The sequence below is a fragment of the Scatophagus argus genome, chromosome 8, assembly GCF_020382885.2.
Source record: "Scatophagus argus isolate fScaArg1 chromosome 8, fScaArg1.pri, whole genome shotgun sequence".
Classification (NCBI taxonomy): domain Eukaryota; kingdom Metazoa; phylum Chordata; class Actinopteri; family Scatophagidae; genus Scatophagus; species Scatophagus argus.
Window position 1 is genome coordinate 22577153 of NC_058500.1, and position 60948 is coordinate 22638100.

Consider the following 60948-nt stretch of genomic DNA (forward strand, 5'->3'; position numbering starts at 1 on the left):
TTGTCTTACAGCCATGCCGATTCTAGGGATATCTATTCATCCATCACTTTGGTATAAATTGAAATATCTCAACAACTACTTGATGGATTTCCATAAAACATAAAACTAAGATACTTAGTCAAGAATAGCACTGGTGACAGTTTTTCTACAGTATATCGAAATTATTTAATCTGCCACAAAAGAGAGACAAAGTTAAGGCAGTACAAAAAACTACAGCTAGGGTAGGTGCATATATGATTACAAACTTGGTTTCATCCATTTTGTTGAGTTGTGATGGGAACTGAAGTTTGTTAAAGCTGATAGGTTTTGGAATGTTAAATAAACAACAACATTAGATCTTTTTCAAAAGATCATTACCTAACATATGACTCATACTGTTGAGCAAGGTTATGTCCAAAGATGAGGTTTTTCATAATTTGTGTCATTACAAATCTCTTTGGAACAGAACTCTATTAAGCCTTGACATTGAATGATGTAGTCATTACAGGTTGCCTGTTTGTGGCTGTATGAAATGGTTTTGTTAGTTAACTTGACAATGGAGCGACAAACCAACAGCAAACAAAGAAACAAAATGGTCAGAGATGCGGTATACTTGTGTAAGATCATTCATATGCCTCTTGAGTTACAGATGTCATAAGTGCAAGGGCAAGTTAACAGTGAGGACAGGGAGGAAGCCAGATGGATGGGTTAACGGACACTGTGACGGGGTAGAGAATCTGTGCATCAAGGGAGGTGTTAATATGTGCATGTGTGTGTGTATGCATGTACTCTGGTTCCTGCACAGTGAAATCAAGTGTCCATCTGTACTGAGATGCTCAGTTGATCCTCTGCCAAAATAACCTCCAGCTGCCTACACTGTTTTCTTTCTTTCTTTTTTTTTTAATAAATGTCACTAAGCTTGCCTGTAATCTAAATATGGGGGATTGGAGAGTGTGCCACCCAAGGGGATGTCTATCAGAAGATTGTGAACCAAAGATGAATTTGATTGGCTGTGTCTTGTCGGAGGAGGGGGGCCTCTTGCCCAATCCTGATCATTTTCATTAAAAGTGTCATGGGATGAAGGGGTACTTATGGAGAGGAGTAAAGCCACAGTGCTAAGTAAACTGTGTAGCAGGGGGACTTTCTTTCCCAGACGTCTGTCATTTTTACTGGTGTCTATTGTTCAGCACAGCCAGCCGCCATGGTAAGAAACTGAAAACTGAGAAGGAGGTAAAAGGGGAACAACAAGGGGCTAAGGAAATTTAGTTTGAATGATCTTTGAGGATTTACTTTTGTTTTCTCATGAGGAAGAAAAGACAGATGGCTGAAGATGGATATTATTATCTGAAGTGAAAACACAATTCTTCTCCTCACCCACAGTCACCCAGCAAGACCTCATCTGCAGCACAGCTGGTTTATCAGCTGGATATCTTTACCAGTGGTCTTTTATGTCTTGGAAATCCTGACTTTTTGGGAAATTATTTTGGTGCAAATACTTGCTGCACACAGAAAACTGTATTTTCCTGACTTGTGACCTGCTTTTGGAAACTTACACGTTCAACTTCTCTTTGCTGTTTGTCTACAAACTGATGTGATTTAACTCTTTTTCTCTTTTGTGTTCCATCATTTTGTAACTGCACTCACTATGATTGATATGTAGACTGGACGGAGCAATACTAAAGATAGAAAGTACACAGCTGAGTAAAGTGAGAAGACTTGCTGCCTTTCCTGAGTGTCCTAACATAGGACTTTCACCTTGAGAAAATCCCTCTCAAATCCTCTCCCAAATCCCACCTTAAAAATAGCTTTTAAGTGAACTGATGAGTGGTGACTGATGACCAACGTGTGGCCTTCTATATACTGCAATATGGATGAGGGTTTTTTGAGCAAACAGCAAAAGAGAGAAAATAATTTTCTGTACTGTAGTTTACTGCTGGGGACAAGCGCTGATGGTGGTTCTCCTGCTCTTTCAAAATGAAAATTGAACGTGAAAAATTCCTATTGGAGGCTTGAGCTACAGTGCAGTGTGATCTTGTGACGTCATCAGGCTTTAAGTCTGGATATAAGTGCACATAGCTGGGAAGATGGTCAGACTGGGAGGCTGGTGGAAGGATAAACGCTGGATCAGAGTGGAACAGATTAAAAGCACTTTTAGTATAAACTCTCAGCATCGTCCATGTTTCGCTGAGGCGTAAATGTGGAAATAACATCTTTTACATTGTGACGTCCATTCTTAAGAGCCATCGTTAACAAGTGAAGACAGTTGGCTGAGGATTGAACAAGACTTCTTACCTGACAGAAGTCTATTTTCAGACCTTGGCTGTCACTTTGTCAATGATAGTTCTGTGCCTTGAGATTCTGTTTTGTGTTTTTCTGGCTCAACTGAGAATCAGATCTTAAGTGTTAGCATAGAGTGACCACAGCATAGCAGTAAGGGATCATGTGGACATTTTTGGCATGTTTTATTCCAATAAACGTGTAAAAATACATGTTTTAGCATATATTTACTACAACTCAAGCATACATTATGTTGCAAGTAACAACTGTCCAAAGTATGCTGCAGGAGATTTAGGTTTTTTATTTTTTAATTTCCAGGCGTATATTGATTTCCATTCATTTTAATGGAAATGAAAATTTGAAAAACTACAATTTGAAATAGGTAATCTATTACAACAATATTGTGATACAGCAATGACACTAACTCTGTAACACAGCTTAAAAGCTGATAAGATGTTTAGCTGTGATGAATTACCAAACAAGTCAAACGAGATCCAGCTTGCAACCGTGGAACTTTAGCATACAACCAACTGAAACCAATGACTGCCTGCAAAATGAGCGAGACACTTGAAAACTGGTCATTAATAGCAAACAATCAGAGCAACAAAATGAGTGACGTATCACTGAACGTCTGACAGCAGAACATCAACAGCTTAAAGCACAGATGAAATATAAGCGTGTCCTAATGTCATGTCAACGCCACAACTACCAGCAACCACACGGATGCATTCAGTTAAAACGGTCAACATGCAGTGCATTGTTAGCCTTGCCACTACAGAAAGTTGTAACAACCTTTCAAAGTAGGTCTTGAGTGAAGATTGAAAAATCGGATTGGTTTATTTCTTCACTTTCTTCACTTGTTGTTGGACTGCTATGAGGAAATAAGTAGCAAGAAGTTTACTTCCTTTGGTCTACTTTATACAACAGACCCCTACAACTCATACTAAAGCTCCAACGACCCCAGAATATCACATCGAACAATAAACTATATATAGCCAACATGTAGTCAACAACAGTGTGTGTGTGTGTGTGTGTGTGTATGAGTGGTTCAGAGCTAATCAAGATATTAAGATATTCTCTTTTACTCTGTCATAGTCACTCTCCTTACATCCTGTTACGCTAATCACTTACATGTTCACTGACGTCATTATGCAGCTGCAGTGGAATACAGCTGGCAGGAATGGTAACTTATCTTTCCACCTTTTCTCTGCCACCTCTCTTAAGCCCACTGATGCCCAAAGCGATGCCCGCTCCTTCCTGACTGAGGAGATGATTGCAGGTTAGTCCTTCAGTATGTCTCCACTACAGAAGCATGAATCATCTGCTGGATACATTTGGTGAGGTTCCCCCACTGATTTTCTGAATGGCAAGTTGTTTGGATGGGACAAGCAGCTGAAATGATTTTCTGAAAATTATTCTTGGAAATTGCAGCAGTTGACTGATTTTTTTCACTTTTGCCAATTTTGATTTGTCCAAATTTGAACTATTTTCGTTTGTTGTCCAGAGTTCAAGGCTGCCTTCGACATGTTTGACACTGATGGTGGCGGTGACATCAGCACCAAGGAGTTGGGTACCGTGATGAGGATGCTGGGCCAGAACCCATCAAGGGAGGAGCTGGATGCCATCATTGAGGAAGTTGATGAGGATGGTGAGATCACTGTGAGATCAACAAATTAAAAAATACTTCTTGCATTTGAATTCATTGACACTTAAGGACAATTGTTTGATAAAAACAAGAAAGAACCCCATTTAAATTATTTATAGCATATTGTCTAAAGTCCATGATGCAAGTGTATTCAGGGCACGTCCAACTCCCTTTTGCTAGTTAAATGAAACATAATCTCAAAGTAAGGCGCAAGGAGTATTAGTCCCTTAACTATTCATTGGTGTGTTTCGGGTGTAATAAGAATTGAATTAATTGCTGTGTCATCTCCCATTCCTTTTAAAAGCCAAGTGTGCCTACATCTGGCGCACTGCAATTTAAACATTACCTGTCTTAAATGAAGGACAGATATCTGTTCCCTAGTTACTGGATCATCTTCCTCCACTGTCTTTCAACAACTCCATCTGACTGCATATGACCAAATGAACCAACTGAGGAGGAGGAGGATGAACACTGCTGCTTGTCCCTGTGTGTAATAGATACATGCAGTTTGGCTGGGCCAGGCAATAAAAATTGCCATTCTGATTTATAGTGGATGTGGACAGGATCAGTTAGGACTTAATTTAATTATACTGATAATTTAATTATTAAATATTGATTAGTCTTAATTATTATTTTTAAATGTATTTATATATAAATATATATTTTCATATGTTTAATTTGGGCCCTTCTATGTGGAGTTTGCATGTTCTACCTGTGCCTGCGTGGGTTTTCTCCTGGTACTCCGACTTCTTCCCACAATCCCAAAAACATGCACATTAGGTTAACTGGCTAATTTACATCGCCTCTCAGTGAGAGCGTGAGTGTGTGTGGTTGTCTGTCTTTGTACTGGTGACCAGTCCAGGGTGAACCCTGTTGTCAGCTTGTTACTGGATAGGCTCCAGTTACCCTGCACGTATAAAGCGGGTATAGAAAATGGATGGATGGATCCAAGTTCATTCAGCGGAATCATTTGGTGTAGTGTAGCCGTACTCCTGATAAATCCTGAGCTCCATCAGGGCTGTCTAAAATGAATTCTTTTTCCTCTGGAGAGTTTCTCTTTCTACTCCTGTTTGCAAGTAGAGCCTTTAGTTTTGTTGCTTAAAGCTGGGGTTAGTAAAGATGGAGAAACACAAAAGAGCAGCTAGATTCTGAAAGCATGCCCCCCTTTCCTATAATTGCATCTTATTATCTGAAATATTTGCTCTTTGAATAGCAGGAAATGCTGCATCCATCTGTGTGCCTATGAGCATGTTGGTCTTGGCTGTTGACTTTATACAAGCTTTTTGTTAGTCAGTAGCACAATTACTTTCTGCTGCCTTAAGACAGCAATGTGTCAACAATGCATCTGACTACACCTCATTTTAAGACCAGCATGCCAATGGGCACAAAGATGGATGCAGGTACATTTGCTGCTTACACAACATGGGTCAGAACAATGTTGGTCAGAAACTAGGGATGTCACTTGCACTTTGCTGTATACTGTTTTGCACTAAGCAGAAGGTATAGACTCAAAACGCCTTTTAAAAAGCGGAGACAGGACTCCTTCCAGTCACTTCACCTTTCAGCCCTCTCCATCTGCGTTTATTCACCTCCTCTCTCCTCAGGCAGCGGTACCATCGACTTCGAGGAGTTCTTGGTCATGATGGTGCAACAGTTAAAGGAGGACCAGGCTGGAAAGAGTGAAGAAGAACTTTCAGAATGCTTCCGGATTTTTGACAAGTATGATACCTAATATCAACAGAAGAACAAAATACAAATACATTGTTACTGTACAAGGTTTTCATGTTGTGCAATAACTGAATTGAAAAGCCTATAAATTAGAATATTTTAGAATTAGGTAACAGCCTGCAGACTCACTGAATACATTCTGTTGAACACAGTATTTATATGTGGACATTCCCTCAACAAAGCAACTTTATTTATAAATCTCATGTAAAACTGCACCCAGGGTCCATATTGGCAATGCATCAGATAACTGACTGTACATCCAAATGAGCAACATTTCATCATGATTATAATTAACAAACAAAAGAAACAAATCTGGGAATAATATTCTTCACACTGTGAACCTTTTTGCACTGATTTATTGTTAACATTTCTGAATATTTATTACAGATTTAACTATAGAACAAAGCAGCCTCTCTTGATTTTTAGTTTAGGAAACAAAATTGATGCACGTTGCGTGTAAAAGTTGCATGTAAAAGTGAAAACAAAGTAATACTGCTCCTTAAACCTGCAACAGACCAAACCCAGCATACGGCTGTAGGAGACTTCAACAATCCTCAAATTAATACATGAAGCATGAAGCTCATTTCATTACGCAGCATTTTGTTGCACACTCTTCATCTTCAGTGGTTTACTGGAACCAGCCTGGAGAATTGGCTGTATCTGCTGTATCCCAGTTAGTGCATAATGGTAGAGGATGGTCATGGGGAACGCATTTGAATTTTCAGCGAATTTTCCCATCTTCTCAAAATTCAGTTTAAATTTGCAATACATTTAAATGGAAAACTGGCTAACTTACAGCTGCTACAATAGAGAAGTAAAGAGTATTTGTGTGATGATGTAAAAGAGAAGGGAGTCGAGAGATCTGTTTTCACGCTGTGAATAATTTTGCTTTCAATCCCCAGGAATGCAGATGGTTTCATTGACCGGGAGGAGTTTGGAGATATCCTCCATCTCACTGGAGAACCTGTCACAGAGGAAGATATTGATGAGATGTTCGGGGAATCAGACACTAATAAAGACGGAAAGATTGATTTTGATGGTAAGATTAAATGGGCTGTTTAATTAGCTTAGTTAGCTAGCCTCTCAGCTTTAGCTTGATATCAGTCAGAAGTGAACATTGACCTTCTGGGTAATATATTTGTTTACTTTCTTTTCACAGTGAGCTCTCAAATCTGCTCATCTAATATGAAAGAGAAAGTTTAAAAGAAAAATGACTTGTACCAGCACAGCACCACCACAACCTAGATGAGAGAGAAGATGTAAAATGTGTGAATACATAAGTGCAGTGGTGTCAGTCTCTTAGTGTGAAAGCAAAGAAGCATATTTCTGTAATAATCCGGGATAGAGTGGAGGGTAAACGCATCAAATCTCAGTTTTCCCACCTATTTGGACGAATCTAAGTGTTGATGTGGTTGCACAGCTGTGCTGGTGACAGAAAGGTTAAGTTAAACGGCAGAATGTTAATTTTCCATTTCATTCAAAACATGGACTTGAAAGTCTGTAGTCACCTTATGAATATGTATGAGGCATTTTAACACGTGAATGAGAATAAAGAAAAACGATAGCTGCTGCAGCAGTGAGTCGATCAGGCGAAGGAGAGAAAAGAAGAAGGTAAAAGAGGAGGAAGCTGAAAAAAGAGGAGAAAGACAAATGAGAGATACAGCAGGGTCCATCAGTAGGACTGACAGGACAGATTTATCTCAGATTCATTTTGGGATTTTTTTTTTTGGTCTTTTTACAGTTTTGTTTGCAGCCAGACATTTTGATATGGGCTCAATTTTCAAACATTCAAAATTCTGACCAGATAATTTGCGGAGGACAATCCGAAGACACAGTGCAGCAAGTTTGGTGTCAAATGAACAAAAATGTGAGAGCAAACAATTTTTCTAGTTTCTGAGAAAAACAGAGTGATGGCCTTTACGATTGCTCAAAGCGTCTAAACATTTCTACTCAACTGGGCCTACATTTTGGACCCGTGCGTTTGTAGCATGAAAGGCTGATGTGCGATGAAGTTTTAAACTTTTGATGACTGGGGTAGCACAACCATCACGTCTGTGGGCTCTCAGTGTCAGCTGAAGTGAGAAGAATTAAGAATTGGTCCTCATACAAGACATTTATGCATTACAATTGCATTGTATTCCCCTTAATTTGTCCGTTTTAGTCTTTGTCTGCACACTATAGGCTCGGTTTGTGATCTGACTTTCAGTTTTTTCATTCAGTTATTCATTGATCAATCTGATGAATCGGTTCTAAGTGAGTTGATTAACTGATACCCCATTTTCTCTCTCCAGAGTTTCTGAAGATGATGGAGAACGTCCAATGATGAGACTCCACATTCCTTGGTGACCGTTCTTCAGAGAGAATATAAAGCACTCTGTCTGATGGAAATCTGCCCCGAGCGAACTCTATATGCTACAAAAATCCTGCACAGTTATGAATATGATGTTGTTTCTGAGTCATCAAAAGTGGCAAGAAAGAAACCCTCTTACAAACCCCGCCTCACCACCCCCACCCCCTTTCATGTGGCTTGGTGACAATGTCTATAAATATCTGTTCAAACCATTTAAGACGAAGACACCTTCCCTGGGGCCGCCTCCTTCAGCTGTCTCCTCGGCAGCTGCTGTTTCTCCAGAAATGCTACACCACCTAACCTAAGCCCCCTCCCTCCTCCTCCTCCTCCTCCAAGCTAAATCTTCTCCACCCTGTTCTGTGCTTTCTAAATAAATCCACCTTCACCTTGTTCATCTTTGCAAATTATTCTGCCATGCATGCCTGACATGCCTTATCTCTGATTGTTTCATTCCTGTCTCACTGTCTCTCTGGCCTTCTGTTTTTCAGATACACACACGTGCGTGACCACGCACAAAGTGATCATGCACCCTGACACACAAACACATGCACTTTCTACACCACCGTCAAATCCTCCTTTTATATACACAAACACATTTCTTTAATGACAACTGGTCTTGTCTCCTCCCTTTTCCTGGCCCAACTTTAAACTAGTCCCCTAGCTGCCTTTGCAAATAGCTCTATTTGCATAGGTAGTGTCAGATACCAACCTCTGTCTCATTCAACACTACACAACTGTCATAGCTGAGGAAGTGTTCTGTTATCTGGTCTAAAGTGATGTTGTCCAATCTGCTCTCTGCCTGCATCTGTCACTGATCCTCACGCAGCGGACTCCCAGCACATCAACCAACGCCCCCAGTGGCTCATCCCCAGTGTGAGCCGGCCCTAGAGGCTTGAGGTAGTCACGGAGCACATGAGTAAATTCCCCCATTGGAAAACGCAGGTCTCCCTCCGGGTATATAGCCTGCAAGCCCCCCCACCACTTCTCAAAAGCAACATCCCTCCCCTTTTCTCAATGTTTGCTCCCCCTCCTCAGCATCCTATCCTCCTCTGCTGCCTCTCACATCGGGCCCTCCCTTCAGGAACTGCCCACCATATAAGGAGCATCAGGTTGTGTTTATCAGGCAATGTGGCATGGGGAAGTGTGCATACTCGCCTTGCGTCCCGGTGGGTCTTCTTTCAGCCTAAAATCTGCCTGCTATTCAGGGCACGGCTAAAGAGGGTGGAGGCAGAGAGGAGGAGGCCCGGCCCCACAGCATTTTTCTCCTGGTTTTGAGTTTCACGCTCAGATTGAAATACCATCAAAACCCATAACCTACTTTAAAATGTTTGACTCCTCCTCGTCCACTGCCTTAACTTCTAAATAGAAACCAACAGTGTGCACTGACGAGCTGAGAGATGTAGTTATTTCTTTTAAAATTCTGCTTAAATGTTATTTTAAGAGATTGTCACCGAAATCTGCTTTGTGTGTATTTTGCTTTACAATATCAATTCTTTTATAGTGTATCACAGTTTTTCCTAACGTTTGATAATCCCAGTTTTAACAAACCAGGTGACAAAACATTCTCTGCATCATTTTTTTTCTTTTTGCATCTCTCTTTGATGCAGGACAGAAAAACTCCAGGTTTACCCCTTTTACATTCTTAGCCCTGCAACTTCAAGAAACAAGAGCTTTTCCCCTCCAAAGTGTGATTGGCTCACAGTGGCCCCAGAACCCTAAAAGTTCAGGGTACTAAATCTGGAGGCCTGTGAGAGTCTGGGGGCGGGACCTGGCTGTCCCGTTTAAAGTGTGTGAGAACCTTCACTTGACGTCTAGTCTCTCTGTTGGGGTGCACACGGATTGACCACTCCTTTGGGCTTTTCTTTTTTCCTTGGATATTTGGGGGGGAAAAGCTAATCCACAAACATGGTAAGATGAATCAATTGTGCAAATGACCCGTTGAGCTTTTCCAAGTTGGCTGGACAACCAGCCATTAGTTGTTAAGTCATAATAATGAGAGAATTTAGTGATCAAGTCATAAACGCGCGTGAAAGTCTGAAAACCATCATGCTGAGCTGCTGAAACATGCTTTCTGTTGATAAGATAAAGATGTTTATCTGTTACTTTCCCTTAAAGCTGCTACATTTTTATATAGATATTACATTTTTAGACTAAATATTTGATTTTTTTTTAGTTTATCTCGTAATTCGTAGTAAATACGAGTTTTAATCAGTTATCTGTCGCAAACATTACTGATCCTAGCAGAAGGTCAAGATGGGTGGGATGTCAGCTGTGAAGGTGCGGATTCTGCTTGGACGACAGATTCCCGGGGATTGGATATCTGCCGGCCATATACAGACACCCTAATGTGTTGAGCCTGAAATAGCTGGACTAATTTTCACCAGGCTTAAGAATCCTTTTGAGGCGCGGCCTCTAGATCCTGTAAGGCTTATCAAAACATGTTGTTGTCACATAAAACGGGAAAAGACTAAAATCTGGAAAATTCCTGAAATATCCCTAAAATGTATCGGCCCACAGTGCGGGATATTAGCTTCACTCTCCCGAGGTGTCATTAATAGTTGGAACATGTTTTTCGTGATGGTCTTTTTTGAATGAATCATAGGAGCAGATAATAAGTTACGGAAATTGCCACCATCGTGCGACAGTTTGGCCTCAATGTATATGATTTTAACTTGAATGATCAATAAAGCTGAAATAAAGCCTGTGGTGAATGATGAAGTGAAGTGTCCCCTGTTTTCTTCCAGACTGACGCGCAACAAGAGGCCCGCTCCTACCTGAGCGAGGAAATGCTGGCTGGTGAGTACAAGCCACAGTAACGCGTTACTTAAGGAATGACGTTACCAAAGGCTCGGTGACGTAACAGATTACAAAAGAAATGGTAAGCGGCCAAGCGGTGGTCGCACTTTCAGTTATCAGGATCAAATGAGTCATCCAGTTGCACCTCTTATGCACAAATCAGCTCTTTTATGGAACACGGAGGAAGATTTGCTTGTTTTTCAATAGAGAAATCAAATTGCGTATTTTCTTACTGTAAAATGCGTTTAGGAACCGTGAAATACAAACAAAATGCTACTTTCAGAGTAACGAACTACTTTCTGTAAACTCTGACACTTCCAGAGTTCAAGGCTGCCTTCGACATGTTTGACACTGATGGTGGCGGTGACATCAGCACCAAGGAGTTGGGTACCGTGATGAGGATGCTGGGCCAGAACCCGACAAGAGAGGAGTTGGATGAGATCATTGAGGAGGTCGATGAGGATGGTGAGCGATGGATAACACAGTACACCTCTGGTGCCAATACAGTGAGCCTATTGTGCGCAATGATCGTTTTTACGCGCAAGCAATATACGACTCCAGCACCTTATGTTCCAGATCAGCTCAGTCAGGGGAGATTTGCTTTCCAAGCCGTGATTTGTATTCAAATTACACAGAGCATTATATTACTCCTAACTCTCATTTCACTGTGGTTAAAATTGTGCGTAAAAACGAGGCACCGTCCTGTCCGCCATGGAGCACAGGGCATTATTCCTTTAGTCGGGATGGTCATTGTTAATCAGTTATGTGGATGATCAATTACCCTCAGGTAGCGGTACCATCGACTTCGAGGAGTTCTTGGTCATGATGGTGAGGCTGCTAAAGGAGGACCAGGCCGGCAAGAGCGAGGAAGAGTTGGCAGAGTGCTTCCGTGTCTTTGACAAGTACGTTGTTACCGTACAGACCGTGATTTACTTAGGAACGCTGAAGGCAGTGTTTTAGAATCTGTTATTGCTTGTCTATGTTTACAACCCCGTCTTTTGCGCAGGAACGGCGACGGCTACATTGACAGAGAGGAGTTCGCCCTCATCATCCGCAGCAGCGGCGAGCCCATCTCAGAGGAGGAGATCGATGAGCTGATGAAGGATGGAGACAAGAACGCCGACGGCATGCTGGACTTTGACGGTACATGCATGATGAAGATGATGATGAGCGTGTTAGGTCAATGTTAAAATGACACCTTTCCAGTTATGAAATATCCCAATAAAGCACTTTAGGAATATCTCTGGTTCCCTATAGTACAATAACTAAAGATTCCATTTAAAATGCAGGATATCTGGTAGCATGGTGAGGTTTAAGTGAACTTGATGTTAACACCTTGCTTGCATTTTTGTACATTTGTGAGTGAACTAATAGTGCAGACCTTGAAGGCTTACAATAAAATAACACAGCCTGAAAAAGACAAGATGTTGAATTACCCATGTAAAACCCTCCCTGTTGGATACAGTTCATTTGCAGTCTGTTAAAATAATTAAGACTGATGCTGTTGCTGCTGCTGACGGCCGCAGTAAATGAAACCTTTGCAGCTCAGTAATGTTCTCCCACTTCTCTTTTCTTTTCCAGAATTCCTCAAGATGATGGAGAATGTGCAGTAAACCCAGAAAGACTCATGGACATTCCTCCTCCCCCTCCCCCTCCCTGTGAACCCCCTTTCTCAACATATCTGACCCTCTATTGACCCACTCAAACCATCCACACTCCCTGTCCTCCCTCCTGTCCACCTGGTTCACTGCCTCTCTTCTCCATCCTTATAGACATCCTCAACAGACAGCTAGGGCACCAGGCGGGGTTCGCTGGCTGGGATACGTTCTTCTCCAGCTCGCTTGTGAATGCAGACAGCCCATGGATGCAATGAGGAAATTAACTGAGCACTGCACTGTGGTATGCATTTCATTAACAGGCGCCAGTCATCAGCAGCCCCCCTCCCCCTCATGCTGGTAAAGCTCTGATCTAGAATCTAGTCTAGATAGAACTGCAGCCTGTTACCTGCTGCTTAGACCAATTAAGTCACCCACTTCACTGTACAAAGAAGTAACTTGCTTGGACAGAATAAATGAACTAACACATGCTCACTTGTAGTTGGTCTGTCATATTTATGGTCTGTGTAAAAAATTTTGTTTTGAGGCATATCAATAAAATCTATTTGTTTCTTCTTTTTGTCCATTTTGTTTCAACCACAGACAGTTTTGTCTTTCTCACCAGCGTCTGTGCTAAACATACGGCACACTTCTCAGGTATGGTCACAGGTGGTGCCAGCAGCAAAACAATGTGCATACTATTTCCCACACTTTTGGTGGCAGTGTTATGTTTTTTCATACACCACATCCTGTAAAATTTCATTTGAAATCATTTATGAGTGATGAATCATTCTTTTTGAAACATAAACTTCTCTGGTTTGATGATCTTTTTTTTTTGACTTGCAAAGCATTTTGTGAAGTCTGTTTTCAGTGTGACTGACATGCAGCTGTGATGATGGTTTACAGGTAGTCTACATGGGACACTGGTGGGCTATGGGTGATGTAAATAATCACAGCCGAGCGCATCCACAGCTGCTCTTGTGCTGGAGAAACTCACTGATGAGATACACTCAGTTGTTGCTCTGGTTCATCGCCTTTTTCTTGCTGATTTATATGAACCAAAAAATCGATTAATGGAGAAAATAATCGGCAGATTATTCCATAACGAAAATAATCATTAATTGCAGCCCAACACAAAATAGCTTGAATGAGCTCCACCTCAACCAACTACAACTGAAAAATCCTGCTTTTACATTCAAACATGACTGCTAAAAATGGAATTACATTATATTTAATAGTCTCAGATTACATTTTTCTACATAGGGGATTATTCAGGCATCTACAGAGAGTGCCATATTAAAGTTTATATTAATTTGTGCTTATGATATTGAGCCATACATGGCTGTCCAGATGTAACAAAAAGTCTTGTCTGGTACCAATATTAACATCGATGACAGTAAGTTACGGTACTTTATTTAAGACAGTCCCAGACAGCATTATGACATCAGGTACAACACTTTGACCTTGCTAATCACTGACATAACACCATATAAAACCATGCACATCACATATAACAAAAAACACTGATTTTGATCAGCAAGTCAGGTCTGAACAAACTCATCATAAAACACAGGTCAGTTGATGAACGTTTCAATTGAACAGCAATTAAAAAGAAAGGAACCGCCAAGTTAGATGAAGGTCCAACAAGTGTCCTGTGGTCAAGTCAGGAACCATAATTTGCTTCGTCGAAAGCTTTCCGGGCTCTCTTCAGCTCTTCATTCATGGTCAGCAAATCTTTGACTCTGGCGAACTTCCGGGGATCCTTCCGAATGAGGAAAACGATGTCCTCCACCTGAACACGGCCCTGGCGTCCGATAGCCATAGCTTTGTGGGTCATTTCCGTGATAAACTCGATCACCAGGTCCTCTAAAATATCCACAGACTCCGTATACGGGTTCTGGTCGTCTCCAAACCCGTACATCATGCACCTAAGCTCCTTGGAGAATAACCGCTTTCTCCTCCCGTGGCCAACATCTACTCCGCTGGATCCGTCCTCCACCTCCTCATCGAAGCCAGTTTCGTCCTCCTCATCCGCCATGCTGCTGAAAACCACACAAACGGATTGCTTTAGCTTACGACCATTACAAGTACCTTACAGCCAAACTGTAACAGGTGTTAATATGACGTTTGCTATTAAGCTAAATCAAACATAACCTCGTAGTTAGAGTAAAAACTGTTACCTTGCAGTTCAGCGCAGAAAACAACAGTCCGCGGCTTCTGTTGACTTCCGTCTTTCTTCGACTGATGAATTTGGGGGGCATAAAAAGCTTGCTTTTCCAACTAGCGCCCCTTGTGGTTTTTGTCTTTCAAGCATGCTGTTCAACGAGGGGCGAATGGTATAACGCTAGCTTAAAGCACACAATTTATGCAGTCTTATAGTCAACATGACTGACGGTAGGTTTTCTTAAATAATTTTCTTAAAAAATGTCTCAATTTGATTTGTTGGTTGCTGCCAAAGGCCAAACTAAACAAGATGAATTTGAATAGTCCTGTCTGTGTGGACAACTATTCAGTTAGCCTCACATTGTAGATTTAGCTAGCCGAGCCCCTGCGTGGATAAACTTTGTTAACCCACATTTTCAGTTCATATGCTTTGTCGGTAATTGACATGTAAGAGAACACATTTATGGCACGTTTTTATAAATACCTCCATGGCGGCGGTACCGAGCAATGCAAATCAAAACGGAAAAGTCAGAATATACTAACTCATGCTACTTCTTAAGCTGTGTTGATTGAAGAATCGTTCACACAGATTCCAGCAAGGTCTTCGGTTATAATGCATCTGACTTGTCGATGAGAAATGAACACTCCACTGCTAGTGGAGGGATTTATCAGTGGAGTTCGGTATAATGCTGTCCACACAGGACAGTTACACGGAGCCGTTAAACGCACCGTGTGACTAGTTGCAGAAAGCGAGCGGTTATGTTGAAAGCTTCATGGACCCTAGCGTTACCTTCTCCGTCTACAAACATCAGCTAATTGTTAATTTTTTTGTGTAGAGCACGCCTATATAGTTATATCAATAGTACAAATAGTCATTTAGCTACATAGCGAGCTAATGTGAACTAATGGGGCAGTTAGACTGGAAAACAACTGGACCTGTCACACGTAGCCTAACAACCATCTGGTGAGTCCCTAGTTACACGAACTACTAGTGAGTTCATCAGCTGGCTTAATGTCGGTCTGTTTAATTAATAACCGTAAACTAACTCAGTTCTTGTTTAATAATCTGCCGGGTAACATAAAGTATCTTAATAGCGCCTCGACCGCTTACGTGGTTCAACAGCTAGCTGGTGGTGGCTGTCCAACTTGAGCTAACACGAAGTTAGTGTCGCAGCAATTTGCAGTTTTAATTACCAAATATGTGCTTGTTCCGCTATGAAATTTCTGCACACAATTGCAGCCAAAGCTTAACTTTGGCTCCTCTCTCTTTCCGCCTTCCCCTCTATCCGCTCTGGGTCTTAGGAAGGGGTGCAGAGTCAGTTTGGAGATGACCTTCCCACAGTAGCTGTCTGTTGTGGACCGCTGATCCTGGCAGCCCTCTATGGCGTGCCCTGTCCAGTTCATTTGTCGGGGGCTTCGCACTGTTGGATTAGTTCTTCTCTACTATGTATTTTCTATAGGCATCACCTTCTATAACAAATGGCTGATGAAGGTAAGTGAAACAGTTCGTAATGTGTCTTTTGTTGTCTTGGGAGCTATGACTTGTTTGTCTGTTGGAGCAGATAGACTGATGTACCCTCGCACTAGGCCATCCTAGATTATTCTGTCTGCTTCTCTCTCAGGGCTTCCACTATCCTCTCTTCATGACGTTAGTTCACCTTACCATCAACTTCTGCTTATCGGCTCTGACCAGGCGGGCCATGCAGTGCTGGACAGGGAAGCCTCGCGTCATTATGAGCTGGACAGATTACCTTCACAAAGTGGCTCCCACAGGTGAGAGTTTAGTGGTCTTGAGAGTTTTTGCACAGCTGTTCAGAAGGCAGCACAAAGTACTCAGACATGAGCCAATAAGAAAAACAGACAGTTGTTATCATGGTTAATTGCTGAGCAAGCTTTCAGTGATGAATACATAGATACTCCCTGACTAAAGTCCACGTTGATATAAACATTGCGTCACACCTAAAGGGACAGTTTAAGTTCTATGGTTGTAATAATCAGAGAAGATTTGCTTGTTACATTTTCTTACCCATTTTCTGTGACATCAGTGTAAAACATGCAGTTCTCCTGCTCAAAGCCTGAAATTATTAGCTTTTACTAAAAATTCATCATCTTCGATATACTTCATCCTTATTCACAACTTAGAGTTTCTCAACATAGTGATACAAGAATATCGTTTATTGTATGGTTTGTCTGCTAAAACTCCTAAATTCTGTCCCTCGTCCCCAGCCTTTGCAACAGCCCTGGATATTGGACTTTCCAACTGGAGCTTCCTCTACATCACCATTAGCTTGTAAGTTTGTGACTTAAGCTTTTTTTTAGTAGAAGATACTATTTGAACTATTTGCACCGTGACCTGACAAATTATCCAGTTATTGGATTATTCTTTCATATGTGTGACTCTTGGTTTTTTTTTGTTGTTGTTTTTCTAGGTACACCATGACCAAATCTTCAGCAGTGCTCTTTATCCTCTTTTTCTCCCTGATCTTTAAACTAGAGGAGCCGGTGAGTGAGCGCTCTGTTTATGTTTTGTTTTTGGTTTTTTTTTTTATGTTGACCAGACAACGTCCCAACGAAACCTGTTTTTACAGTGACATGGAAGAATTCTGAGTAACAGAATTGTTTCTAACTGATTTATATTCTATGAAGTGCAGTTAGTGTGCAGGGTCTGTGTTATGTTTTCTGAACAGTTATGGAAATATTTTACTGAAACCCAAAATCACAGTGACTCAAGAAGACAAGTTGGTGGCTCACTGGAGTCACGTGGCTTCATTCTCTGGAGGTCAGGAGTATCTGTACAAATTTTCATGACAGTCCTTGTTGTTGTTGTTGTTGAAATATTTCAGTCTAGATCAAAGTGGTAGACCTACTGACATTCCTGTCCCTAGAAAAATATCTTTTCCACACAAGACTAGTATGTTTGACTTGTGTGGAATTACATGCAGCATGCCACTCCAATTGCACACTGTGGGAGGAAAGAACATTATAATTATAGCTTTGTGCTGGTTCTGAATGGGATTAATTAATAGGTTCTACATTCTTACTTATTATATAAAAATCTGTGAAAATTACTGAACTGTCCTGCCATTAGCTGTGGTTTGATCGTGACTCAGGATAGGACTGATCCTCTCTCTACACCACTGGTTATACCTAAGAAGGGGTCAACTAACATGAGTTTTGAATAACTAAGCAGTCAGTGTCCAGTGTGAAATAGTTTGGATGTGCGGTTCTTGAGAAAGCTGCAAGCAGGAATACCAAAAGGTAAAACAATTGAATAGGAGGGTTGTGGTGACGGGGCGGCACTGTGGTGCAGTGGTTGGCTGTCGTCTCACAGCAAGAGGGTTCCAGGTTTGAATCCTGGTCTTAGCCCTTCTGCACGGAGTTTGCATGTTCTCCCTGTGCCTGTGTGGGTTTTTTTCCAGGTACTCCAACTTCCAACCACAGTCCCAAAAACATGCACATTAGGTTAATTGGCTAGTGTGGTTGTCTGTCTTTGTGTGTCAGCCCTGTGGCTGACTGGTGACCAGTCCAGGGTGAACCCCGCCTCTCACCCGTAGTCAGCTGGGATAGGCTCCAGCTGTGACCCTGATGGATGGATGGATGGTTGTGATGGGCAGTGGTCACTACACCATATTAAATGCAGGAAAACATTTTCCCCGCACAGAATTATTGCTGCAATAAGTAGCACATCAAAATGTCCACATTCACAGCTGTCAGTCTTATTTCTTTTTTTTACTGTTACTCTCAATTCCTGGTGTTTTTCAGAGTTTTCTTTAATTCTTTTCTCTTGCTGCTTCTCACCGTCTCTTCTGCCCCCTTCACTCAGAACTCACTACTGATCCTGGTGGTCTTGCTGATCTCCTGTGGTCTGTTTATGTTTACATTTGAGTCGACCCAGTTCAACCTGGAGGGCTTCATCATGGTGCTGCTGGCGTCCTTCCTAGGGGGGATCCGCTGGACCCTCACTCAGGTCCTCATGCAGAAAGCAGAGCTGGGTTAGTGTTGAGTCAAAGTGGAAATGATGAATATATGTGTATATGCCAGCCTATTATCTCATTTTCCTCCGCTTCGAACTTCATTTTCATATTGTACTCTCCTTCAGGTCTTCAGAACCCAATAGACGCCATGTACCACCTCCAACCCCTCATGTTTCTGGGTCTCTTTCCCCTTTTCCTTTATAATGAAGGTGAGTATCATCTTAACCTGTGGTTTGTCATTCTCACTTGGCTTTCACTGCAATAAATTTTGCAGCCCTAATTATGGTATATCAGATTTTTCCAATGAAAGATGACATAGGCACCTCTGTACAAACAAGGGATAGGAACTGAAAACTGGTTCCAAATTGTCTGATCCAGCACAATCATATGCCTCTAAGCTTATCACTTCCATTTATTCATGTATGTTTTTCTAACAGTCATGCACTGCACAATGAGTACTCAAAGTCAAGCATTTGGAAACTCAAGTCCCTTCCATGCAGAAAGATGTAAAGGGCGCCAGTTGTAATGTCTGTAAAATTGGCATTTCGAATAAGGGTGGAAGCATCAAAAATATGGTGAAATATCTTTCTACACATCACAGATTTAGACTATAAAAAAACCATGAATTTGACATGGCTTCCCAACCTAGCAGCACCCATCCTTGAGAGATATTTACTCTCATCCTTGAGAGTAAATATCTTATAATACATTAGATGTAGGGATGGGTATTGTTAAGATTTTAATGGTACTAGTACGTTTGCCAATACTGTCTATCGAACCAGTACCTTTATTGGTTCTTATTGGATATTTTTGAGGGAAAAACGAAAAGAAATTAAGAACCGAATTAACATTTCTGTAGCACATGTACTGTATGTAAAGGAACTCCCAGTAGCTGCCATTGTTAACGGCTCTGGGGCTCGTCTTTGGCTTGGGCCAGCAGTAGTAGAGCGAGGAGTGGGTTGGTTCATTGTAGCTGTAACTTTAACAAAGAAGTTACAGAATCTCGAATTGGGTGAGTTGATAAATTCAATCTGACAATCTGACCATTTGTTCTGTGGACATGAGTGCCACAGATTATACGTTCAACAGAACGTAAGCCGTTGATCCACTTCATCAATTAGTGATTTGCCACCCCCAAATCACTAAATCCGCCCCTGTACTGAGTGATGTGAAATAGAATTTCTGAATTACAATTTAAACAGTGCTCTGTCTATTTCACATTGAATTTATGAATGACTCATAACAATCAGACTGGCTATTAAGTACTTTCAATCATTAACTCATGTCTGAATAATTTTGTCAGCTCCATATCTGGGCTTTAGGATGCTAGCATACACAACTGTGAGCTTTGCTGTTGCAAACTGTGCACTTCTTCGTCTGTCCGGGATGCACTTTTGCCATGCGTTTAGACAGACTGCTCATGTTTCCATCCCAACAGGCAAAAGACTTGTTGCCCTTGCGGCCATTAGCGTTGTCTACATCGACTCTAGCGAAGTGTCAAGTTCTATTCACCGTTTGTGAAGCTGCTGCCGCTCCTCACACTCAGGCTCCAACAGAGAGGTCCTGCTTCTAGATTGGGGGTAGCATCGCAGACAGTTGTTTTAATCAGAAATGAAGTTGATGAGATAAAATGTGCAAAGTGAGTTTTATGTCACAACAATAAATGTGAAATCTATGTTGCTCTTTTTTTTTTGAGTACTGAGAACAGAACCGTAGACATTCGAGCTTATTGATATTATGGTGTGTATGAATTTATAAGCGGGTCCTGTTTAATAACAGGTTTCAGTACCCGTCCCTAATTAGCAGCACACAGGAAGGCTTTGCACATTTTTGTCTTTGCCTATGAAAACCAAAATTAAAAAAAAAAAAACAAAAACTGCTGCACAAATATTCGAGAAGGGAATGGAGAACCGGCTCCAAATTAAACAGCAGTTCAGCAGTGGAGCATTTGCACACTTTAGTCACATGCATACCTTTTTTCTTTCTTTTCTACGTTGTGTTCCCACTCAGAGATAATAAAAAAATGGGTGGATGCTATGTAGGCCTCCTTTTTTTCACAACACAATAAAATTTGAACCAATAAGCAGAATTGGTAATTGCATTGGTATCAATAAAATTTCATCAGTTCCCACACCTGGTCCAAACCAATGGTAATTTTCCTCATAAAACTGATCAGCATGCGGTTTTGTCTCAGTATGAATATACATAAATATGTTCTACTGTATAACAAATTAAGTTATTCCTTTCAGGTTGCCAGTTTTGTTAGCGGTGACTTCCTGCATATTTGTTTTTTTAATGATGATAATGGAGTTTTTGTTCCTTTTTATTTACACTGAAGTTGGAAGTCCTCCATGTAGACTTACACAGCTTACATAAAAGAAACAACATGTTGTAGTATACACTCTGTACACCTGTGGTTTGGACCAGTATTGTTTTGCCAAGGGTCATTTGATTGGATCAGTTGTAAATGTTAATTATGCAAAATGCTTTGTATTTGCATTGAAAATGTTTTGAAATGTATACCATTCTCCCCCTTAAAGTGCTTGTACGGGAAACACTGCCGTCAGTACTTCACAGCACAGTAGCATGCTACAGTATGTCCTATGTACACACATGAGTGAGTGCATAGATCGACACAAATGAAAGAGCAAGTGGAGTTAGTGGCTCATTAGGATAATTAGAATTTAAAAATGTTCTCTTTCAAGTTTGTTCTCATACAGTATGTACAAACTGTTGCAACTGCATTATACCACATTTAGACTCAAATGACCAGCCGTATAGTAGATTTTGACATAGTCTTGTTCAGAGGAAACCTTATTTTCCATTGGCATGGAAATGTGTAGATAATGATTGAATTTTCATTTTAAGGTGAACTGTTATTTTAAATATCAGATATTGACATGACATTGTCACGGTTCCTTGCTCTTGCTTTTCCGTGTTGCACAACCAATGTAACAAGAAGCTGCAGATACAAGTCTCATTAGCTGCATTTTTTTCAAATTCAATAATCCAATGGTAATGTGATATTTGGCAGTTACAAGAGTGAGATGGAGCCAGTCTAAACACTGTACCTTGACTTTGTTAATATGATCATGTTCAGAGTCACAGTGAGGACAGTTGTTTTAAGATATATACAATAGATCTATTATAGTCTACAGCATCCGTGCCTTTCTTTGAGAAACCCTATTTATATGAGCTTTACAATTAATTTGACCTGAATAATCTGGGATATCAGTGGACCCTCAACCTGTGGTAATTTGTAAAATTCTCCTCTCTTGTTTCCAGGGCTGAGCCTCAGCACCTCAGAAAAGTTATTTCGGGTGACGGAGGTCTCACCTCTCCTGTATTCACTCTTCACACTGAGTATTGGCGGCTCACTGGCCTTCGGTTTAGGCTTCTCAGAGTTCCTGCTAGTCGCACGGACCTCTAGCCTCACTTTATCCATATCAGGGATCTTTAAGGTATTTTTTAAATTCTGTGTGTAATGTGACTTTCTTTTTATATCAGTCAGTCAAACTAAGCCCAGCTCAGCTGAGCTTAATATGTTAGTGTGTTTGCTTCTACGTGCTATTTTTTTTTTTTTTTTTAAACATGTAGTTTTTAAATTCAATTTTTTCATTTGTTTAACAGCTTTACATCTTTGCCTCATAGGGGTCTTGTTCACTGGTCTTGTTCAGACTGTCCTTAGTTTACATTTGTTTTATTGTGCTGTTTTTCTGTAGGAGGTATGTACCCTGCTTTTGGCAGCAACTCTGATGGGAGACAAAATGAGCATGCTTAATTGGCTGGGATTCGCTGTGTGTCTGTGTGGCATTTCACTGCATGTGGGACTCAAGACATATTTTTCTAAAAGTAAGAATTTATTTTATTGTTACTATTAATGCTGTTAATATTTGTATTGGCAATAACATTACGAGTCAATCATATATGTTTAATGGTGTATATAATCTCAGCAGTTAAGTAATGTCTTGTGTCTGATATGGTTATACCAGAAAAAAACTGATGACATTTATTCTTAAAAATCTAGAATCTGTGACTGTGCGCACATTTCTCATTTCATAGTTAAGGCAAAATATGTCTACTTAACAATTAAAAATGCACTAGTTTGGCCTAAACCAAAGAGAGTCAAGACAGACAAGCTCCTGTACATGTGGCCACATGAGTGAGAGATCAGCTCTGGACAACATCCTGACCTGATTGTCCAGAGTCGCATTGTCCAAAGTTCACATGAGAAAATGGCTTCTGTCTGTAGCTAAGACTCTGTAGTATCGCTTAATGTCCTGCCCACAGCACTATGTGATTGGTTACACATCACGAGTAGCCTTATTGCGTACCGTCATTGTAGGCTACTGTGACTGAAAGGGAAAGAGCAATTGTAGCTCCTCTGCTGAAAGCAGAACGGATGAATTAAGAAGCACTTTTTTCCTTACTAAACTAACCAGCGGTTTCTCTGACCAGTGAAATTTGATTGGACAGCAGCCTAACGACAAAACCAGATGACCAGAAGTGTCACACAATCCTGCCTGTACCTCCAAATTTTGAATTAGATTTTAAAGCGAACAAAGTCCCAAAAACAAAATGATTGAGTGGTGGAGGACTGTAAGAAGTGGTTGTTAATGTTCAATTTCTGTGATATTTTCCATCAGAAAAGGGCCCGTCTTTAAGGCAGCTCAACAGTAAGAGCCCGGAGCTTGAGTTGCCATTACTATGGCAGAACGGAGACGAAAGAGAGGACTCGGAAGCTGATGAATACAATGTCGAAGAGGGGGAACAAGAAACCACTCTGCACTGACATCACAGGATACGTGCCAATGAAGTCTAGACTGTCTTCATTCTACTTATACCTTTCCAACTCTTCCATCAGATGGTTTGAACAGTGAAGTAAAGGTTTTAGAGCTTCCAAAAGCCATTATGTTTGGGACACACTGCCACAGAAGGAGAGAACGGCCTCTTCAGCTCTTTTCCTCCACTGATTGTGTCTTCAGGTCAGGCCAAGGCCTTACTATCAGCTGTACATTAACTGTGAGTGTGACGCAAGTGATGATCTTTTGCCTTAGCGGAGCTTCAAAATTGTAGCTAATACATGACAAGTGTCAACAAAGTACGATAGAGAGAGAGAGAGAGAGTGAGTTAACAGCTTTAAAGGGATATTCTGGTACCTTGAATTGTAGTGGGTCATTTTTCTTTGCTAGATGCTTGTCTTGCTGAAGGAATATCTTTCATTTTGTCGTACACTATATTATTGAATACTCTATTAAGAAACTGAAGGACAAAGGTACAAATTTAATTAATGAGGTTACGAGCGTCTGGCTTAGGAAAAATCAACTATAATTTGAAGTTCCCTGATATCCTACTGCTGCAGGGTTGGAGCCATTGTCACCTAATTTTAAACGACTTATTTTCTTTCCCTTAAATAGGTAACTTGATTCCCAAGAAAGGGACATGCTTAAGTTATTATTATTATTATTATTATTATTATTATTATTTTTAATAAAAATGAGATAATAGTAGATGTATAATATAGTTCCTCGGTTTCCTATTTTTGCAGATGGTTTTACTGCTTTACTGGCTTTACTTTCCTTTGTGGACTTAGTTATCAAAGCTAACAACATAATTTAATACAAATGGTTCATCAAGGTCTGTAGGGCTACAACTTACAATTATGATCATTAAATTTGCAGGTTCCTTTTTGTTTTATATTCCATTATTATTTAATTTAATAATTTTGGGGTCTACACAAAATGCCCATCACAATTTCCTAAAAGGAACCAACAGTTCAAAAACCAGTTATGTGCTGTCAGAAGAGGCAAAGAAAACAGCCAGCTTGTTACTAGTTTTCACCCATCCACTAATAAATGAATAGATTGTTCCAGCCTCATTAGTCTATTATTTACTGTGATTTTGAAAAATAACTACAATATAAAGTCAAATGAGTCAATTCTCTAAGCATACATACTGTACATGTAAATTCCTTACATTTAAAGACACCCATTGATGAGAATGGCGCCGTTATGAAGGCTGGAATGAGGTTTAATGTGATTTTATGTCTTGACATTTTCACAGAATGATAATTTTTAATCAAATTCATTTCAAAGACTAGTTCTGCGACCTAAAAAACGAGGCATTGATTTGTATCAGTAATGAAGTGCAGGATTGGAAACCATTTACTGAATCTAAAATTAATGTTCTCCAGCCATTGTAGTCATTACTTGAAGAGATGTGAAATGACTATAACTTAATGTGCCTTGTTAGCGTCACAGTAGTCAAGGGGACGGCTTTAAAGAGCTACTCTATTCTAAAATCCATGACTGAATCAGTTATCATAAAGTGCTTGAGTTGAAAGCCATTTAAGAGCTCAACCCCTTTGAATGTTTTTGTCATGAACTTCTGTAAATAAAGAAAATGTGTATCTCAATACATAGAGAAATAAAGTGAAAATAATGATTCCAGATTAAGCGATAACTAATATGTGAAGAACACTCTGGGATGCCCTTCTACTGGAGAAAACAAATTGTTTATAGTTCCCTGGGTGTTATTATTACAGAGGTGTAGTAGTTATAACATCTGAGTTGGGTAATAAAACAATTTTAATCTTAATCAGGGTTTGTAACCGTTTCATCATGGATTTCTACATGCTGGCACCCCACTGCATATAGCTGGTGCCCTTTTTATTCCTTTTTAGCCCCTGCCCCTCAGACAGCCTGATTCTGCCACTGATATCTTTGCTATAATTTGAGAAGAAGAAGATGAAGAAGAATCAGCTTTATTGGCAGTATTTATTATTTGTTTTTAAACATACACTTAATTTTTCCTCTGCATTTTAACCCATCTTTGAACACACATGCAATACCCAGCAAAGCACATGCAGTGAACACACACACACAGGAGCAGTTACGGTGTTAAGTGCCTTGCTCAAGGGCACGTAAGACATTAATAATGGACAGGGGAGAGCGTTGACTATTCACTCCATCCTTCCCCGAATTTTTCCTGTCGGCCCAGGGAATCGAACCGGCGTCCCTCCGGTCACAAACCGCTTCTTAAACCTCGGCAGATGTGCTTCTGCTCAGGAACAGCTAGTTCTGTCCCTGGTCGACCTACCAGCCCAGGTATATGTTAACTTAGCCGCAGAGTATGGTCGTGTTCCAGCTGTTTGGAAAGCATCCAAGCATAATCATGAATAGAAAACTAAGCCCCTGAGATACAGCACTGATCTCAGCAAGCTGATGGGGAGCAGTACTGTCTTACATTAGCGCCTCTGATAATCAATAATCGCGCACTGTAGCAACCGCTCGATGCTAAAGTTGAGGAACCCAGACTACATCTCATAAATCCATTGGGTTGCGTTTACTCAGTGTGTGCTCACTTATCTTGGCCTTGTTTGCTCTGTGAAGAAGTTCATATCCTTCACCGGAGTACCACGCCCATGTTGGAGCAGCGGGAGGGCCTCGCTTCTCGGATTTCACCCGGAGGAGTTTAGATACAACCTGATGTGAGGAGCTGATTTCTCAGTTTGGCGGAACTGGCTCATGTTGACATCCCACCTCTGGAATGCTGTGAGGACTCTGCCTAGAGGAATAACGTGGACTCACCAAACAGCCAGGTAAGACCTCACCTGGCTCCTTACAGAAGGAGAGAAAAAGTTAGATCATTTTGGAGAAAGAGAGCAGATTTTGTTACAGCTTACTCACTATATAGTCTCAGGTGAACGACGGAAATACTGGAAATACTGTGGGCTAACGTTAGTTGCAGTTGCATTGTTCGAAACTTGCATATTAGCATACTTGTGGAAGGGACCGTTCATCTGCTGCCTGTTTGCGAAATATATACACATTAAAAATAATTGTCAGGGTTTTTTGTATTAAGAATTATTGATAAAAATCGACAGAACATTTTTTTACGCATAGCGGTTAACTATAAGTTACGCAGTTATTAAATAACAGCGTTGCGTTATTCGTTCAGTCCTCGGCCTTTAGCTGCTAATTAACCTTATTCACCTAGCGAGTCCGTTCAGCTCCTGCACATGACTTTGATGCTAGCAGTATGTGCACACTGTAGCCTACAGGGTCAAGTCTTATGTAGGCCTGAATTAAAACGAGGACATGCTAATATTGCAATTTGTATCTGTATTCACCTCCCACTACACCATATGACAGCACTGAGCTCAAAACAAACACATTATCCAGTGTTCCACATTTATATTCTGTCTTTTACCATTAGGCCACCTGGGCACTTGTAAGGTTCACCAGACTTCAAGCTATTTTGTGCAGTTTTTTTTCTTATTGGTTGAATATTGTAATACCATAGACAGATCCACAGATGTTAGAAATTAAGTTATATATCCAAACAGTTTCTCATTTTATCACCATAATGCCGACATAACAATCTTTTACTGTATTGTTCGCTCAAAATAAAATCGGATCACTCAGAATGTCAATGGTGTCAACACTGGCACCTTAGTCCAATGTGCTACTGATGGCTTATATAACCTAATTGCATGTATCTAGAATTTGAAAAAAGGGGGGTCAGGAAAAGAGGAGACTCCACAGTTCTCTCAGCAAGTAGATCCACCGGCATTTCATAACAGTGAACATCTTGCCCTCTCCGTCTGACAGGCAGACAGACAGGAACGCATGACATACGGCTCAAGTTTAAGCTCAGACACAAGGCAACATTCAGACATGCAGATACATGTGAAACGTGAGATAACATATGGGAAAGAGCAATGTAGTCCCGTCACATACTGCACATGATGGCTGCACATCAGGTGGTCTGAAAAGCCTTCAGGCAGGCTGGAAGTTTGTCTTCAGTTCTTTTCAGTGGTGTCCTGTCATCTCATGAGGTATGAAAGCACAGACAGGAACTCATGAAAATATGAATCAAAGCAAACTGACAAAACAAAGACCAAGTGTGGAATGAAATAGATTTGACCGATACCACAGAATTACTGTTGTCTTTTAAAAATTCAAATGTGGAAATGATTCTGCGTTGTTTCATCGACACTGAACCAACCAACTCTGGATCTTTTCATTTGTTCTGCTTCCCTCATGCAGCCAGTCTGTGTACTCCTGTATGAGAGCTGAGCTACCAGACCACCTAACTGTAGCTTTGCTCTGCCTCCATTTTGTTGAACAATGTCCTTATTCACAAAGAACAAATGTCAGAGCTTTTGCCCTTTGTTTTCTAAAGACCATCAGCCTACACAGTTTATAATCATTTCCCTGCATTTTTCCTGTGCATTTCAAAATTATTGAGTACATTTAACCCTGGAAATATAAAAATGAGCTATGTTCTTTTAACCTTTTGATTTGTGACCCCCCCAAAAGCAAATGATTTTTAGTCATGATGTCTGTATACAGATGGATTGTAGCCAAGTGAAAACATTGGCTCTAAGAACTGTGCTTGATATAATCCCAAGGTAGCAAGTAATCTTATACACACTATGCACTAGTATACTAGTATACTACTTCAGCCTGGCTGGGAGCAGCTTTCTGAGCTGACTGAAAAAAGTTGGTCATAACATTATTATTTGGGTCTAAAGTTGTTGCCAGCTCCCTTTTTTTGTCTCTTTTTTATTTTCTGGCATCCCAGTTTATGTGCAGGTCCTGCCATAGAAAGGAAATTCAGTCCAACATTAGCTAGTAGTTAGTTTAGATCAGTAAATAAATCAAGTAATGTGGCAGCCCAGTGTTTGATACAAAAAATGACTCCTACATACATACATACATTTTCAGCAGAGGGATTTTTAAATATGAAACAGGCTTCATTATAGTTATTTCTGGCTCATTATCAATGCTTACATTATGAAGAACAGAATTTTTATGCCCTCCCCTCGGTCACCAGAAGGCTTTTTCCCTTCTCCCTCCTTATGCGTGGCCCTGGTTGAAGGCATTTTGTGTTCTCTTAACTGCTGGTCCTCTCAGACAGGGGTGTATGACCTCTTAAAATGCTGTGTGCTTGGTAACATTACAGCCCCTGTGCGTGTCATTAGCTGTGTGAAGTTTGAGAGTCCGTAATGGTGACTATCCCTGAAGCACCTGTAGTCTGAGCCAGCCATAAAAGAGTTCCCATGGGAAAAGGTGACAGATTACGTTTGTTTGTGCCAGTTTTTATCTTCTTATACACCAAAAAGAAATTTTATAAAAAGATTTTATCTGCCATCTGTTATGGTGGCATGAAAGCTATTCCAATGCCAGAAACGCACAATAATGTTTAATTATTTTTATGCTTAAATTAATCTGTTGATCATTTTCTCAATAAATGTGTTTTGGTTTATAACATATCAGAGTGTAGAGCAAGTTAATTTTCAGTCAGCGCTTATGATAAAGAAAGAGAATCGTCACGTCTGAGAAACAGGGATAAGTGAATTGTTGTAATTTTTGCTTGAAAAATTAATAAATAAATAGAATAAAATGTTTTGCAGACTAATTTTCTGTCTATTGCCTGGAGGTGCATGATTTTCACACACAAGCCAGTTAGTTCTTGATTGCATCTCTGCTGCTGCACTTTGGGTTACCCGATTGAGTTTTGGTGCTCGGTGGTCTGTATTTACTTTACATTCAATGCATGTTGTTATATGATAAGTCAAAGTTTATGAAATGAAAATGAATATAGCATATTTTTCTATGTTTTTAGGCTCCACTCATGTCTCCTCACCTCCCTCCTTCATCATCATCATCATTATCATCATCATCTTTCTGGTTAAAGCTGTGTTTCCTGCTCAGTGTCCTCTTGTTGCTCTCCTCAGGGGTCCATGGCCAAGGTAAACTTCTTTGTATGGCAATCATAAACATGTGATTTCAACCAAAATGGGGATTAGATCTATTAAACATCTATAAAATGTAAATCATTTATGAGTTATTTAAAAAATTAATGAAATCAAACTGCTACTAGCAATGCTCGCTTTTTAACTACCTGTATCCTCTAAGAAAGTGTTAAATCATGACCAGTAACTTACATGCGCACTGTCAGCAAACATAATCATTTTATGATTTTAATACAACAGTGCACATTTACTTATGGTGTATTTTTCACCTTAATTGTTCTTTACTATTTTGTTTTTGTTGTTGACAGTAACTCATCACATAAGAGTTGCTTGTTTGTTCTGTCTGGGATCACTTCCTGTTTACTGTATTATGCATCACATTTACCTTTATTTGCAATTAAAACAAATCACTCATACTGATAGCTTATTCTATTTTTCAATTGAATTGAACATTTTTTGCTATCATGAAAATAGGTAACACATGTTTAATTAATTTGCCGAATTTTAAAATGGATTTTCTACTGCTGTTTTCTGTATTTTCTCCTGGCTACTTTATGCTGCATTTCATAAAAACAAAACAAAACAAACAAACAGAACAATCAGCAAGACTCAAAGGGCTTATTATTCCAGTGGTGAATGAAAAAATGATGTCCACAACCAGCTGCTCTTACTCCACAAGTGAGGAAGTACAACACAGCTACTGTGCTTGTAAGCGTATCTGCACACTTATGTGGAAAAGTTGTTTTTGTTAGTGGGTTGGTTAGACCTTGACCTCACTGTCTCTAAATCCCATCATCTGATCCTCTGCCAGGAACCCAAAAAGATGAGGCCCCTGGCCCAAACACACACACACACACAGACTTAAACATGAACACATACATGCATACTTGTGAGCCAGAAGAAAAGGATCTGTTGAGTGTTGAGGGTCGTACGTCCACAGAAGCGATGAGGACGTGTGAATCATGCTGTTCATGTCTACACCCCTCTGTCTTCTGTGCTTCCGTTTTCCCCCTGCCCCCTCATCTTCCTCTCTTGTCAATTACCCTGCCACACAGTACATACAGCACCCTGACACACTGTAACTCTTTGCCATTCCTCCGACATGACCTTTGACCTTCCAGTCCCCAATCAGCATCCTCTTCCTGTTTCTGTCCCAGACGAGAGGACAGGGTGTGCTTTGATGGATGAAGGGGCAGCTGGAGAGCGGAATGGATGGACAGAAACATGAAAGACGCTGTTTGTTGGGAAACCCCTGCTGGAAATTATGTAGATGAAGTCGAAACAAAAGATGGATTTGACTTTGGAGAAGGGAGTGAGAGGGGTTAGGCTGTTCAAAATGAAGAAAGTTTCACAACTTATTTCTTTGATCTTTGAAAAGCCTGCAACAGTCATGTTGTCCTCTCTCTCTTGACCCAAATCCTTGATTAGACATCATGCACACACACATACCTGAAACTTTTGTCTTCATGTCTAGGTCGTCTTAAGCTGACGGTCCTATCTGAGGACAGACTGCAGATGAAATGGAAAGAGGCTGATGGACCCGTTCAGGGCTACAAGGTCCGAGTGAGACCCATCTCGGGTGAGACTATCCCTGATTGTTTCAAGTGTTGAAACTTGATGACATGAGTTGTTGTGATATAACCTGCAGTATATTCAAATAGCAGTGCAAGAAAACATTTTGTACTTTTGAGAAAGCAAGTGAGGTTTATTCTGTATTCTGTATTTTCTGTATTGCTTCCCTATGCTATTTCCACAGCTCCTTTGTGATTCTCACTTCCATATTGTGTTGATATTCTAAAGTGGTCCTGCATAATAAATGTACAAGTTTGTGTACGACCCAGATTCCAAAAAAGTTGGGTCGTTGTGTAAAACACAAATAATGTGAGCATTTGTTCATACTTTTTGACATACGGTATACTCAGTTAAAAACAGTTCAAAGATAACATCAGCTTCATTGACTTTTGTAAATATATGCTTATTATGAATTTGATGCCAGCAACACATTTCATACAAGTAGGGACAAGGGCAGCAAAAGAATAAAGGAAATTGCTGTGTACTGCTGAGAAAACACCTGTTTGGAACCTTCTGCAGGTGAATTGGTAACAGGTGATAGAATCATGATTGGGTGTGAAAGGGACATCCTGGAAACGCTCAGTCGTTCGCCAGCAAGGATGGGAGGATGCTTTGTCTAATGCCAAGTACATGTTGTAAGTTATAGTGCGTACTTGAGGTTGCAGTGGAATTGCAGTGGAATTGAGAGAGGTGCAAAGGTATGGTAATGTGCATAAGAAGACCAACATCGCAGATTAGTTCAATGTAAATTTTAAAGATGTAGAGCAATGTCTACAGTGTGCAATCTAGGACACGTCTAATATAGAGCTGAGGTTTGTGAGTGCAGAGGATGATGTGAGTCCTCGAGAAAGGGCCCACACTCTTCAAGCTTTTTTGTACAACAAATTCAATCACAGGTGGGATGGACTCCCCAGTTAACACTATTGTAACTGTGTGTCCTTGTTACATTCTGGAATGAATGAGTCACAGAGGTAAATTAAATTAATACCGAATTTTAAATTTGTCACTCTATACTTCAGTGTTATTTATAAACCAACAGTCCTAGAAGCTAAGAAAGTTGCTAGCATACCTTTAATCTTATTCCTAGGAGTGCATCGCCTCAGAATTGTGGGCCAAGTAGGAGAACTTTCCGCCTCTGAGAGATTTTATAAATATGGGCTGTGCTGTGTCAGGTAAAAGTCTTGGACTGTGTGTGAAACCATAGCTCTGCCATTGTATTTGAGACATACCGTAACTCCAGATTCTTTGGTTTTTGTGTTATGGATGGCATCATAAGCATGAGCATCTCTTCCTATGACAGCAGACTGCAACAAAAGAAAGCACAAGAAAGGTAAAGGAGATTGTACTGCGACATCAGATAAAATCCTTCATGACTTATTACCCTCCAAAGTGCACAATAAAACAAAGCTGGGCTGAAACTTCTTAGAAATCTGTCTGATCTGACAAGTTCTAGTCCCTATCTGATCATAAACTTTTTATATCAGCACATCGTGTTGGCTCTTTGGCTTCACAAGTGATGTTTGGATAAGAATGCAGTTCCTCCATCACACCTGTGATTCATCCTGCCCCTTTAACTTCTTAACATTGTTGTCTCCCTGTCACCCTCTTATCTCCCATTCCACACTGTGCGGCTCAGCCCAGGCACGTCCAAAAAGACGGACAGAGGGAGGCTTAGAGGGAGAAGTCAGTCCAGTATGAGACTTCACCTGTAGGCTAGCACTCTGGAAAATGTTTAAGAAAGAATTGTACAGTCTTTGAAAATATGCCCGTGATTTGGGGATTAAAAGAGAAAGCAGTGTATCATTTGATTAGTGATGGAGAAGGAGGGATTATAGTGAGTTGCTGAAAACATCCCCTGCTAATAGATTGCTTCAGGGGAAATGTAAACACACGCAGGTTTTTGAGTTTACCTTTATGGATGTAAAGGATGTACTCCATATGTCACTGTTAAGATACCTCATTATTTCATTCAGTCTGTTCAGAGAAGTGCTGGGATTAATGTGTATAATCTCATTGTGTGTTTTCAGGGGCTCTTGCAGCTGGTTGTGAATATGCAACATTGTCTGTGCCACTGTAAGCAACTAATGTAACAGAGACTTTTCAAATGTTCCTTCCTGTTCAACCCTTAGTATTTCTACAGCATAGTGAACATTTCGGCTTTCCGGTTAATTATATATTGCTTACATGCTAACTTTCTGTAAGTCTCTCTGCCCTGCTTTATTCCTTGTATACAAATGTTTGCACTCTCATATGATGACTCTGCTGAAATATTTAAATTTGCTGATGGTACTACAGTGTTTGGGTCAATAAAAAGACCAGATAAATCACCATATTTGACAGGGGTGTCTGATCTCGTAAGCAGTGTTTATAGCCTTAAGCGACATATGATCGACTGCAGGAGGGGGTCATAGGGAATAAACCACCTCTTATCACCCCTTAAACAGCAATGATGTCTGGTGATGGTGACATTCCATGGTCTCCGCTGCTGTTCAACAGTCTGATTGCAGTGAGCGCAAATGAGCGTATGAAGCGCTCTGTCCTGTTCTTGGGTGGCAGCTGCCACAGCTCGTGGTCATGCAGAGGGTGAGCTGGGCTATCCAAGCTGGCTTTGGTCTTGTCCCTGATCCTCCTCTCAGCCGCTCACTCCATGCTGTCCAGCTCCAGACTGCCCAGTGAGCTGGCTGTTCTTTATCACTGTAATCTTAAAGTTACTTTATTATTCCCAAGCTGGGAAATTACTTCCCTGCATTTAACCCATCACTGATTCAAACACACACACATGCAACATGCAGTGAAACACACAGGAGCAGTGGGCTGCATCAAGTGCCCGGGGAGCATATTGAGGGGTTAAATGCCTTGTTCAAGGGCACATCAGCAGGATAATGGAGGGGTGGGGACATTGTCACTCCACCACAATCAAATTTTTTCCTTCCCGTCTGGTGGGGGAATCGAACCAGCGACCTTCCGATCACAAGCCGCTTCTCCAACGTCTAGGCCATGGGCAGAAATGGAATATAATATTCATAATTATATTTTCACTTGTCTTTAATTGCCTGAATCATTGTCTTTTCATTACCTTAGAGTCAGTGTTTTATATGTACAGCAGGAGCACAGAGTTCACCATGTTTCTACAGTAGCAGACAGAACAGACAAAGCAAACACTGACTGTAGAGAGGGCCTTTTGCTTTTTTTGTGTTTTTAGGGGTCACTATAGAGGAGGGTGAGACCAGGGGTGTTCAGTTGGTTGCAGTCTGCAGTCACACTGCTAGATGTCACTAAATCCTACATACTGAACCTTTAAAAGACTGCATCTGAAACCTCTCTCTCTCTCTCTCTCTCTCTCTCTCTCTCTCTCTCTCTCTCTCTGTCACTCTTAGTCTGGCTTCATTAAAAGGCTTGAAACATTGTTAGAGATCCTTCTCACCCAGCAGCTCATCTCTTTCAGGAAAAGCCCTCTGAAACAGCTATGTTTTAAATCTGAGCCGTTCAAAATAAGTACTGAGTCTACTTGTCTCTTGAAAAAGTTCCCAAGATCCTCTTAAGGCTTACTTAATACATTAATTCTATTATTTATGTTATTGGTGATCTTCATATGTTTGGGTTATTTGACTTTTGAATTTGGAACTTCGAGACTTCTCAGTGTATCTTTTCACTTTGTTTTATTATATTGTTTTGTTAACTCAGAACCCAAAAACACACTCCCCCCTGCTTATTCCTCATAGCTTTGTCATTAATGTCATTAATTCTGCCTTTCCTGATAGACTGCAGTGCACAGGCAGTCATTTCTCAACGAAAATGCTTATCTTTTCCAGAGGTGCCACAGCCAGAGCTGATGCTGACCACCACACGGGGCCGGGCAACGGTTGCAGGACTGGACTCAAGTCAGGAATATGCCCTCCAAGTCCTCATGCTCAATGGGACAACAGAGAAGCTTCTGGCAAAGCGACGATTCACCAGTAAGAAACACAGTGAGGAATGCTGTATGCATATAAATTGTGCTAAGATCTACAGATGAAAGCTAGGCTTTTTTTTATATAGACTCTGAAGCAGATTTATTTGCCTGTAAAATGAGAAATGCAGTAAAACATGGGAAGCTGCTGTGTTTGTGGTGTGGAATGTTCATGTATATGTATTTAGGTCTATGACTGAGAGAGACTAAATGGACCATTTTATATTCTGAATAGAGATTAAAAAGAAATACTTTCAGCCGTAATGTGGACTCTGTTGGGAGTCATAGGAAGCGGTGCATTTCTGACATTCTTACACCCTCTTTGAGCATGCAGTGGTCCCCACACCCTCTGAATGACTACATGTACAAGCACACACACAGAATGAGTGGGTGTAAATAATATTCCAGTCGGATTACAGGCTGAAGGTGGGTTCAGTTTGAACTTAGTGTGTATGTTTACATGAGTTAAATGTGTTCCTGGGTTGTAAATCTGCCCACCAAGATGGCTCATCAAGGCACTTACTGGCAAAATAACAGTCAACAGTGTCTCTGTAGCCACACTGTGTGACTGTATTTCAGGGTGAGCAGCAGGCAGAGAGTCAAGCTGAGTGTCAGGAAGTGGGATACGTATGGTAGGATGGGGACATTTTGATGAAGCGTGACCTGTGTTTGGACTTTGCACTCTTATTGCTCTTCAGGATATTTCAAACATTTCTGTCTCTGTCCATCAGTTTTATTTCTTACAACAGTTCTCTGTCAGTCGATTGCCCTTTCATTTTGACATTTTCTTGTTATGCTCTGATTGATAGTCTCTTGGAGCGCACTTTGGATTGTGTAAAATGTGGCCTGTGGTAGCTTGGGAAGCAGTGCTAAAGATAATAGGTTACTGTGTCGAGCAGGGCTTGTCCAGGCAGCTCTGTAAAACACGTCAGCTTGGAAATTCGTAACTCCGGCTGTCAGCTGGAATGATGGTAGTCTGGGAATTGATGCCTCTTCACCTTTCCCATCTGCTTTAACCCCTCTGGGCTCACTACTTATTTCCAGCCGTGCCAGTGATAGCAGGTTACTGTGTCGAGGCAATTGTTACTTCCTTGGAAATTTCAACCTCAATTTGCTGTCGCTGACCTTGTCTCTTAACTCCAAGCAAGGATTTTCCAGTGAAGGATTTAAGGCAGCAAACGTGCTCGATCTTTGCTTAAAGCATGTTCAGTTTTACCTCCTTGACAGTACAGAAATCTAAAATGTTCACCAGATAATCAACAGTCCAGCAGTGCTTTTTTTGAAAAAACGAAAAAACAAACGTGACTGGCCATATTCCTGTACAATGTGTACTTACACATCATCAGTGACCATTTATGTAAAAGGAGCTGAGAGAAATGATGGCAGGTACCTGAGCAGAGGCTGCTGTCGTAATGATTCTACTCATGGTGATGATGTTCTGTGATTGATGCATACACATACATGTGGAAGAAGTACTCAGTTTTACTTTAGTAAAAAATAGCAATACCATCCTGTTTTAAGAAAAAGTCCTTCTTTCCAAACTGGTCCTATTCAAAATATTGTATATATGATATTACTGGATTATTGCTGTAAATTACAGTATAAAGTTATCAGTGTAATGGTTTAAAGTGGGCTTTAAAATACTTAATCTAGTCTACAGAAAATGGAAAGTACACAAATGTATACTTAAGTATAGTATTTGAGCAAATGTGCTTAATTGCTTTCCACCACTGCTGGTTACGTACTGGTCATGTTGTGTGCTTATATTTTCAAATGACACATTTTCCTCCTGCAGGTATGACAGGTATAGTTTTCATTAGTCATGGATGGGTGAGTCGGTCTGTTGTTTGAATGGGTGGTCCCACTTCAGCTAGTGATTTGGCTGCCATGACATTTTGTATGTCTTAATGCATACATATTTTGATGTAGCTTCTTTTTATAAGACTTTATTCTCTGGAAGGCGTTAGATTTCCTGCATCTCTAGCAGGGGTGTGACTGACCTTAATATGAATTTCTGCATCATGGATTACCTATATTATTAACTGCACTTTCTGTCTTGCAGTGGAGGGTCTGCGGGAAGAAGAAGTGATCCGCAGCGGTAGCCGAGAGCAGAAGAAGAAGTTGTTACCTGGCGGTTCAGGGTCAGGAGACCTGGACGATGTCACAGAGGCTCTCGTGGGCCTGCCAACAGTTCTGTATCTGGACCCCACCACTACCACCACCGCTGCTGCTGCTACTACTGCTGCTCCTACAGGTTCTGCATGATAGTAGATTGTAACACCACATCCACACACGCTCACACATCTCTTGGAGTTATTACAAATTGATGACCTGGTCTTTATTCATTCTGCTCCATGTCACAAACCTTACTACATTTGTCTTTGTTGAAATTGCACAGCGATATTGATAATGATAATTTTAGTGTTTTGCAGTGCTGCAAAACAGCATAGGAAGCACAGTTACGTGTAAAACCCATCAGTAAGGTCAATTATAATTATACAAATTGATCGTATGGACAAAAGAAGATCAACAGCAGCAACAATAAAGTATATAGTAAAGTATGCAGTATGGATTTGTTATGACTGCAGATGTGCGGACGAGTTGGTCCTTGTTTTAGATGTTATCTCTACAGTTGAAGAAGCTGAATCAAATAAAACTCCTCACTCCATCCGCTGTTTTAATAATAGTCCATAGAAACCTGCAACAGAACTCCCTGGAGTATGTTTCTAAGAGGTGATCTAGTTTTTAAGATGTTTCATGGCTTGTCATTATAACACTGTTTGAGAGAGAGCAAAGCATGGAAATGTTACTGACACACACATGCCATCCACCCAGGTAGACGCATGTACTGTAAGTACAGCATGCAGTGGTCACACACACCTACACTAAAGCACTTTGAGAATAATGACAGCCCAACAGTAGGTGGAACACAGGAAATAAAGTCTGGAATGAAATGGGTGGAGGAAAATGACGGTGTGCCCGGGGGCTTTGCTATCTTACTGGTGATTAATGCTGATTTGTGTCGAGCAACTTACAATAATGTTTGTGTGTTAACAGAAATCATGTTTTCTCTCACCTTTTCCTTTGCTAGTCTTACTGTAAACCCACTCTTGTGCTTGCCATTACCTCTGTCCCCCAGAGCCCCCAGCTGCAGAAACCCCCTCTCAGCTCCCTGGTGAGGCCCCAGAGAAAACCACCAAAGAGAAGAGGAAGAGGAAGAAAGATCGTTCTAAAGTAGAGAATAAGGAGGAGCAGGCGACGACTCAAGGCAAAGCAGTCGAGGAGAAACCCCGGAAGACACCTTTCCCTACCCAACCGGTGACAGGTAATCTGTCCTCTCTAGTGCTAGTAAAGCATTAACTCTGGTCTAAAATGCTTCTTTCAGTGACTTTTGTTATTTTATACAACCAAAACATGATGGCACCAATTAGGTCAACTCCCTTTAATCAGGAAGTTAAGCAGGTAGGCTTAAGAATGTTAGGCCACCACCATCACCTTCTTATAAGTGAAGGAACAAGAGACTTGAGAGCATTAAATGCTGGTTTGAAATGTGATGACAGTGTTTGTAAAGGGAGGGTCAGCCAAAGGAAAGGATAATGACAGGCCATCCTGCTCGGCCGCAGGGCTCGTATGTCCTCCCTCTTAATCCAAGGGAACACACATTCACATGCATGGAAAGTCACTCATGTTCATGTATGCGCCAAGTCAGCACATGTATACATAGTATTTACATTACTTAATGCATAGAGACATCTGTTTCCTGATGGAAAACCGTGCATATACACATGTGCTCACTAATATACAGATGGATGACAAATTAAAGTGAAAAACACTACAGTGTAACTTGCACTTCTCTGGAGCTCTAATCAGTTCAAGACTATTTGTCCCATGCTTCCTTTTATTAAGGCATATCTCCAAGGAAACCGTTTGAGTGTGACAGCGATGCAGCAGCGGACATCGTGTTGCTGGTGGACGGCTCATGGAGCATCGGACGCACCAACTTCAGACGGGTCAGAGATTTCTTGGAGGGCCTGATGACACCCTTCCACATCGGGCCGAACCACATTCAGATCGGTGAGGGTCATGGAGCTGTGAAGCCATCCCTCTTCCTTTCTGTGGCTTGTACTCATGTAGACACGGTGCCACACAGTGGATTTATTTTGTCTTCTGTCCCGTTCATGTCGTCATTCATACTGCATGTTACAGACGTGCACACTGTCTAAGGGGTATGATATGTCAAGCTTATTGCATTGCATTGATTATTATGGCATTTGTATTAGTTGGTTCAATTTTATAACAAATATTTATTTCATTTCAGCTAAACAGTCCACTTAAATGCATACATATCTGCTTATCCACGCATGCACTCGACAGACACACACAGATATTGAGAATGGCGTGTGTATTGTGTCATTGAAAAGGTCCTGCCTTTAATGTGTGTTGCATCTGTGATGCCGTCACCTCACTCTCGTTTGACACAAAGCATTTTGCACATTGGATTTTGGGTACTTTGGGCAAACCAAGGATACAGACAGGCATCTTTGAAAAATCTTTGCGGCAGACTCGCTCCTTTCTCTAAGTCGAGACAAACACATTTCTAAAAGGAAAACAAAAACATTCTCTGATTTCACAACGTTGTTTTTCATTTTTGGTTCTGATCATGTAGATCGTAAGAGAGCTTTTTTATCTTTATTGAAAAAGTCAGTATTGGTTGCTTGTGAATTAAAGTTCATTGCTATTCTTCCAAGGTGGTAAAATGCAGTCAGTGTAGTCACTATATAGATTTTGTTTTTATGTATCTCGATATGAAGACCAAAAACAATAATAAAGTCTTTTGTCCCAGGTCTGACCCAGTACAGTGGTGACCCCCGCACAGAATGGCAGCTCAACAACTTCACCACTAAAGACCAGCTGTTGGAGGCTGTCAGGAATTTCAGATATAAAGGAGGAAACACATTTACAGGTAAACACACAGAGATAACGTTAGCGTTCACGTTGTTCTGTGCTAGAGCCATTGACTGAATATACAGACGGATGCCAAGAGAGCTCACCAAAGCGTCTTTGATCACCCCCTGGTGGCTGGCTCCTGTACTGCTCATAAGCCCCTCCCCCTCCATGCTAGTAGATGGAACATGGGCCAAACTAAAAACTCAAAGCATACATCAATTAAGTTTTTCCTAAAGATGGCTTTTAGGTAGTTCTTAGCACACTGATGTATGCTCAGGTGTTCATTTTTATAACAATTGCGACTCATTAGTTACTTGTTGCTATGAAAAGGGGGGGAACATCGTGGTTGACAGCTGAGCACTGCTCACCACTGAGCTAAATGGGAACTCAATAGTGTGGCTCCACCACCCGATCACTACTGCACAGACTCAGGTTCCAAATGACGTCTCCGGAACAAGATGGAAACACTCGAAGATATTTTGGTTTCACTTTTGTACAGTGAAAGTAAGTGGAGAGTATGTATCTGTTAGTGTGTGACCATGCATCCATGTCCCAGGCCAGGCTCTGCTTCATGTCATGGAGGAGAACATGCAGGCCGAGGCTGGCGCAAGGTCAGACACGCCATTTTTCGTGGTCTTGCTGACCGATGGAAAATCTCAGGATGACGCCATTGCTGCAGCAAATCGGCTGAAGAATGCTGGCGTGGAGATCATCGCTGTAGGTGAGACTGAAAAGAAGAGACCAAATATTTTTTCCTTCAGCAGTTTCTGAAGGCTGACGTTTTCCTTAATCCAGTCACATCCATCCCCTGCATTTCTGTGGGCTCACAGACTCAACAGCTACACTGTCCGACTTTAATCACTTATAGTCTGATGCACTTTCACTTTTGCCATTATGTTGCACAGCGTCTTTTATTTTTTCATTGTATGAAAAAAGTGGTGTGAATCATTTTTTTATTTTGAATTATTCAGGTGTGAAGAATGCCGATGAAGCCGAGTTGAGACAAGTGGCATCGGAGCCTGTGGATCTGAACGTGTACAATGTCAATGACTTCCCCCTGCTCAGTAAACTGGTGGCACGACTGGTCCACATCCTGTGTGGGAGGATAGAGGAGCGTGGCATCTCAAAACGTAACCTGTCTGTCTGTCAAGCTGTCTGCCTACCTGTCTATCTTTTCTTGCCAACCCATCATATTATAAATATCTTGTTGGTTTCTTGTTGCTGTGTCATCAGGAATGGAACCCGGACCCACAGCAGACCCAGCCCTCTCCTACCCCAGTCCTACTGATCTTCGGTTTTCTGAACTGGGCTCCAGAGAAGTGAAACTCCATTGGACCAATCCAGCTAAGCCAGTCCATCAGTACAGAGTGGTGTACCACAGTGCGGAGGGTCAGAGTCCACAGGAGGTCAGAAATGTGACTTTAACTCTCATGAATTATTACCTGAAGCTGTCAGATAGAGTTAAAATATGTTGCCACATATAGCACAAACTGAATATTTGGTTTGATTGAATTAAACAGCACAAATTAGAAAGAGAAGTGAGCGCTGAACTGCTTTGCTTATGATGACCAAAAGTTAAGAAACTGGGAGAGAAAGGTTATCACAGTAATGCATACAGTTACTAATAATGGAAATATAATTTTTTAGTTTTTAAGACTTGAAAGAGGGATACAGATTTAAAAAAAATTGTAATTTTATTGATTTTTGGAAAAATTTAACCAACTACTTCATTACACCTAATATAAAGACTGAACAACCTGGCTCACAACAGTCATGTTGGTGGATATGTCTTATGAAGTGTTTCGTTCATGTCTGACTGTAAGTGATGCTTTGTCTCTAGGTGGTATTGGCCGGCTCACAGTCCACTGTGCTGCTGGACGGCCTGTCCTCTCAGACGCTGTACCACGTGTCCATCTTCCCTGTGTATGAAGACAGTGTTGGTTTGGCACTCAGAGGAACTGTCACTACATGTAAGACTGACATCCCTGCTAAGTGCTGTGTTTCAAGGCAAACATTTGTCTGTCCATCAGTCACGCATTTTGTGTCTCAACATGCTCATCAACAGCCTTTGAGCTTGTTTGTAAAATATGTTTGTATTCTGTAAACTACTTCTTCCATTTGTCTGCTTCCCTCATCCTTCCTTCCTCTGCCTTTTCCTGTCTCTGTCAATCAGTACCCCTGGCCATGCCTGCCAACCTGGAGGTGACCCCTTCCTCTTATAGCACACTGCGAGTAAGTTGGGGTGCAGCACCTGGGGCGACACAGTACATGATCCTTTATTCAGCACTGAACCATGGAGAACCTGAAGATGCCAAGGAGGTGAAAACTACATCTGTTTCTCTTTCTCTGTGTGCGTGTAAAACCCTAAATGTTAGCCTAGCACTAAGCTAGTCCTAACCTGTCACATGACTCTGAATTTCAGATATGATACAACCATCACACACGTCTACACTACAAAGTATAAATAACCTCAGCCAAGTATAGCTGTTTGCTCTGTTTGTAATCTGCATGTTGTTGATCACTAAAAAAAGCAAAAACAAAACAAAAAAAGCATTTTGACATTTTCATTTTCACTTTTTCACTGTTCACAACATTCACACGTGTTGATCAGGTTTAAGTGAAAACATGGGCACACCTGTGTTTACACATACATGAAGAAAGGTCACCTCCATCATCTCCAGATGGTATAAGTAGTTAAATGCTGTATGTACAAGGACAGTATGTTTGCCTTGTCTGTTTGTTGAGGGTGACCACATTAATCTGACCTTCAAAATGCTTGCTTTCTTCTATATAATCAGTGTAAGTATCTTTTGTTTTTTAAATTTACCTTTCTGATAGTTCAGCGTTATGTAACGTTAGTGTACATACGTATATAGTGACAGTCAACTTGCCTCTCTGTCTTAATTTCTCCCACTGAAGATGTCAGGAAGAACCAGCATCATCTGACTATATACATTTAAACAGTATGTGTATTATTAGAAGCTCAAGAAAAGTTACAATATGCTGTTAAATCATTGGCTTCTTACTTCTTTTTTTTTATATGTAATGGCTCAGGTTCAATTACTCTAGCAGCTTTTATATATATATATATATGATTACTGTTTCATTATGCACTTATGTGAGCAGATACAATCCTCAGGTCAAAATGTTGTACTTCATCTTGAGATGCATTAGCAAAGCTCTCACGCTTTGTTTCTGTTGCTGCAGGAAAAATTCAGCGCAGAGCAAACAGTGGTGGAGCTGATGGATTTACTGCCGGCTACAGACTACTCTGTCACTCTTTATGCCCTCTATGATGAGGATCCCAGTGACCCTGTCACTGCTATTGCCACTACATGTAAGGCATTCCCAAGTCATCCCATATTTTTCACTTTTCCACTCTTTATCCTTACTTTTTCTCTTTACTTCTTCTTCTCTTTTACTGCTTGTTCTAGTAATTTCGTACAGATCTTCCTTATTCACTGTTCACCACTTTCTTCTCTATTACCAACATCTCCGACGCACTAACTTCTCATTGGCACTGAGAGCGTTTCTTCTTCCTACAGTCCCTCTCCCATCACCACTGAGCATTCAGTTCCCTGTGGTCACCCACAGTATGCTGAGGGTGAGCTGGGTGGCAGGAGCCATGGACGTCCCCGGCCACAGAATTACCTACAGCACCAACCACGGCAGTGACGTTAAGCAGGTCTGGGTATTTGTTTTAAATTCGCTGGGGCAACACATATGTAGCTCTGAATAACAGAAATTATAACAGCACTGCTACGGTATTCGAGTGCAGGGAAACACAGGCTGTAACTTCCATAATATATATATTTTTTTTCTGGATCCCTTTTAAAAGCATTGTCACAAACTGCTTTGGATTCATAGATTATCAAGATAATTCAGACAAAGATAAGAAATGAAAAGGAAAAAATATTCCAGTGGAGTGAATAAAATGTATTTTAGTATAACTGTAAATAAATGATAACACAGCACTGTATAATTCCGCATGGGGCCCTTGACGTGACAAAGCTTGGGAAACACTGCTTCATAACACATAACTTGATCGTATACAGTCAAAAAGAATTTTGCATTTTCTAATGTATAAATTGCTCTGAGTGTCTGTCACTTCATTAGATCCAGCATACAGAAGATTACAAACTTATAGTATTCTATTTTCATGACCTAGAATCTTATCTTACCTGTCTAACACTATCTAGCCCCCTCCCCTTTTATCTTGAAGTTCAAATGTCCACATTTGAGGTGCTCAGTAAGGTGAAGATGTGGTGCAAGCTTCCAGCTAGCAGTGCAGTAAAGATTTCAGCTTTAAACTGAATTTTCATTTTTGGGTGAACTGTTCCTTTAAATGTATTTCCAGGTGGAGGTAACAGGACTGAACTCAGTACTGGTGCAGAACCTCTCCTCTCTGTCCAGATACCTGGTTTCAGTCCAGTCTCACTACCCACAAGGCCTGTCTGCAGGAATCACTAGTAACGTCACCACATGTAAGAGACACACACACACACTGCAAGTCTTTTAGTGCTTCATCTTGTATTTCTTTTGATGTGCCAAAGAATTGTCAGGTGTAACAACAACAAAGAAACTCTAATATAGGAAGAACTCCCACTCTCTCACACTTCCGGTTATACAGGGGGCAATCGAATGGGGGCTTGTGGAGCTGTAGCTCTAGTAGTAGCTGTAGTAACATTTCATGGCTTTTTTGTGATGAAATACTTTTCTGTATTATTATTTGAGTATTTGCAGCATACTCGCCAGTTTACAGCATTTGCCATTTTGGTTTCATGCATCAGTTATGCACAAATTTGTATTGATCACGTAAAGATAATTGAAGTTAGCCTACTGTAATGTAATGCTACTAGTCTTAAATCTTTAACCGACCAATCAGCATGCATTAGTAGAATGTAGTAGAATGCTCTTTATAGGCAAAACCATCTACCTTGTAAGAAAAATGAGTGGGTATTAATATTTTTTCTTATCCATTCTGATATATAACCGTTTTGCAAAAAACTTATAAAACTAAAATATAATTTGGGCATTTTCGTACAGAAATAGGTGTAAATAATAATTTTAGTCACTTAACTCCCCTCCCTTATTTGAGGCCTACCTCATGAGTGCCCCCTACTTTAATTGCAGCCAACTTTCAGTACAATGGGGTTTAATATGTAGTGAACAGGCTGTACGTAGAAGGGCTATGTCAAAATGTTTCTCGTTCCTTCCCCTCCAGTGAAGGTGCCGTCCCCTTCTGACCTCAGGGTGACTAATTTCTCAGGCAGTGAGATCACTGTGCGATGGGAGGCTGCAGCTGATGATGTTGTGTCCTACCTCATCAAGTGGATATCTCTCAGTGGAGGAGACCTGAGACAGGTGGGGATGGGTTAACAGGTGGATGGAGTGCATAATGCGTTATGACAATAAATATATAATGTGAAAATATCTGTGTGTTTATTTTAGCTGAGGGTGAGTGGTGAGAGTGAAGGAGCCATCCTGGAGAAGGTGGAAGACGACAAGGAGTACCAGATCTCTCTGTCTGCACTTTATGGAGATGGAGCTCAGAGTGAAGCTGTGGCTATACGCTACAGCACCTGTGAGTCACACACCTGCAGAAGATTTGAGAGAAACTCTCAGATGAAGACAGTACTGGATATCCAGATCAATTCAATTCAGTTCAGTTTATGCACAAATATCTGTTTGGACTCAAAGAAGAACTGGTTAGACTTTGCTGGTCAAAGGTTACTGTGACATCCCAAATAGATTTTTAGAAAGTACTCAACAGTTCATGCACTAACTATGGAAAACTGAAGATTTAACATGGAAATGAATGTTCCTTCAAGTCAGTCTGCTCTTTGTATTTTGTCCGTGCAGTGTCTGGTGGAGGCCCATCCGGTGTGTCAGTCTCAGAGGAGACTGCGGTCAGCTTGGTGGTCAGCTGGATACCTCCCAATGCCCATGTCCTCCAGTATCGTGTGTCTTACACTGCACTGACTGGAGCTGAAAGCCAGGATAGCACTGTGAGTGGGCTGTAATCTTCACCTGTGCAGCTATCTACCACTGCTTTGACAGATGGACATATTATTTGAAATCTTGATTTTGAACGAGGGGTTTTCTTGTCCACAGGTGTTGGTCCCAGGTGGTGAAAAGAGGGTGGTCCTGGAGTCATTACAGCCAGATACACGTTACAGCATTATGGTTACTGCCGAGTACCGCAACAGAGAAGGTGGCAGCGGTTCAGCTCAAGGCAAAACCGGTGAGACAAACACATGGAAAGAATACACATATAGGTCTTTGAAAAACTCCCCTGCTGGAAAACCTTAAAGTGGCAAAATGTGAACTGTGGCCGAACTATTGCTATTGCTGTGTAAAAGAAAGATTCATTTTAAATGTGACATGACATAGATTTATTCTTGCAGGCATTAATGTCCTTGAGAAAAAGTAAAGGAACATATAAAGTCTTCTTACAGTAATCTAGATTGACCATCTAGCCTGTCGGTTTGACCTGTCTATCTGTCTCCCTCTCCAGCCAGTCTGCGGGTCAGCAGTGTAAGTGTGGTCAGGTCAGACCACTCCAGTATCTGTGTGTCATGGAGACCTGTCTCTGCTGTCGATGGGTATCGTATTGTCATCCAGTCTGTCAAAGGTAATCTATTGGAGAAATCTGTAATACTCGACAACTCTGGGTGACCACTATTAATTTCCCCTTGGTGTGTGTATATGTGTGTTTGTTCTGTCACATTGTTTATAGACAAGCAAACAAAGGAAGAAACTGTGGATGAGTCCAGCAGCAGTCACTGTTTCACAGATCTGGAACCAGAGACTCTATACCGCATTAGCGTGCACTCGCTTCTCGGCTCAGCAGAAGGCCCTGCTGTTTCCATTCTCCACCCAACAGGTCTGACCCGCTCACAGCTCACTGGCAGTATGTGAGATTTGAGAAGCTAGTCGGCTTACAGCGATGGCCAGCGCCTGCCTGCTTTTTATTAAGAAGTTAAAAATGTGGGAAATAAATCAGCTCTAGACTGCTGTCCTCCATGAAATGAAATCAGATCATGTAGTAGTTGTAAAAATAATTGCATGTACATGCATACAGTATCCTTAAACCAAAAGCTGTGAAAATCTTTACAGTGTTGTTGTTTGTTAAACGTGTAATGATTGGTGTTACTTTTCAGCCACGGCTCCAGCCAGAATTCCCATCCATCCGCGGATGTACCCTATCCACAATGAAGGTGACCCATAATTATATTGCACTTACATTTTCCTGTAGTACAAAAATTAACTCATGAATTATTATTATTACTACATATTTTTTCATTCTCATGACATTAACAGAGTGAGAGATTGTCTAAGAACTGTTGTTCATTTCACAATAATCTTGACTGGTGTCATGTTTCACTTGTCAGTTTAAATTAAATTTAGTAGTTGCCATCGATTTGATTAACACAAATGTGAGTGAGACCATCAAATTACCTTCGTATTATTACATTATGATCCCACTGAAAGGTAATGAAAATAATAATAATGCAACATTCCAATCTTGTTTAACTGTGTTTTTAGTGAAGAGGCTTTGATATTTTTGTCTGGATTGAAAAAAATCCCCTGAACTGGTGGTTTCTCTGCCTTGTTTTATGGTTCATCACTGCCCTCTTGTGTTGCAGTCTGCCCTGAAGTCACCATCAGAAACAGCATTGTTAAAGGTGAGACAAGTTGTGTTCACGCAAGGCCACAAACGCTCTCATGAAAGAATTAACAGAAATAGCGCATGTAAAAAATCTCATTGCTCTCATGTATTTGTTGCCCCAGGATTTGACATGATGGAGGCTTTTGGTCTGACTGAGAGAGCTCACTCGTCTGTGGAGGGCGTGGCAGTCGAGCCTTTTGCCTTCAACACTCTCCCCACCTATACTCTGTACAGAGACATCCAACTGACACAGAGCACCAAGTGAGCTCCTCTCTGCTACTGCTTTTAATTCGCCCTCTACTTCATTTTTGTGAAGAACGTGTAGAACATGTAGAAAATGTAAACATATATATAAATGGTTGTATGACCCTCCTTTTACTTCAGACTAACTTCTCTTTGCCGTTTGTTCAGCTGTATTCAGCTGTGTTTAGGAACTATGTCATTCTACATGCAGCCTACAAAATGATTGCATCCAAGCAATCATTTGTGGTTAAACAAATGATTGCTCTGCAACCTTCATATCAGTATCCAGGGAAGAGTAAATGCTGTATACCAAACAGTCATCTAAAGAAGAAGTTTGGTTTCCACAACAAAGCTCCTCATTTCCTTCTCTCATTTCTTACACTCTCCTCCAGACAGCTTTGCAGAAGAGGGATGTGAGGATGAAGTGAAGATGAGGAACCGTATTTACCAAATGAAATAACGTCACTCGTTCCGGCATCATTTCTAGGAAATTGCCCATGATCCACTGCATTTGTGTAGAAATATTTAAGAAACAGTTTTTAAGAATAGCACTGGCTGACACCTTATTGTTTCTGTTACAGTGCTGTTTATAGATCTGTTATGTTGTCAGGGTGTCACAGAATGTGACTGTAAAAACACAATTACATTTTGTTTATTCCTGAAATGACTGAATTATTTTTAAAAAAGCAGTTAAACACAAAGCTAGTGATAGCGATAGGTAGACTTGTCTGTCTTCAGGCCCAAACCCAAACAGCTTACAGTATTTAGTCCAGTATTTGGGATATCGGCGTACACCGGCTACTTCATTGAGTACACCTTGATAGTACCGGGTAGGACCCCTTTTGCCTCAGAACCGCCTTAATTCTTCATGGCACAGATTCAGCAAGGTGCTGGAAACGTTCCTCAGAGATTCTGGTCCATATTGACATGATAGCATTGTGCAGTTGCTGCACATTTGACGACTGTGCATCCATGATGCAAGTCTCCAGTTCCACCATATCCCAAAGGTGGTCTATCTGATTGAGATCTGGTGACTGTGGAGCCCAGCAGTTCTCAATCAGATAGTACAGCAGCCTCATTGTCATGTTCAAGAAACCAGTTTGACATGATTTGAGCTTTGTGACATGGCAGTCTGGCCATTATTCTCTGACCTCTGGCATCAACGAGACATTTTTACCCAGAGAACTGTGGCTCGCTGGATATTTTCTCTTTTTCGGACCATCCTCTGTAAAGCCTAGAGACAGTTGTGCATGTAATTCTGAGTACATCAGCAGTGTCTGGAATACTCATACCAGCTGGTATCAACAACCGTGCCACGTTCAGAGTCGCTTAAATCATGACTCTTCCCCATTCTCATGCTTGGTTTGAAATTCAGCACGCCACCTTGACCATGTCTACATGCCTAAATGCGCTGAGTGGCTTCCATGTGTTTGGCTGATTAGATGTTTGAGTCAACAAGCAGTTGAACAGGTGTACCTAATAAGTGTGAGTGTACATGTTGTTCCGCTCCGTTTTGTTCAGTTTGTGTTTCTCAGTGCTTAAGTATTACTTATTGATAGTGAGAATGAATATTGGATGGCATATTGATATATCGATATTGATCTTTTTTTTTAAATTCTCTACTATCAGCATCTGCCCCAGAATGACAGTAATCAGATGGGCTCTAACTTACATTTCAAAATCTTCCAACACACACACACTTCTCTCTGTCATGTTCACACAGTCTTTAATATAAACCCTAATGTTGTCTTTCAGTGAAAACAATGGATCGGGTCCACTTGTTTCTTTACTTCAACAGATCCATCTTTCCGTGTCTTTCTCCAGATTTATCCACCCTGCTGGCTTCTCTCCAGAGCACACCATCAGCATCGCCTTCCGCGTGTTGCAGGATACACCCAGGGAGCCCTTCGCCATCTGGCAGCTCACTGACAACGACTTCCAGCCCAAGATGGGAGTGGTACTGGACCGTGAGTAACATTTCTTTATCTCTCCATCTCCCGGTAAGCAGATCCATGATTCGGTCTCATATTGAGTTGGAAGATCTTATTTTGTCCCCAGGACCTCTTGATAACAGACTCATTCTCCTGAGTGGGTCAAGATGAGCAGAATGAACATCAATGTTGAAGTCATGTTTTTCTTTCGTTCTGCTTCAATATGTTTTCACTATTTTTGACCTCTATTTTGTGGTTCTATTTAGTGCCAAAGCTATTAGTTCATTAGTTAACATACCAGTAATATAAAATATATAATATACAACATGCAATAGACAAGTTATCAGCAACATTACCAAACGTTCCCTAATTCCACCTTCTCAACTTTGAGGATTTGCTGCTTTTCTTATGTAATAATAAACTGAATGCTTTTGGGTCGTGGACTCAGACAAAACAAGACCTTTGAAGACTTTATTCACAAGCAGTTGAGAAAATTCTAATTGGTAGTGAAAAAAATGATGTCATTGTTATTTTTTTTGTAACGATTTTTAAGTAATTTATAAACTTAGCACCAAACAAGTTGTTTTTCCCTACAAATAAATGATGTGGCTGGATATAGGCTAATGAAGGAACAACAGTGTTGCTTGATGGTGTGTTTTTAATCGCTGTTGGACAACAGCGGAGCTCTATGGCACAGAGGAGGAAGGTCGCTCAGACTCAGGTATATACTCACACAATACCTGTTGGTGCTTTGGTTGGTTTTGGTCTTTTTTTTTAATGGGATTTCTTGACCACAAGAAAACATTTTTGAGAATTACAAGATGCCATCAGTGACCTCTGTTTCCCCTGCCCCTGTCTGTAAGGATTTAACTCACCGTCCTTGAAGATTATTGAACTGCCGTCTGACGGCATTTGAGAACAAATTAAACAAGAAAAAGAAGAAGAAGAAAAAAAAAACACCAGAGGCTAGGAACACCTTTAGAAATAGAAACTGCCAAGGTTAGAGCCCCATGTTTTCTATTGAACATGATGTGAGCTGATCCTTCAACCACTCTTCCTCTATTTCTGTGCTTTCCACAGCTACGACCAAGCATCTGGTGTACTTCAGCCTGGACTACAGGGGGGAAGTGCAGGAGCTGACCTTTGACCAGCCGCAGGTCCACAGACTGTTCTATGGCAGTTTTCACAAGGTCAGATGATGTCAGAGCTTTGCTGTCGCGCAGCGGACAATGAAACATGGATGTTATGCTTTCAGATCAGATTGAATGTCTTTGTCACTCATTCACCTCTGTGTACTCTGCAATGAAACAGAAATATTGAGATGTGATAAAGGAAAGAACATGAAGGAGAGGTGAAAGGGGTGGTGAGAAATAGACTTCACAGAATAAAGACCAACAGCAACGGAAGAGAAAGTTTATATTGGCTCACATTCTCAAATTCTGGACAGATGATTCATAACTTTGAATAGCAGTACATAAAATGCTTTACTTTGTTTGACAAGCTGGATGATGTCATGATGATGTACTTTCATCATAGTAATCTAGGACTCATTTGTCAGACTCAAATGAGAGTGAAGAATAAAGATTAAAAATCCTGCACTTGGGGTGATGTGTGGTGGAGTGGCTTAGTGTGCTCACCCCATGTAGCTGGAAATCCCTTCATAGGAGTGACCCGGGCTTGAGTCCGGCCTGCGGTCCTTTGCCGCATGTCTTCCCCTCTCTCACACTCTCCGACTGTCCTACCCATTGGCATAAACAGCCAAAAAAATCCTGTACTTTTTCTTAACTCCTACTCATCAACTTGAAAACAGAACTGATTTCTTACATTACTTTTGACTTAGAAACACTCATGATCTTGATGAATTATACACAGCAGTACTTGACTGAAGTAGTTTTAGCTCACAGTTTGCTGCTCCTGCTTTTTTGTCTCTGCATGTGGAGATACTAAGTGACACATTATCTGTGTAAGTAACATCAGAGCTGACTTTATTAATTAAGATACTTTGCAGAAATCACAGCAGAACAGAGTTTGGTCTAGACCTCCTCTAACTGGAAAGTGTCATGAGATAACTTTTGTTTGTTGTTGTTCTGTTTGTTGTTCTGTTTGTTGTGAATTGACGCTATATAAATAAACTGAACTCATTTGATCAACACAACTTCTTAAATGATCAAATCACTCCAGTGGTAGTTGTGTAAACCTTGTGTATATTTACTGAGTAAATATGACCTCCCTGGCCTAATATGGCAAGTCATTGTGGCATTATTTTGGACTGTGTGGCATACGGCTCCATTTGATAAGTCCTCTGTTTTCTGTGATTGGCAGATTCACCTGTCTGTCAGTCAGGTGAGCGTGTCACTGTCTGTGGACTGCCAGCATGTGGGCGAGAGGCCCGCCCGCCCGCTAGGCAATTTACCGACTGACGGCTTCGAGATGCTGGGAAAACTGGTGAAGACCAGGGGACCCAGGAGTGGATCTGCGCCGGTATTTTTATACTCCTCTTTCCTGTTCTGAATGTATCTAAAGGAAGTGGTAGACACCTTCCCCATCCTATGCTGAAACCTGTATCCTGTGTTCTTATCGTTTCCAGTTCGGGCTACAGTCCTTTGAGATCATCTGCAACACCACATGGCCTTCAGAGGACACCTGCTGTGACCTGCCAGGAGTGGTCAGTCTCTTACCATTTACATTGTCTTCAACAAGTGTCTTATAAGATGTGTGAAAATGACTCACCGCTTCCACTTTCATTCCCTTTCACACAGTCATGTTGCTGTCATCACCTTTTTTTAGTGAATAGTGAGAGATACTATACATATGAGAAGCATTAAATGTAATAGTGGGTTAAAGGGTTGAAGTGATGTCTTTATTATTTACGTGTGTGTGTGTGTATGTGTGCGTGTGTGTCAGAGAGATGAGGAGAGCTGTCCTGCCCTGGCATACACCTGTACCTGTTCCTCTGACATCCCTGGAGCTCCCGGTTCCCCTGGACCAACCGTATGACACCATGAGACCTCAGATAGGCCTTGAGTACCAACTGACTTGTTTTTTTATTTGTGTGTGATCCAATTTGATAACAAGGTCACAAAGTTCACATTCAGTCCTTTTCGTTTCCCAGGGAAAACCAGGTCCTCGTGGTGAGAAAGGCGAGAAGGGAGATCAAGGCCAAAAGGTGAGATGAAAATATGTTTTCAGGTGAAGTTCTATTTGAGTTCTGCTACCTGCACTTGTCTCTAAATCAGTTCCTGAACAGACTTGATCAGTGAATGTAGAGACTCGACTCAGACTCAATCTGTGACTATAAATAAAAAACACAGACTTGGATAAAAACACAGTGATATGTGCAGGTTATGGAGGCAAAAACACCCTGCCTGTTTTCAGTGGATGACTTGTTTGCCATTACGCATAGAACTGCAGTACTTGCATGACATTTGGTATCTGGCACACAATACTATATGACTGACAAGCTGTGCGTGATGTTCAAGGTGTCAAGGTGCGAAACCGAGTGAGGGCAGTCCTCTAATCTCCATATTGTAGCTTGAAAAAGTCAAAGTATTTTCCAAGTCAAAGCTGTCTTTGAAAATATTCTTTGTGGCCAAGGTGAACAGTTGAAATCCTAATCAAATTCTTACGGGGCATTTCGACCTTATAATGTGTGATATCTTCAAGTCAGTTTCTATGTGTGTTCAGGGGGAGGCAGGTCCTCCAGGAAATCCTGGATTTGAAGGAAGTCTCGGACCCCGCGGCAGCATAGGGCCCCGAGGCATGACTGTGCAGGGCAAAGTGGTGGGTAACCTTTCCAGCTTTCAATACGTGTTCATGTGTAGTGGTAATGACCGTTGTACGTGTTGCCAAATTGTTGTCTAAGGACTTAGAAATCTAGTATGTTGTGAAAAATTATTTACTTGTTTTCTGTTTTTCTGTTCAGGGTCCACCTGGTGCCAGAGGGGAAAAAGGAGATCCTGGGCGACCAGGAGTTCAGGTGATAGTGATGTATAGTGAAGTAACAAAAATACAGAAATAGAGAGAAATAGAATAGAATGGAATAGAGTAGAATAAACACTTGTTAATCACCTTCATCTCTCTGCCTCTCAGTGCATTCTCTCCAACCTCCTTGTCATCTTTCCCTGCAGGGTTCACCAGGACCTCCCGGGCCAAAAGGGGAGGAAGGGGTTCCTGGCCCCAAGGTGAGCTGCTTTATCCCAGCTAGTACAGAGCAGTAAATGTGAGCAGTTCTTCATCCAGCTCAGCCTTTTTGTTTGTCGTCATCTCTCTGCAATGTGTTTCACAGGGTATTCGAGGGGTTGAAGGGAACATCGGTGCACCTGGCATCACTGGACCCAGGGTAAGACTGAATTTCATTTTAAAGACATCATGTGGAGAATTCGAGTATTTTCGGCTCTGAAGTCGAATTTGAAAAAACAAATGAAATCAGCTGCAGATATTTGTTGCCCTCAGTGGACGAACCCTGAGACCTTTTGTCCTGTGCCACCATCAATGCACAGTTTACACGTACACACACTCACTCACACACACACACACACACAACATTGAAAGTCAATGGGCTGACACTCTCATTTTGCTGAGAATGAACATGTTGAACACATTTTGAGCTTTCCTCTAGCACCACCTTCAGGCACAAATGTCACATTAGTTTTCTCCAGCAAGATGCAGATTGCTGTGAAATAATTACTTTTTAATGTTACTGGAGTTCCACACAACCATAAACTGCTGGTAAGGCTCCAACAACAGTCAATATGTTGTTCATTTTGTCTGTCACTTTTGGATTGCCTGCTGTAATGACCTGCTAATGGGACTTTTTATGTGGTAAATCTGTTCTGATCTAATTATGCAAGTCAGACAACGTCATAGAATTTCACATTACAGCCTTGATATGATGTCTGTGTTATGATCCCCAGTTGTATCATGGGTGTTTGACCATTTCCTTGTAGTGGCAACAAAATGACAAAAGATGAAAACAGCACAAAAAACACGCACATTTCTTAAAAATATATCACGTTCTTGGGTGCCCATTAGGGCCAGTTAGTTCAGGCTGTAGAGGTTCACAAGGTAAAACAAAACGATGCGCTTTATGTAAAAACCTGAAGAGAGCAGTGAGAACACTGAGACGGTCTAATCAAGGGATGGATACAGGTTTAGCTCCCAGTTACAGTGCATCCTGAAAGTATTCACACCGCTTCACTTTTTGCACATGTTGTTATGTTACAGTCTCATTCCAAAATGGATTAAATTAATTCTACACAAAATACCTCATAACGACAAAGTAAAACAAGTATTCACACCCTTTGCCATGACACTCAAAATCGAGCTCAGGTGCCTCCTGTTTTTTATTGATCATCCTTCAGGTTTATACAACTTGAGTTGAGTCTACCTGAGGTGAATTCAGTTGATTGGGCAGGATATGGAAAGGCACATACCTGTCCATATAAGCCCTCACAGTTCACAGTGCATGTCAGAGCAGATACCAAGCCATGAAGTCAAAGAAATTGTCTGAAGACCTCCGAGACAGGACTGTGTCGAGGCACAGATCTGGAGAAGGGTACAGAAAGATTTCTGCCACATTAAAGGTTCCAAAGAGCACAGTGGCCTCCATAATCCATAAGTGAAAGAAGTTTGGAACCACCAGGACTCTTCCTGGACCTGGCCGCCCAATTAAAATGAGTGATCGGAGTAGAAGGGCCTTAGTCAGGAAGGTGACCAAGAACCCAATGGTCACTCTGACAGAGCTCCAGCATTGCTCTGTGGAGAGGGGAGAACCTTCAAGAAGGACAACCAGTTCTGCGGCACTCCCCCAATCAGACTTGTATGGTAGAGTGGCCAGATGGAAGCCACTCCTCAGTTGTCCTTCGGGACAACTCTGTGAATGTCTTTGAGTGGCCCAGCCAGAGCCCAGACCTGAACCCTATTGAGCATCTCTGGAGAGATCTGAAAATGGCTGTGCACTGACGCTCCCCATCCAACCTGATGGAGCTTGAGAGGTTCTGCATTGAAGAGTGGGAGAAACTGCCCAAAAATAAGTGTGCCAAGCTTATAGATCATACTCAAAAACACTTGAGGCTGTAATTGCTGCCTCAAGTCACAGGGTGATCACAGGTGTGTGAATACTTACGTACATGTTATATTTTTGTTTTTTTATTTTTAAAAAATTTACAAAAAATTCAAGCAAAGTTGTTTCACTTTGTCATTATGGGGTATTTTGTGTAGAATTAGAGAGGGAAAAAATTAATTTAATCCATTTTGGAATGAGACTGTAACCCAACAAAATGTGCAAAAAGCAAAGCGTTGTGAATATTTTCCGGATGCACTGTAAAGCTGTGGTCACTTCAGTGCGACTGCCTTGAATCAGCACCTTTGCGTGTCTATCAGTCTCTTGTCTGCTTTTCTGCACCATACACCTGTTTGTATTTTACAGGGTTTCCAAGGAATACCGGGACACCCAGGGCCTCTGGGAGAAAGGGGTCCCTCGGGACCTGTGGGACCTACGGTAAGACCAGAGGAACATGTAGCGTCAATTTAATGGCTTCATGACGGCGATAGATGTGGTCTGAGGCATAATGTTTTTGGGTTATCTGTCCACCCATACTGGTGAACACAATATCTCCTCGGGGGAATTTCATCAAAGTTAGCACAAACGTGCACTTGGACTCATGGATGAGCCAATCAAAACTATTGGCTTAAACCACAGGATAAAATGAAGTGATTTTATATCCAAAAGGTCAAGAGTCAACTTCAGTGTGGCATCATAATGTTTTCTGTCCATTATTTGACAGCATAGCTCAGCAATAGAAGGGAATATTATGACTGTATTTCATATTTGCAACTTTGCACAGTCCAGTTTGGTCCATTGGCAAGGATAGCTATGTCTAATAATAAATGAGGAAACTGATTAGTGTCACATTCATTGCCTTGTTTGGTGAAGACTGATTATTAGTAATCAAAGGTGGGAAAGCAGAGTATGATCAGTGACTGAACCCAACTCCATGTGAGAAGGCAAAGATTCAAATACAGAACGTAGCTGATTAAGGGCAAGATTGTCATGAAGGTTTGGAGATGCTGAAACAGAGTATGACACTATTTCTTACGAGACGAATTAAAATGCCCCATGAACATAATATGATAAATGCAGTGCAGTGAAGGACTGTAAGGTCCCAGGTGGTCTCCTGCAGCTCAGACGGGGGTCCTTCATGCCAGACAGTCACTGACTGTGTAAAATATGGACAGAGCTTTGAGGTCTGCAAGGTGAAGAAGTGCCTTACACCTGCATTGTTTCTAATGACCACCAGGGGGCCACTCCAGTTATTTCAAAAATAAAACTGATCTGTATGATCACATGTTGAAAATGTAGGATGAAAGTGGGAACACAGAAAATGGTTTGTATAATTTCAGAGAGCTTTTGCATTTAAAAGTTTTTTTTGTTTTGTTTTGTTTCGTTTTGTTTTTTTTGCATTTACAAATAATTTTCCAATTTGAATTATCTTTTTTCTTTTCTTAGTTTCACTGTGATCTAATTATTGGCAGTGGTATAGTAAAATGATAATCTTCGTATTTTCTATTTGAGCTTTCAGTTTTAGTTATGACCAAAAATACGATCCATATTCAGTGTGGTGCATGGCCAGTCAGCAGGATATACCTAACTGGTAACAACAAGGACATTACCTCAACCTGCCTCAGGAAAATGCCAGTTTACTGGTGCAACACTGTGTTCCTCATCCTTTGCTGACACCACAATACATTTCTGTTGGAGTTAATTGGCAGAGGCCTGGAACCAAAGAATGTTTTTGAAGCAGAGTCTTGTGTCAGATGTTCTTCCCTTTCATGCACATCAGCATCCTATGGATCACTCTCACTGTATGAGGAGAGTGGGAGAGGTTAGACATATACATTACATATTTATCTCTATGCTCATTTGTCTTTTGCTTTACAGGGTCTGCCAGGAAGTAAAGGGGAACGAGGAGAGAAGGTGGGTTACAGCTCTACAAACAGCTTGTCGTGATATTAATACTGGCTGTCTTCTCATTGCAGGCAGCCACATTTTGTCATTGCTTATAACTTGACGGATATAAGTGTGACTTCAAAATAATACATTGATTCTCATTCAGATCACATTTGCTGACTCTGCTGATGTTTTACAGGGGGAACCTCAGTCTATGGCCGTGATCTACCAGCTGGTCACAGAGGCCTGTGAGCAGCTAGTGCACAGTAAGAGCTCTTTTAGCAAGCATGTAGAAAACTGTCTAACTGTCAGTATCTTCATATTTTAGTTACACACTGGACCTTTAACAGATGCAAACATGTTCTTTACTTTATTGTATGTGTGTTTCTCAGAGGAGGTGTTGAAGCTCGACAAGTTCGTTGATGAGATAAGTCGTAAGCCAGCTCCTATTGAGGAGCCGGTGGGGCCCCCGGGGGAGCCTGGTATACCAGGGCCCAAGGGCCCTCCTGGCAGCAGGGGCTCTCAGGGACGTGTTGGGACAAGGGGGAGACCTGGCAGGGCTGGATATCCAGGAGAACAGGGTAAGGGTACATCTAAGCTTGTTTAAATAAGATAGCTGAGTTATAAGCTTTATTTTGATGATATGATTTGTCTCATCGTTCTCTACAGGAAGGAGAGGTATGCCAGGGGAGAGGGGTGATGCAGGGACCAATGTCCAGGGGCCCACAGGGGTCAAAGGATTCCCAGGTAACTCTTCATGAGTCAATTGTTTCCTATATCTCTGTCATAAAGTGCCCAGTGAACCATCAGTGCACAGCCCTATAGTGATGTCTGGTTATGATATGTGTGTGCTGTGTAATCCGTGTGTCTGCAGGTCCTCCAGGTGAGTCCAAGCTGGGAATCCCAGGCTCTAAAGGAGACGATGGTAAGCCAGGACCACCAGGGATCCCTGGACCTTCTGGACAGCCAGGCGAGGTTGGACCACCGGGTGTGTGTGACAGCAGTGGAGGCTGCCACAGAGCTCCACAGCAAACAGGTTAGTTGCTGGTAAAGGTTCTGTAACTCAGATGACGTCTGGGAATATTATTTTGTGATGATAAAGGCATCTATACTGAGGCTGGCACAAACAAAAATATTATTGCTGTAACTAAGCAACAGTTTCAGGTGCTCCAAATGTCACAGTCTGTCGGTAGTTTGTCCCCTGCTTCGTTGAGGCAGATTAGCAAGCTGTAAATGCAACATTGACGTACTGTGACAATGGCAATTTTATTTATGTGGCATATTTCATTATAAGTAAACTCAATGTGCCTTTCATTGAACAGCAGCATACAGAAAAGACAAAAGGCATTAAAATAAGACCACAATTCATAATGGTCTTATTATGACCATTATTATATTTTAGAATATAAGAATGATAGAAGTGATAGAAGAAACATCAACACAATCCCAATTAAAAACCACACAACACAAACACACATACACAGTTACAGTAATCAACCATAAGCCTGGGGTTATAATCAGTGAGCAAGTCAGAGCTGTGTTGAGCCAAGCTACTACGTGCTTTGTAGACTTTTAACAGTATTTTTGCTCACTGTTACCTGTCTCTGACTTTTGGGGCTAATTATGGGTATCTATAGTTTTGTCCTTATTCAGCTGTAAAAAGTACATTTTACATGTTTGTTAACAGGACTGAAATCACCAGAGGAATTTGAAGTGTACAACTGTGTGTCATCAGCATATGACGCCTTGTAAAGTGTTATAACAGTGAACATGTCAGCCAACAGTTGCCTAATTTAAAATACATCAGATGCAGAGCAACATTAGCAGTCATTGTAGTGGTGTTTGTGACCAAAACGTCCAGCATTCACTTGGGTTTTAGCTCCATCTTTGGCCTTCACCAGTTGTTTAAATGTACAGCTGCCTCCTGCAAGCAAGCGTGAGTATATTTAAACAGTTAAACAGTGACTTAAAGAATGCTAAAAAACTGTAGTCCTGAGGTGATAATATTAACAATCTCCAGTGATAATTCTCTGTGTGTGGTTTGATCAATTGCTAATATGAAATTATTGATTATAGCTCATTTTAAGTTATGTTAAAGTTAACAGAAGGCAGAGAAAGGATGCCCCTTTTAATTGAAATAATTCCATGGTTGTTGCATTTTCAGTTGTGGTTGTATATTCTGCCTCATGAATTCGGTGTAGCAACAATTTCCCAGTACTGCTAAATACAATGTGAAAGTGGTCTTATGTGTTGACTCTTTTTTTTGTCTGTGTGCTCTCATCACCCAGAAGATCCTTATTATGGCTACCAGCCTTGAGTGGACATTAACAAGCAGGCAGCAATGGTCAGATGACTGACTTCTGTTCGAAAAGACTGTGGTTCCTTTGGAGCTGAATGACAGACTGGGAATGGAGCTGAAAGAGCACCGCTGAAGAGATTTGGGGTGTTGAACTTGCCACAGAAGCTTTACAGGCTTCATCGTGTGTGGGAAAAGGAGTCAATTCAGGAAGGATCTCTCTGTGTCCTCTTGTTACAGTGTTCTTTGATATAAAATAAGGCAGAGAAATGAACTAAGTAGGAAACTTTCTAAAATATAAACAAACATTTTGATGAACAAATAGCATGATTAAACAAAGTGTTTTCCCATTGGAATCAGTCAAGTGCTGTCTTACACTGTCCACCATGTTCGCACTGAACCCTTTTGTTTCTATGTTTATGTACTCATGCACTGTATCAATGCCAAGTAGTTTAGCCATTTGTGGTGCACTGTGCCTAATTCATTTACCATTCTAACCTTAACTGCCTCAAGGATAATGAAAATGTATAATCCATGGTGTAAAAGCTAAATGATACTGTGAGAATTTCTGTCATGTGTATGATCATTTGTATATTGTTTATTATATTTACTGTATACAGTTACTTATGTATATTTTATAATGTACCAATTTATATTGAAACTTCAGGTTTACATTTTCTGATCTTCCGGGATTTGGGTGATAAACATTACGTGATGTTTGCGTGTGTGTGTGCGTGTGCGCGTGTGTGTGTGTGTGTGTGAGAGAGAGATTTATTTGGTAAGTTTGTTATCTTGTTAATAAAATTCCATTAATATGTAAACATGATGTATTATTTCACCAAAATAACCTGTTTATCCTGAGTGAGTTAGTTTAGTGGAGTGAAGTTCTATTTCTGCTGGAGGACTTCTGACAGCGAGTTTGTATTCTGCCGTGCTCGAGCATAACAAGAACTCTTTGGCTGGCGTTCTGAGGCTGAAGCTTACCCTGAAACCCTGTGGGTGGAAAGAGAATACATATGAGCCAGCAGGAAGCAATACTCAGAATAATGTCCTTTGTCGGAACCATGGTGAAGACAGAATAGTTTCCAGTGGTGTCTATTTTGAAGAGCACAAAAGCTTCT

General features: G+C 41.1%; 5 protein-coding genes across 11 annotated transcripts; 4 read left to right on the forward strand and 1 right to left on the reverse strand.

The window, feature by feature from the left end:
• The first annotated feature begins 1052 nt into the window (after positions 1 to 1052).
• Positions 1053 to 8371, forward strand: tnnc2.1 (troponin C2, fast skeletal type, tandem duplicate 1). The gene is made up of 6 exons (XM_046395624.1): positions 1053 to 1183; positions 3481 to 3535; positions 3761 to 3904; positions 5506 to 5620; positions 6532 to 6668; positions 7921 to 8371. Exons 1-6 carry the CDS (start codon positions 1181 to 1183, stop codon positions 7950 to 7952), a joined length of 486 nt encoding a protein of 161 aa, XP_046251580.1. The 5' UTR covers positions 1053 to 1180; the 3' UTR covers positions 7953 to 8371.
• A 1365-nt stretch (positions 8372 to 9736) lies between these two features.
• Positions 9737 to 12946, forward strand: tnnc2.2 (troponin C2, fast skeletal type, tandem duplicate 2). The gene is made up of 6 exons (XM_046395625.1): positions 9737 to 9887; positions 10724 to 10775; positions 11097 to 11240; positions 11563 to 11677; positions 11782 to 11918; positions 12357 to 12946. Exons 1-6 carry the CDS (start codon positions 9885 to 9887, stop codon positions 12386 to 12388), a joined length of 483 nt encoding a protein of 160 aa, XP_046251581.1. The 5' UTR covers positions 9737 to 9884; the 3' UTR covers positions 12389 to 12946.
• Positions 12947 to 13766: 820 nt separating this feature from the next.
• On the reverse strand, positions 13767 to 14692 carry taf13 (TATA-box binding protein associated factor 13). Of its 2 annotated transcripts, none has more exons than XM_046395626.1 (2): positions 14551 to 14692; positions 13767 to 14409 (listed from the first exon to the last, which is right to left on the reverse strand). In XM_046395626.1, the coding sequence occupies exon 2, from the start codon at positions 14406 to 14408 to the stop codon at positions 14034 to 14036; it is 375 nt and encodes a 124-aa protein (XP_046251582.1). In that variant the 5' UTR covers position 14409; positions 14551 to 14692; the 3' UTR covers positions 13767 to 14033. The 2 variants fall into 2 exon arrangements, with proteins under 2 accessions (XP_046251582.1, XP_046251583.1); XM_046395627.1 differs by having other exon boundaries at positions 13767 to 14412.
• Positions 14632 to 23982, forward strand: slc35c2 (solute carrier family 35 member C2). 2 transcript variants are annotated; one of them, XM_046395621.1, is made up of 10 exons: positions 14632 to 14764; positions 15836 to 16025; positions 16156 to 16306; positions 16760 to 16823; positions 16963 to 17035; positions 18357 to 18525; positions 18633 to 18716; positions 21793 to 21968; positions 22230 to 22359; positions 23154 to 23982. In XM_046395621.1, the coding sequence occupies exons 2-10, from the start codon at positions 15915 to 15917 to the stop codon at positions 23297 to 23299; spliced, it is 1104 nt and encodes a 367-aa protein (XP_046251577.1). In that variant the 5' UTR covers positions 14632 to 14764; positions 15836 to 15914; the 3' UTR covers positions 23300 to 23982. The 2 variants fall into 2 exon arrangements, with proteins under 2 accessions (XP_046251577.1, XP_046251578.1); XM_046395622.1 differs by lacking the exon at positions 14632 to 14764 and adding an exon at positions 14789 to 15497.
• A 1428-nt stretch (positions 23983 to 25410) lies between these two features.
• LOC124062727 (collagen alpha-1(XX) chain) lies at positions 25411 to 59897 on the forward strand. 5 transcript variants are annotated; one of them, XM_046395618.1, is made up of 43 exons: positions 25414 to 26107; positions 28477 to 28583; positions 29140 to 29266; positions 30744 to 30848; positions 34654 to 34797; positions 36853 to 37044; positions 37930 to 38115; positions 38697 to 38864; positions 39634 to 39753; positions 40294 to 40458; positions 40709 to 40867; positions 40971 to 41143; positions 41578 to 41707; positions 41911 to 42056; positions 42945 to 43074; positions 43283 to 43422; positions 44095 to 44221; positions 44962 to 45101; positions 45189 to 45321; positions 45600 to 45745; positions 45852 to 45981; positions 46255 to 46371; positions 46477 to 46623; positions 46901 to 46957; positions 47387 to 47425; positions 47532 to 47670; positions 49477 to 49619; positions 50664 to 50773; positions 51906 to 52064; positions 52171 to 52248; positions 52488 to 52574; positions 52696 to 52749; positions 53268 to 53363; positions 53506 to 53559; positions 53711 to 53764; positions 53869 to 53922; positions 56011 to 56082; positions 57523 to 57558; positions 57731 to 57797; positions 57924 to 58112; positions 58201 to 58278; positions 58406 to 58567; positions 59820 to 59897. In XM_046395618.1, the coding sequence occupies exons 3-43, from the start codon at positions 29149 to 29151 to the stop codon at positions 59846 to 59848; spliced, it is 4773 nt and encodes a 1590-aa protein (XP_046251574.1). In that variant the 5' UTR covers positions 25414 to 26107; positions 28477 to 28583; positions 29140 to 29148; the 3' UTR covers positions 59849 to 59897. The 5 variants fall into 5 exon arrangements, 4 of the variants coding, with proteins under 4 accessions (XP_046251575.1, XP_046251574.1, XP_046251573.1 ...); XM_046395617.1 differs by lacking the exon at positions 28477 to 28583 and having other exon boundaries at positions 25414 to 25613; positions 25899 to 26107; XM_046395619.1 differs by lacking the exon at positions 28477 to 28583 and having other exon boundaries at positions 25413 to 26107; positions 59823 to 59897.
• Positions 59898 to 60948: the final 1051 nt, after the last annotated feature.

Excerpts from the sequence above, each read along its gene's own strand:
- tnnc2.1 (XM_046395624.1), top strand. Across the intron at positions 3,536-3,760 it reads GACTGAGGAGATGATTGCAG|AGTTCAAGGCTGCCTTCGAC; the intron begins GTTAGTCCTTCA and ends TTTGTTGTCCAG. Across the intron at positions 5,621-6,531 it reads TGCTTCCGGATTTTTGACAA|GAATGCAGATGGTTTCATTG; the intron begins GTATGATACCTA and ends TTCAATCCCCAG.
- tnnc2.2 (XM_046395625.1), top strand. Across the intron at positions 11,241-11,562 it reads TGAGGAGGTCGATGAGGATG|GTAGCGGTACCATCGACTTC; the intron begins GTGAGCGATGGA and ends AATTACCCTCAG. Across the intron at positions 11,919-12,356 it reads CGGCATGCTGGACTTTGACG|AATTCCTCAAGATGATGGAG; the intron begins GTACATGCATGA and ends TTTCTTTTCCAG.
- taf13 (XM_046395626.1), bottom strand. The coding sequence starts at position 14,408 with ATGGCGGATGAGGAGGACGAAACTGGCTTCGATGAGGAGGTGGAGGAC.
- slc35c2 (XM_046395621.1), top strand. The coding sequence starts at position 15,915 with ATGGCGTGCCCTGTCCAGTTCATTTGTCGGGGGCTTCGCACTGTTGGA. Across the intron at positions 16,307-16,759 it reads TCACAAAGTGGCTCCCACAG|CCTTTGCAACAGCCCTGGAT; the intron begins GTGAGAGTTTAG and ends CCTCGTCCCCAG. Across the intron at positions 21,969-22,229 it reads CCATATCAGGGATCTTTAAG|GAGGTATGTACCCTGCTTTT; the intron begins GTATTTTTTAAA and ends GTTTTTCTGTAG.
- LOC124062727 (XM_046395618.1), top strand. The coding sequence starts at position 29,149 with ATGTCTCCTCACCTCCCTCCTTCATCATCATCATCATTATCATCATCA. Across the intron at positions 45,322-45,599 it reads GGCTATACGCTACAGCACCT|TGTCTGGTGGAGGCCCATCC; the intron begins GTGAGTCACACA and ends TTGTCCGTGCAG. Across the intron at positions 50,774-51,905 it reads TCTATGGCAGTTTTCACAAG|ATTCACCTGTCTGTCAGTCA; the intron begins GTCAGATGATGT and ends TGTGATTGGCAG.